This window comes from Camarhynchus parvulus, chromosome 4 (genome assembly GCF_901933205.1).
Source record: "Camarhynchus parvulus chromosome 4, STF_HiC, whole genome shotgun sequence".
NCBI classification, from domain to species: Eukaryota; Metazoa; Chordata; class Aves; order Passeriformes; family Thraupidae; genus Camarhynchus; species Camarhynchus parvulus.
The window spans coordinates 6,466,826-6,538,558 of record NC_044574.1 but is presented as its reverse complement, the minus strand read 5'-3'; the positions used below and the strand labels follow the sequence as shown (position 1 = coordinate 6,538,558).

The window sequence follows — 71,733 nt, the reverse complement described above, 5'->3', positions numbered from 1 at the left end:
TTCGGTTTCCCAGAGGAAACTGGCTAGTGAAAATTCAGATAATTGCATCAAATACAGGGATTTCAGAATGAAAGAAGCAGTCCATCAGGACCAGAAAGAGAAGGCAAAGAGAAGGCACCTTTCTTTACTCTGTTCAAGCTTCTTGGCATCCTGCTGGGTAATTTACCCCCATTTTGGGGATGAAGAGAGAGCTCAAGGAATACTTGAAGATGGAAGGGGGCTGAATTCTCGCTTTTTTAGTGAAGTCCTAGCTAAGAACAGCTCACCAGAGGGGTGCTGGCTCACTACACAATTAGATACAAACAACACAACACGCACTCTGTGCTCTAAGTGGGACCCAGCAGGCACTGGTGGTGGCCCAGATTGTCACCTGGGTGCTGCTGGGCACTGTCACCCACCTGCCTGGCACCAACCCCCGGCCCCAGCGCTGCCACCCAGCACCCCAGCAGCCCTAAGCCGGATCTGCCAGGGCAGTCCGGAGCCAGGCTGTCCCCTCACTCCCCTCCCACCTCCCCCTCGCCAGCAGCCAGGACTTTGTGTCCTAAAAGCTCATTCTTTCCATAGCGTAAAAAATAAACCAGCATGTGCTCCTCTGCAACGCCGCCCGGCTCCACCACGGCCCGGGTGGGTTGTTGTTGTCGCCCGGCTCTGCCTCTCCTTAAATAACAGAATTACAGCGGGTCTGATCCTGCGAAGTGCTGAGTAACAGCTCGTCCCCAATAAATTAGGCAGGCACTCAGCGCCGCAGCCCGATATTTGTATCCGTGTCCTCCCGGATTATCAGTCTCTCCTCCTCGCTCTCTGCCCGGCCCCTCGGGGAGCAATTATCTGGGAATGAGAACAGAATAACTCTTTTAGCAGAAGGTTTCCACACTCGCGCACAAGGAGCGCTCTGAATGGATTTATCATGCTTGCTAAAAAGGGAGGTGGCAAAAAATCCCCCCCCCCTTTCTTTTTTTTTTTCCCTGTATTTTAAGGAGAAATCCCTGAAGCGGCAGCTGTTCCCCGGTGGCTGCACACACCAGGGGGAAAAGAAAAAAAAAAGGAAAAAAAAATAGAAAAAAAAATGGATATAGTAAAACTTTTTAAGGGAGGCATGAATCGGTTCTTCAGAAAAACAAGGCAGCGGTGCCAACTGGAAATGTTTGCTTTGGGGGTGAGTTAGATGGCTGGCGTCAGCCAGGGCTAAAGACATGCCAGCGGAATGCAATATTGGGGAAGCAGCAGGTCACTCAATCACTGGCAATTTGCCCAGGAGCAACTGGATGCCTTCAGATTTTTTTTTCCTTGTGTGTGCATGTTGCCTTTTTTTTTTTTTTTTTTTTGCTAGGCAAACAGAGCCCCGGCAGTTTCGAGGCTGGGGAGCTGGAGAATGGTATTTCTGAAAGGCACGTTCCTGCAGGAATACCCCCGTGGGTCTGCTGGGCTGCACAGCAGTGACATCTGGCAGAAGTGGCTGCGTTGGCTGCGTTGGGATGGATGAGGCTGGATCCTGCCTGTGCTGCCTCCATACACAAGGCAGCAGATGCAGAGCACTGGGCAGCCCCAAAGAGGGGATGGAGCAGAAAGATGGGGCAGTGCCGCCAAAAATACCCTCCAGCAAACTAGAATAATTTTTTCCTCCAGTAGCAAGTATCAAACACTACAGAGGAGACTTTTGTTTATGTTTTTGGGAAGCAGCAGGATTTTTTTTCAAGGTCAATATGCTTTATTGGAGTGGAGAAATTAGGTAAAAGACAAAAAGAAACATTTCCCTTAATGCACAATGTCCATTAACTCCCCACAGCACAGGAGGAGGGAAAGACCCAACAGGCATTTTTGTCTGCACATCTGTAGTTTTTCATTGCTATATCATTTGTGCAGAGTGCCAGGCTGCATGCAGAGCCCAAATAAACCAGGGAGGGAAAGTGTCCCAGCAGGACAGGCTCTAAACGAGGGGGTGGCCAGGCTTGCAGCAAGCAGCAGCGTTAGGGATCTGCCTTTTTTGCTAACACGGGAAATCAGTGCTCAGCCAGCAGATGAATGCAGCGCAGTCACCAGCACATGATGGGCTGATGTCGACCCGACTGTGGCAGCTCTCCAGAGGTAAAAAGGAGCAGTAAAATTGCCCTCGTTGTTGCCTTCTCCATCCATATGAATAAAACCCAATGTATGAGAGGGAGGGCATCTCTTGTGAAAGCAAACCCAAAGACAAAGTTTTACCTGAGACTCCAAACTTGCAGGGTTCAGTCCCACTCAGAAGCATTTTCACACTCAAACAGCACCATCACACCAACCCAATTTCCACCACAGTTTCACCACTCCACAGGAAAAAAGTCACCCAGGAGACTGAGGCTGCAGGAGGAGGAGAGGCAAACTACTGCAAGAACAAATCTTATCAAGCCATGAAAAAAATGGAGAGAAAGTAGAGATGTTGGGAGAGTATATTTTATATATATATATATATATATATATACACCACAGCTATGGTCAGCAGGTAGGGATCCCTGAGGGATCTCCTAAGCAGGGTCTGTACCTGTGCTCTTCTGATGTCTCCTGACCTGGCAGCTGCCCTTGTGACACAGCCACCAGCCCACCCAAGTCCAAAGACCATCAAGCTTTGAACTGCAACATCAGGTCAGGACTCAATGCCCATTTGAAATGCAGCTTTTCCCCCCCATTTTTGGTTTCCAGAGTCATTGGTCCAGCAAAGATGGTTTTAGTTTGATCACTCTTGTCTCTCCATCAACACCTTTCTTTTTACATTTTCATCCTGATTCTGACTCTTGATCCAGCTATGGGGGAGAATGAACTGAAATGCCCTCAGCATTCAAGGTCTCCATTGCTCTCCTGAGTCCATTTCCATCTTATTAAAATTCATTCTTTGAACAAGAGCTTGTCATTAGATCACTGGACCAAGGCTTTATTTTAAACGGATTGCATTTTCAGGTCAGTCACCAGTTTCTTGTGCAGTCCTGAGAAGAATCTCCTTTCCCCAGATCCTGCTACTGTAAAATGGATATTGTAACTTTTCCTCACTGTGTTTTTTTAAATCTCAAGAAAGAGACTTTCTCACACAAAGTGTACGCAGAGCAAAACAGTGACAACTATTTGGTTATAGAGTAAAGTATATTTAACCATTATTTAACAAAATACCCAAGTTCCTGACAATGTATTGGCAAAAAAACATTTCACCAACTCTTTTCCCACATGATTAATTCTTGTAAAGAGTATCACACTGGTGTGTCCAGCCCATACAACTCCTCTAGGTGCTGAGTCTGTCTGTTCAACTTTGACACTTGATTGCCTGCAAGTGCCTTGTTCTTCCCAGAACACCCTCAGTGTGGTCCAAGGGAGCACTGATGGGCAGTGAGGAAGGAAAGGGAGGACACACTCAATCACCCCAAAGGATAAATGTCACAGGGAGTTCTGACACCCAACCCTGTGTTCCAGGGCTGCAGATCGAGCCAGGGTGGCCAACAGAGACAGGCAGGACTGAGCCATTTGCTTCTCCTGCCTCAGTGCTGCTGTGTAACTTGGGGAAATAGGTTTTGTTTCCCACGCCTCAGTTTCCCCACCTGGAAGAGGGAAATAATTGTCTTGGCTTCTTTTTAAAGGCCTTTCACATGAACAGCCCTTTTAAAGAGGTAGGTTGTATTATAAGCAACGGACTCTCATGTCTGCCAAGAACCAGAAGTGATATGAGGGAGATGAAATTCAGGCCATGTCATCAGCAAAGCATGTTGACCTGGCCTTCAAGACAAGGTTAGGGCTCTTGGTGAGAGCCCATTCCTTTTTGGGATGGAAAGGAGTGGACATAGACCCAGCACATGCTTTCCTATTATTAGTCATTTGTATCCACGTATTGCTGCAAATGTGTACAGCCCTCAACAACCCACCAAAGCAAGGGCACAGCAGCTCGACCTCACAATGGGGGATGAGGAGAAGCTGCCAGGTAATTTCCCTGTGGCAGCTCGGGCAGGATGGATACAAGCAGTCCTCACCAAGCCTGCAAGCCCCAGCAGCTCCAGGAGCCCTCAGTGGGACTGGAGAGGGACAGGAGCGGGCAGAGGGACCTGCCTGGGGACCAGCTGGGCATCCCTGGAGGGCCAGGTGGGTGACTCGCGTTTGGCCGGGGGAAGCAGGCGAGGTGCAGGCACAGGCGAGGTTCGTGAGGAGCTCACAAACAGGGCTGGAAGCACGGCCGGGAGCTGCTTTGCACGGCAGGGCCAAATCCGCGGCTGGCAGCGCTCCGCTGTGTTTGTGTAAGGATCCAGGCCTGGCCGCGCTGCGAGGCACCGGCTGCGGGGCTGGCATGCCAGCCTGGAGCCCAGACACCGGGACAGTGCCAGATGCCGGGCATATTTTGTCAGCGGGGGGGGGGGGGGGGGGGGGGCTGGAGCCGCAGTGAACAGCCGGGAACAGCGCCGGATGCGCCGGGCAGACTTGTCAGCGCGGGCTGAACAGGCCTCACCCCCCGGTAACCCCGGGGCTCCGCTGCAGCCGGCACCCGTGCAAATGTTAATGCACCACTGCTTACTGCTCACCCATGCAAATGTTAATGCAGCACTGCCTGCTGCTCACCCATGCAAATGTTAATGTAGCACTCTTTGCTGCTCACCCATGCAAATGTTAATGCAGCACTGCCTGCTGCTCACCCATGCAAATGTTAATGTAGCACTCTTTGCTGCTCACCCATGCAAATGTTAGTGCAGCACTGCCTGCTGCTCACCCATGCAAATGTTAATGTAGCACTCTTTGCTGCTCACCCATGCAAATGTTAATGCAGCACTGCCTGCTGCTCACCCATGCAAATGTTAATGTAGCACTCTTTGCTGCTCACCCATGCAAATGTTAATGCAGCACTGCTTGCTGCTCACCCATGCAAATGTTAGTGCAGCACTGCCTGCTGCTCACCCATGCAAATGTTAATGCAGCACTGCCTGCTGCTCACCCATGCAAATGTTAATGCACCACTGCTTGCCGCCGTCAGTGTTCGGGCTGAGCGGCCAGCCCGGCTCCACCGCCCCGGATCATGGGATGCCCAGGGCTCCTGGGGCTCCTGGTCCAGCCCCTGGAGCTGATGCGGCTCTAAAGGTCTCCTGATGTAAGTGTTGAATGTTTGGGATCCTCCAAGCAAGGATGAGGCCAGCATCTTTGGAGAAGAGCTAACACAGTGACAACTAACACAAGTGTGTTAGTGTCGTGGTTTGATGCTGGCCCAATGCCAGTGCCCCCATGAAAATATATTCTCCTCAATGTCTACTGTGCGATGTGACCAGAAATAGAGCAAAGCAGGAGCAAAGCAGAAGCAAGAGCAAGAGCAAAGCGAAAAAGCCAAGCAAAAAGCAAGAGTTAAATGTGTTCAGTACCCAAAGGCAAGAGCTGCAGCAGGCACTGACAGTTTGGAGGTTAAAATCCTCTCAGACATGAAGGATAGCATCTGAAGGGGTCAGGGAAGGAGGCATTGAGGACAAAGCTGCATTTACATATTTTATCACCCTCTCCACAACAACCTGAGCACCAGCCCTGAGCAATCCCTGCACATCCAGAGGAAAAGTCCTGCCATGTCCAGGACCTTTTCCAGCCCCTTTGCAGGAAACATTCAGTGGGTGATGACCTTCACATTCTCTCCCTCCTTTCACCGCTCACCCAAAGTAAGAGCAATCTGACTAATTACCAGAGTTAATTAGCATGAGGATGAAACATTCAACATGGACTGCAGACTCTTAGGAAATACATTTTGGTGCCTTGAGACACAGAAAAATGATTTCCCAAGCATCATATGCACAGCACAGCCAGCTATGTGACTTTTCCTCTTTTTCTTCACCAGTTCTTTTTCCTCACATGAAGATGATTTTTAATGCCAAAGCATTGTGCTTCATCTCTCTTTATTTCAGGCCGCAGGCTCACCACATTTTGGACTGGTTGCAACCCATCTGGTTTCACTAATACTTCTAATATAATATTTATAACTAGCTAAGGGCTGATCATATGATGGGTGTAATCCATAAGTCACGTGCCAGTTGTGGTTATTCTACACCTCAAGCCATTTTTCTGTATTTTGGTGTCCATAGCCTGCTGGGGTATTTCTATGTTTTGTCACTGTTGTTCCTTTCCATCTTTAAAGAAGCCTGTCTCAGTAATTGAGAGAAAAGTGATCGCTTTGTTTCCACCCAAAAATAGGAAATGAGATGAGAGAATCCACCAAAGCCTCTGCTTGCCATCATCTTTGGATTTTCTGAAGGAACTTGTGCTTAGGAAAGCTGTTGAATCTAAACAAAAGCATCTTCTCAACAAGTTCCTCCTTCCCACTACCAGCAGGATCATCCAACAGAAACCAAAACCAGGTCTGACAGGTTTAGCTCACCCATAGTCAGCTGTGGCAGCCCAACTTCATCCTCAGCAGACACAGGACACTTCCTGGCAGACCACCAGGTGCCAGGGAGGAAAGATCCTCTGTATTAAACAGGGAGTTCCAGCTGCATGCAGGTAACTTCCTTCTTGTTTTCTTTGCCCTTCTTACCCCACATTACCAAGGTGGGCAAGTAGGAGCAATCTCTGAAAAGATGCTCAAACACATTAAGAGATGTTCTTGACCCGTTCCAAATAACACTTCATAAAATAGCTTGAAGAAATTTTGGGTGAGACCATATTTGAGGGAAAAAAAAGCCTAAATAAACAAACAAAACCCACTTTTTCCTTAGTTTTGAAAATAATGAATATCATTAGTATTAGGCCACTGGCACCAGGCTAGGATCTGGCCCCGTGTGGCTGCAGAGGCAGAAGGAGACTGAATTCTCCCTTTCCATGGGTGCTTACAGTTGGCCACAGCCTGCAAAAGCAAATGATTTAATGATTCATGCTGGCAAGCAGGGAACTATGACTTCAGGTTTGAGCTTCCCACATCACTTCTAGCAGCTCCCCCTGCAGATCCAACACGTCAGTGGCCAAGACCATTGCACAAGGCAGAGCCAAGAGGTGCTGCCTTCTCAGCCTCTGGGGCAGGAGCATTTTGTATTTGGGTTCCTCCCAGATGAAGGAAGGATTGATGAATCTGACTCCGTGTTCTCAGAAGGTTAATTTATTATTTTATGATACTATATTATATTAAAGAATAGTATACTATATTATACTAAAGAATACAGAAAGGATACTTACAGAATGCTAAAAAGACAATAATGAAAACTGGTGACTCTTTCCAGAGTCTCAATACAGCTTGGCCCTGATTGGCCAAAGAGTGAAAACAACTCACACCAGAATCCAATGAAACAATCGCCTGTGGGTGAACATTCGACATGAGCAAAACACAAGAGAAGCAAATGAGATAATATTTGTTTTGATTTTTCTCTGAGGCTTCTCAGCTTCCCAGGAGAAAAATCCTGAGCGAAGGGATTTTTCAGAAAATGTGAAATGCCAGGAGGAGCCAGGAGCACAAAGCTGGGTCCCTCTGTGGCACATGGGAATCCAACAGCAAAGCAGAGGCTGTGCATCCAGCCCAGGAGAAGCTAAACCTCTCCTTTTTATGCAGAGCCTTTCAGCAGCAACAGCCTCTTCTCCGTGGGTCAGTTTATTCAGAATGCAGTGATGGGATTAAGAAGCCCTTCGCTGCTTGGATCGCTTTGCAGTGGGAAGATCCAAAATCAACTGATGGAAAACAGGATAAGTCCTCCTGCAGAGAGAGCAGGATTGTTTGTGGAACAGAATGATCAGTCAATGACTCTGAGCACTTCAAACCTGCCATGCCTGGAGACACCTGCCAACCCTGGGGGCACCGGGCACAGTGTCAGCGCTTGGTTGGGACCCCATGGGGGGGTTCTGTGGGGCTCTCTGTGCTTGAAGGCAGCAGAGGTGACAGGGAAAAGGAGCAGTCATCCTCTCTGGAAAATCTCAGCTGTGAACCTCAGGGCTGGAAGGCTCAACTCCCATGAGGATCTCTTGAAGGAACTTAAAATCCTGAATTGCCCCAGGATTTGTGCAGGACTGAGCAGCCCCAAATAACACATCCACCAGCATATGAGTGTGGTGTTTGTGAGGTCCCCAGGACGAGGTGAGAGATGAGGAATCTGACTCCATGTTCTCAGAAGGCTGATTTATTATTTTATTATATTAATATTATATTAAAGAATACTATACTAGAACGATACTAAAGAATACAGAAAGGATACAGACAGAAGGCTTAACAAGAATGATACTGAAAACTCGTGACTGACTCCCCAGAGTCTGACACAGCTGATGGTGATTAGTCATTAAGTAAAAACAATTCACACGAAACCAATCAAACATGCATCTATTGGTAAACAATGTCCAGACCACATTCCGAAGCAGCAAACACAGGAGAAGCGAATCAGATAATTATTATTTACATTTTTCTCTGAGGCTTCTCAACTTCCCAGGAGAAGAAATCCTGGCGAAGGGATTTTTCCAGAAAATATGATGGTGACAATATAAGGATGTATAAAACACTCCTCCCCACTGCAGAACTGGGTGTCCCCTTCCCCAGATACCACATGCCTTGTACCTTGCACAAACCCTTATCTCCAAAGAGAAAGATACTCTCAAATTCTTGCAGTATCTAGCTTGCCAAACTAATTTTCTGGTTCATCCAGCCCTCATGGGATTTGGCACTGAGAATTGGCTGAGCAGTAGCAGGCACCTAGAGCTTGTGACATGAGAGCAAGGCAAATTTTGGAAACCCATCAAACTTCCACCATCAAGAACAGGAGTCACTCAACCAACCTCTCCAAGAGCCTTCATGGGTGAAAATATTTCACACTAAAGGCAGTCACACATTTAACATGTACACATTATTTCAACTCTGACAAGTTTTAGGAGCTTGTCAGAAATTATTATTAGAGGCTTTGTACATGTCTTGTTTTCCTTCAGTCTCTCCCATGACAGGGAGTGAAGTCTTGTGACAGTCAAGACCCTGCTAAGAGTTTCCAATGTTCACACAGAGCTTGACACCTCAAAGTTACAATTATTCAGGGTCTTCTTCATCTGGAAGAGTGAATGGACTATAGCTGGTCTGAAAAATTCAGTTTTCTTTTCTCACAAAAATTCTGACATTTGCTAAAATAAATAGAAACAGCTAAAAATAAACTTTCTGCTTTTAGATATACAACTTCAGTAAACATATGAAATTTCATGCCAGAAAGAGACACTTTTCAAGGAAAAAATATTGCTTAATCCACAAAGGCATTTTCTGACAGAAAGCATTTGAGAGGTAAATATTTTGAAGCAGCCCTGGAAATTATCTTTTGCCTAGCTCAGTGCAGTGCACATTGCCTATTTTAACTATCAGTTGGAACACTCATATCTGGACCTTTAGAGAAATCTTTATTATCCTTCCTTCCAGGTAAGTTCTGTAAGAACCTCAGAATGATTCTATGCTTTCCTCACATCCAATTTCCACCTTGATTGTGACCAGGTTTGATATTTATCGTGATACATCTGTGGATTTGAAAGCAAATTACTATCTCAGGAATGTATCAGGGGCTCTGAATGTCATTAGGAGCAATCAGGAGCAGGAAAAGGGTTTTAAGTTAGGGTAAATGTGAAAATTAAAGAGCCTCAATGTCTTGTTTGACTGTGCATCATGTTTGGCTCTGCTCAAAGGTGGGTGGAAAGAACAGGAATAAAAATGTCCACACAAAAACTGGAGTCAGATCCACAGCACATATTTCACTAGGCTCCTGTTTCAGGGCAGCCAAGGTTGGCTTTCTGATCAGCTCAGCCCCAGAATCACAAAGAGAAACATTATCAGCTCTTTCTGGTGTGCTAATATCCAATTTATTTTTCAGCAGTGCAATTTCCTGCCTGCTCTTTGAACAGCTATCAAAGGACAAGACACCAGATCATGGCAGACATTCTTCTAGTGCTGACATCTGCTAAACTAGTCAGGCTGTTTCTATACAGCCCACTCAGTGCATCCTAAAATATTTTATAAGCCACCAGTGGAACAGAGAATGGTAATGTGGGTCCCTGACCTTTATTTGAGCCACCTTGATGTTCAGTGCAGATGGGGAATCACAATCCAGCAGCCAGATTTTCTGGGTCCACTCAGTTTAGGGTTTCTGTGTTACCTCCAAACCCAATTAAATCGCTTAATGCCATCTGGCACTTCATATCCTTCACAGTTTTTCATCTGAGAGCACTGGCAAATCTGCATATGAAGCTTAATCCAAAAGCCTTTGAAAACCAATGGAAAGACAGTTTTGGATCATGTCTAAAAGTGCAAGACTTTATTTAGAAAACTGCTTTCTACATCTTTGCTGGAAGGTGTTTGTCCTTTGAACAAGCTCTCAACCAGCAGCAAACACATTCCAAAAAAACATCTGGACACCTAGGAAAAGGTTGGTCCCATTACATTTAGAGAAGCCCAGAAGTATCACTGCTAAGCCATTGCTCAAACTCACATGTGTCAGCTCTGTGGCTATTTTTGCTTTGGGTGACACCATTGATACCATGAATAAATATCAACGTGTTTCACAAACATAGGCAAGTACAGCAAGGGACTACTCACAGCCCGTTTTCAGAGTTATTCATGGAACCTGAAGTCTCTGTGTCACTGCCTCTCATGTCCTCTCTGGCTGTGTCCCAAAATATTTCCCATACCAGTGCTGACTTCTGCCTTAGTTTTGAGGTCTGCAGCCAGGGGGAAAAAAAAAGTGCCTAAGCACCTGGTTGTTTTCTTGAAGGTTTGGTTGCAGGTTTGCCTCAACCAGTCACTGCTTAAGGAGTTATTTTCATTGCTTTCTGCTCCTCACCATCCTTCTGGGTTGTGATTGTGTCTCCTGAGCATTACCTCTCCTACCCCTGGTTCACATCCCCCTGGCTTCATTCCCATTCCATCTGTCCTTGTCCTGGGTCCTCCCCTGTGCCATTGCTCTTACTAATCTTCAACTTAATCCCAGGCTAAACTTTTACTTTCTTCTTGAAAGAGTTCCTAGATGTATTTTGGCCAAATTTCCAGCCCATTATCTTGCTTATCCAGACCACTGTATTCTTCAAATTCATATCCATTGACCACATTTGTTTTCATTCACTTCTTTTGAGCCCTGCCCAATCCTGGCCACCTTTCTGACACTCTCAGCCTAATTTCTCTTTCCCTGTATTCTTTTGGTACAGTGTTCAGCAGGGCCCTGATCAGGATGGAAGTGAGAAGTTCGCAGACCAAACTGTCAGAAAGTTGATAATGCCCACAGAGAATGCATTTATGTGCTGTGAAACATGTTAAGAGGCCAAGGTGGAGAAACTGTATTGCAGAACTGCCTTGAATTTTGGCAGGGGTTGTATTTTATATCATATTAAATGTAGGAAGACATTTACTGACTCGTACTAACCCAAGTCCTGCATTAAACTGATGTATTGGTTACCAGTCACATCTTTCATATTTTAAGTAATTGAGCTTTTTCTCTACTTTCAGGATGCTGACAGGCAGTAACACAAAACTGAAGAGTTGTACTGAAAGGAAGCTGAAAGGGAAAGTTAGGAGTCAAATGGTTTCAGGACTCACAGACTTTATTTGAACAGTACCTAAATATCAGTGGAATGAAAAACAGAATAAAGTCTATCAGAAGCAAAGTATGGGAATGAAGTTCAGCAAGGGAATATGGAAGAAACATGCACACAGGTAAGCCAGTGTTAGAAGTCAATATAAATGTATTAGAAAACCTTCTGAAAAGCAATTTTCTACAGCTCTGAAAGCTCATAACAAAAGCTGCCTCACAGCAAGTAGTTTTCCAGACAGCTGTTCAGACTGATAGATGATCAATATGTGATAGATGAGCACTCAAGACACATTATCTCATGATAGCAAAGACAAATAAATACTGAGGATGCATCCCACACTGCAGCCTTTCCTTCTCAAGAACACATCTGAAGAGATACCTCAAACTGAAACATCAGTAGGAAAGACTTTCCAACAAACTGATAAAATGAATAAGACCAATCTGCAGACAGCATTCACCCAAGAGCTCTGTGGAAATCCAAAGAGGAAATTGCTGCATGGTTATCCATGGTGCAGAGCCAGCCAGCTGTTTGAATCAACCTATGCCAAAAGAATAGAAGCAGTAAATGTGACGCAAAATGAAAAAGCAGTTTCCAGAGAAGGAATGAATAGAGACAAGTGTGATTCCATGTAAGGCAAACTGATAAACATTCTAAAAAGAACACTAGAGACATCAAAAAGCAGGGTGTAATGGAGAAAAAAGTCAAGTGTTATATCTGTAGGATGAAATTTTGATTCACAAATTGAGTTGTTTGGGGCTGTCACTGAGGGAATGGGGATGTGAGTAATGCCATTCACTTGGATTTACAAATGTGAGAACATATGAAAAATTTCATGGTAAGAGCTACCCTGGATGGTTTTCTAAAAAGGAGAACTTAGTGCTCCATGGGAATTAAAAAAAGCAAAGAGAAAATTAAAAACCAGCAGGGAAAATACTTCAGAGCAATATCACAAATTTTTGCACATAGCTCCAATGCACCAATCTCACAGAGGATATAGCAGAACTACAAAAGGCAAGAGAGGGCAACAAGACACCAGAGACAAGGAACAGTTTCCAGACAAAAGAGCCAGAATAGGCTAAACCCTTCATCTTGGGAGAAAAACCAGCAGAGGGGATCTGAGAGAGGTCTGTGAAGTCACGACTTCCATGGAGAAGGTGAACAGGAAATAACTGCAAATTATTATCCAAAATAAGTGCATCATTTCTCAAAACTTCAAGGGACAGACAGACACTAACTAATGAAATTATGAGACACCAAGTTAAGAACAGAAAAAAAAAGGACATTACTCTCACAAATGAGTTATGGGACTGTCATGGGCACTAAAAATTACAAATTAGTACAAATGGGCTTAAAACAGTAATGGTGGCTAGCTCCGGCAGGGCTGTTAAACACCATAATCCAAATTCAACCTCAGGAGATGCCCTAGCTGCTGACTGCCAGAAGCTGGGATGATGTACCACAGGTAGCAACACTCTGCACTCAATGTGCTTCTTCTTCTTTTTTTTTATTTTTTATTTCTTCCAGTTTCTTAGAATCTTTCTATTTTATGATTTCAGGATAAGTCACAGCAGCATGACCCTGGACCCCATGTCCTTATTCACTAATATGCCACTAAAGAAATGTGTCCCAATATGAAGTTCAAACTTAACCAGAGACAAGGTGCTACATGAGATTTTGTGGCAAAATACACAATTGGTATACTCAAGTAATAAATTCAGCCTTTCTGATGAATTATTTATAGAAGAAAATAATAAACTTTTGCAGATGGTAAGACCTCCGTGAAGAGCAGCCTCTCTAAGCATCCTCTGCCTTTCCAAAACCTCAATTTCTCCACCATGGTGGGAAGAGCCCACTGGAGATGTGGGCACATTAGCTCATGTAAGTGGAGCTGTGAGTGATAGTTCTCTTCCCTTTTCACCATTAAAAGCTCTTTTACACCTGGAGAATCTGACCAGGATGCTCCAGGTGTAAAAGAGCTTTTAATGGTGAAATAAATATGGAGAAATAAATAAATAATTTGGAATAAATATGCCTCTAATTGCACACTCTTTACATAACCACTGAGAGTCACTGGGAGTTCTTGGGACCTTGCAGACCACAGTCAACAGCCACCATTGAAAAATCTGGCAAACAAATGTTTGCATTGCCCTCACCCACAAAAGTAAACTTCCACACAAAATTTATAGGTTTTAACTAAAAGAGAGTCTGTCCTGTACCTATGTCCCATTTAAGGCCTATTTCTAAAACACAAGAATATCAAGTGAAAGAATTTAATATCTTCAGGCCTCATCATTTTCACTTTTCTGTTTGGTTTTTTTGTTTGTTTGTTTTTGTGGGGGTTTTTTTGTTTTGGTTTGGTTTGGTTTTTTGTTTCTTGGGGGTTCTTTGTTTGTTTATTTGTTTATTTGTTTGTTTGTTTTCAGGGGACCTGAAACTTCAGAAGATAAAAGCCTAAAGAATGCTGTGTGCACATGGGGTAACTGAGTTTGAGCAAATGTTGATACTGGGCATCTTGCTGGTGCTGTAGGGGCCAGGGAGCACAGGGAGAAGGCGGGCTGGGCAAGGAAGGACACGTTACTGCTGCTTGCCAGGATCCAGGAGATGAGGAACACTACAGGGAACAGCCCACTAGGGGATTTTGGCAGAGCTGGCACTATACCTCACGTCCATCTCCACACACAACCCCTCTCCTGACCACAGGAACAACCTCCCAGCCTCAGACAGGTCCTAAGCAAACAAATGGGAGGATTTTTATTGGTTTTAATGATGTATGAGGTCAGATGGAGCTGAAGCCAGGCCAGCTGCCAGTGCAACTGTGCATAAATCAGTGCATTGGCTCACAGAAGGAGAAGCAGTTGAGGTTTCTGCAGGTCCTTACCCAGCTCTTCAGCCTCCCATACATCTCACACCCAAGCAATGCTGGAGCCAGCACTGCTCTTGCTGTAGGCCAGGGGTGAGCTGTCCTTGGCCTCCATGGCCCCAGGGTCGTTGTCTAAGCTGGCACAGCATGGCCCAGCCTCTGGCAGTCACTGCAGACACTTCTGCTGCCCTGCCCTGCTGGGGGAGGCACTGAGACACTGCTTTGGGCAAGGTAGCACTTCCACCAGAGCCAGGCTGAGAACTTCAGCTTCTTTTCATTTTAAACCACATTGCTTCTTCATAAAATTGAGCCCGTCCACCTGCAGCAGAGTGCATCCAAACTGATTTGCAAGATTGCCAAGGACCAAGTGTCTCCCACCAAGGAGTGTGGTGGTGCTTCAGAAAGTCAGATGCCTGCTGGGGATTCAGTGATTGCAGGGCAAGAGGGATCCTGTGTGATTATTTAGTCCAGCTTTCCACACAAATTCATGCAGTAACTCCTGCATCATATCCCCAGCTTAAAATGTAACATCTATTTTTGAAATGTGTCCAGTTTTTATTTCTACAATTCCAACAGTATAGACTCCACTATTCTTTTATGTATTGATCATTATGTTTGGCACAACTGCATTGGTTTTCTCACAAGGCTCATTTGTTGTGCCTCCGGGAATAATTGCACTTCGTTCTGATAGACAGGAGAGCCATGGAGAGGAGAGGAGAGGGAGAGGAGAGGGAGAGGGAGAGGAGAGGGAGAGGGAGAGGGAGAGGGAGAGGGAGAGGGAGAGGGAGAGGGAGAGGGAGAGGAGAGGAGAGAGGAGAGGAGAGGGAGAGGAGAGGGAGAGGAGAGGAGAGGAGAGGAGAGGAGAGGAGAGGAGAGGAGAGGAGAGGAGAGGGAGGAGGGAGAGGAGAGGAGAGGAGAGGAGAGGAGAGGAGAGGAGAGGAGAGGAGAGGAGAGGGAGAGGAGAGGAGAGGAGAGGAGAGGAGGGAGAGGAGGAGAGGAGAGGAGAGGAGAGGAGAGGAGAGGAGAGGAGAGGAGAGGAGAGGAGAGGAGAGGGAGAGGAGAGGAGAGAGGAGAGGAGATTTAAATCTCATCATTCTAAGCTAAGAGAATAAAATTAAGCGGCAGACTGTCATAAGCACTTTTTTTCCTCTAAATGCATATTGACTGTGTCAAGTAAAAAATAAGCATTTAAAAAGAAATACATTTTAAGTCAATGACAGATATGATTCCAATTTACATTGTGTGTGAATAATTCTCATTTCCTATCTCATTTCACTATCCTTCCTCAGTTTCATATTATCCAAGAGGACTCCCATAATCCTGCCCATGCACATTTGCCAAGTCTCCAAATAGCTTTAAAAAACCCCACTGATGAGAGACCACCAACTTTACGGGTTCTTACAACTCCCACTGTACATTTTATGGGTATTTAGAAATGCTACAGGGTTTTCATAATGCTGGAGAAATTTCACTTCACTTCACTAATAATAGACATGTGTTTCAGCAGCTTTTCCTCACTTTTCCTCTCCTTGCCTCCCTATATTCTCAAATTGCTGCTTTTTAAGATGTATTTTTCATAGAACTATAAAACCAGAGACATTTTTTCTATTTCTTTTTTTTTCTTTTCTTTTTTTTTTTTTTTTACCCTCAGATTATGGAGTGGACAAAACTTTCAGCCTGCCAAGCTTATGCTTTCTCTTTTTTTGGTTGTTATTTAAATACTTCACAATAAAAGAATGTGCTCCCGATGGAATTTTTACTGCAAAAAGAAATTTCTCCCTTTCTTCTTTCTTATATCTTGTACATTTTGAAACACATACTGAAGCTCTGAAACCTCCTGAGGAAGATGGCTGCTGAAATGCTGTCAGACTATTAATGATAATGTCAGACTGCACGACACATATTTAAACATTAAAAGAAGAAGGATTAAGGCTGCATCTCAGCCTCACTTTGATGATTCAACTTTTACATTGATATCCTCAACATGTCCCTTGCAATCAGACTTCTGGTTTTGCTCTTCAACAGCATTTTAAAATAATTCCTCTTGCCTAAGGAGGATGTTGGAAACTGTACATGACAGTGGATGTTCCTTTTTAACAAGTGCAGAGCTCTGGTTTTTCACAGGGTTTTGAGTGTGTTCTGGTTTTCAGAAGTACAAAGCTGTCACCAGCTGAATCATCCTCCAGAAATGTTCAGGATGCTTTCCAGGGGAAAATGTCCTGTCCCTTGGGCACTGCTTTGGAGACATCTCCCGGGCACCCACCTGCAGCATGTCTTTCCTGGGCTCTGAAGACAAGCTTTTCCAGCATCCCAACTGCACCTACAACTAATTATTGCCACCTAGCAGCTTATTTCCATTTCCTTTTCCTTCCTACTTTTTTTCTTTAAATATATTGTGTGAAGACATATCCTGGGCTTTCACAGTAATTTCTTACAACCACATTAGTTTTTATCAGGGCAGAGAGGCACCCAACAGGGTGTGTCACCCCCTGGCAGAAGGCAGAGTCTGATTTAGGGTATGGCGCTATAGGGAGGGGGAGAGCTTGACCCTCTGTGGGGGGAGTTAATCCATGGCTGAGTAGCTCAGTGACACAGGATGCTGGGAGGACAGGTTAACACTTCTCCAGTGATTTTTACCCAGGACTCTTATGTTCTCCACAGGGGACTGGCAAAGGGTTTATTTCCTTATTTCCAATGCCTGACAACCCTTTTGGTCACAACATTTTTCTTAATATCCAACATAAATCTACCCTGGTGCAATCTGAGGCCATTTCCTCTTGTCCTTTATCTACCCTTGAAGGCAAAGGTAGCAGAGTTGCATGACAAGTGGTGCTGGTGCTTATGCTGAAATTATTTCCTCAGTTGGTCTCAAAGCACAGGAGCAACCCCTTTCTCACCTCACCAGTGTGTAGCCATGGCCACATCACCGCCTCAAAAAATGCCAGGCACATCAAACAGGGCTGGGCTGGGCTAGCTTTGCTCAGCCAAGCACGGAGAACCTCAGAGCTGCCAAGGGAGGAAATGGGAGCACAGCAAGAAGGAGAAAGGGCAATGGGATAGGACAGTGGCACCATCAGCTTGGCTCTGCCAGAGAGGAAACCTTCCCTGGAGTGTCTCTATGTCCTACAAGCACCTGCCTTCTCCATATCTGTAAAAATGGATCCATAGGACATGGCAGGACTGCTAAAATGATACATATCTGAGTGCAGACAAAGCTGACATAATGTGGGCTGCAGAAAGGAGAGGTCAAAAGTTTCACTACCAGTCATAGCCATGGTCCTGTCACTCTGCATTACTCCCCCACAGCCAGGTGATTCCCTCCATCTGCTCTTCACCTCATGCCATCATTTTCACACATAGGCACAACACAGCAGGATGAGCTGCTGCATCCATATGGCACAGAGCAGGCAGCACCACCTGCAGATTTGTTTGCATTTGCTCCCAAAAGCCATGTTTCTCTGGTGGCATTGCGCCAGGACACACTGCTCCCAGCCCAAATTCCAATGCCAGCACAGGCACCATGCTTTGTTTTCCAGAGGCCAGGTGGTGAGCTCAGGCATCACTGCCCATCCCCACTGCATGTGGAAGGCACACCAGTGGCTCTGGGGCTACCATGGCATGCACTGAAGGGATGGGTTTGCTCTTCAGGAAACACACCTTTGCCTAATTGAAAGAGTAAACCTTCATCTAAACAACTTAAGTAGAAAAGGTTGCACGAACTCTTTAATGCAGCTTAAATCTCTGTCCCTTCAGTCTAGTCCCAAGCAAGTTCCAGTTTCAATCTCTGTGTAGACAAACAGGATCAACCCAACAGGATGGTGACAGAGAATCCCCACCCAGCTTGCCCTGCTTTAACAAAGGAAGGTGAGTGTTGGAGCCCAGGAAATTCCTTTGGCTGCCCTGGAGGGCTCGAGCCCCTGCCCGGGGGCTCAGAGACCTTGGCACAGAGCCCAAGACCCCTGTGCCTTTGATTTAGCCCTTGGGAAAAATAATTACCAACTTTATATGAAGAATTACAAGCCACGAAAATTTAAGTAGAAGGATAGTGAATTTATCATGGGGTGAAAAATAGATTTTTTGGGGTTTTTAGAATGGGGGTTCAGGGGGCAAGATGGAGGAATCTGGGCATGTCCAGCCTTTCTCCTTCTTCTTCTCGGCTTCCATGTTCTGCTCTGATGTTGGCACTTTCGGATTGGTTTAGAGTAGAAGCTCACTGTCTAACATAGGTGATAGGTATTGGGAAGTTATTATAAATAGTGTACACGTAGTTCTTAGTGTAAAAAGATAACACCACCTCTGAGGCGGGCAGAGTGCCTCTGACTGTCTTGCTGAGCGGACCTCAGAAGAAAGAATTTTATAGATAAGAAACAATAAACAACCTTAAGACTGAGAACTGAAGAGCTCTGACTCCTTCTTCGACTGCCAGACTGGGAAAAGAGACTTTCTAATGTATCTCGGGGTCACTCTGACCAGCTAGAGACCCCGAGAGGTGAGCAGGGTGGGAGCAGGTTTGTGCTCGCAGTCTGCGCTCTGGGGCTGGCAGCTGTCACTGCTGTCCCCTCTGGGAATGGGCACAGGCAGGGATGGGCTGCGGGCACCGCTCCGTGCATCACGCGGAGGGACGAGGCCCAGCGTGACTCAGCCCCGAGCTGGGCCACCCCGGCCATCCTGTGATACCCATAACCACAGGGATACTAAAAGGAGAGAAGGGGAAGGTCTGACAGGGGGTTATGTGACTAGGGACACTCAGGTTTAGGTTTCTTCTTGGAAGCACTCCGAAATGCAGCCACCGCCAAGGGAGCAGCTACATAACCAGCACTGAGAAGATAAACATGCCTTAGGGGCAAAATGAGGGAAAAAATGGCGTAAATGGCTGCAAACGCCTTTGGTTTTAATGGCCTTCATCTATTTGCTGTCCAAATGGATTTGATTCATGGAGTCAAGCTGGAAGAGCGAGGGGATTTTAAGGAAGCAGAATTTAATGGCTGAGACTGCAATTTTGGGCCAAGGTCCTCCTCTCGTGAGAAGAGCCCCCAAATGTTTAAACAGGGGCTCCCACTGAAGGATAGACCCTGCTGGAGGGGCTGGTGCTACTGCCACTCACTGGGATGCCTGGGAGAAACACGGTCAACTGAAAATCCCTTTGCTGGCTCTCAACTTTGAGAGTTAGAGGAACTAAGGTGAAAGATTGAGAAAATAGTCATTAAGGCATGCCCTAGCATTAGCAGCAATAATTCACAGGCTCTAGCTGAGGATATCAGGGCAGTTTGCCAGCACCACCACAAGGCAGGGGGGTGCTGCTACCCACACTGGGAAGTCAGGCACTTCTGAGTTCAACTGACTCACCTAAAGTTCTTCTGCAAGGGAAAATCAAACTGCAGTGACACTTGGGACATGGGAGGCAATGGAGGGGGCAGCACCGCTGTCACAGATACGGTGCTGAACCAGCACTCAGCACATCTTCTCCAGTACTTTCTCGACAACCTCTGCTTTCTCCACATGAGGAAACCCTTCCAATGTCTGCTCCGGGGCAGCCTGGCCACAGTAGCAAGAGGAAATTAGTCATCAGGCAGCGTTTGTGTTGCATCACAGACCTACACAAGGTCAATAGAAGCTTCTTCTCCTCACCCCATACAGGGCTGATGGCTGCTAGGTTGACATACCATGGGAGGAAGAGGAGAAGGAGGGTAAGGAACCAACGTCCTTTTCACTGCTATGAATTCAAGCATCTCACAGCTTGCATCCCATTGATTCTCAGTACAACTTAATGTCTAAGGGGTTTAGACAGTTTGAAAAGCCAGGTGCCTAAATAACAGATATACTTTTAAAAATTACAAAGAATCTCCTGAAGTCTCTTCCACCTCAAAATTTTCCTACAATCCTGACAAATGCAGTTTATTCTCAGCTGTGCCACAGCTCTGACTGTGAACTCTCCATCCCTCCCTCCCACCCTGTCTGCCTACTCTGCAGAGACCCCTGGCCCCGATTCCCCCGAGGCTGAGGTAAGGGGAACTGAGGGGTTTTGGGGCGCCAGCAGAAGGCAGCCCAAGGCTGGTAGCAGTAACCCACGAGTGCAGGCTCCCTTGTTACCCCTGTGAAAAACAGGGCAGACTGTTGCTGCGGAATAATTCTTCCTAGCGGGTCCGAGTCGGTGGCGGAGCAGCGACCGGAGGACTCCGCGAGCGGCGGGAGGGATGTGTCTGTGAGAAGCGCCGGAGCTCCCCCAGTTTCCCATCCCGCCGGGGTGCCGGCTGTGCTCCCGGGCACATTCAGGAAGGCGACGTGAAGTCAGGCACCCCATGACTCGCAGATGAGGGTCTTGATGCGGAAAACCAGCGATAAGGGAGGAGAAGCGGAATGAAGCGGGTTGGAAACCAAAGCAAATCCCAGATTTCCCTAGGGAAGCAAGGCAGGGGGCTGGGGGAGAAGCGCACACGGTGGGTCGCGGCGAGTCTCCGGGGGGCAGGATTTCTCTTCCATCGCATGGAAGAGCGAGATTAAAGAAGAAAGTGGGAGTGGGGTGGGAGGGGAGGGAAGGGAAGGGGGGTAGGGGGGATGAACAAAGGAGATTGGCAGCACAGCTGTTTTGGGAAGAAAAAAAAAAAAAAAAAAAAAGGCCAGCCTTCCTGTTTCTTTAAAGCCGCTCATCTGCGCGGTGGCCGGCTGCCGGGGCGGGAGGCAGGCGGGCTGCGGGAGCTGCGGCCGGGCGCACGGCTCGGAGCACGGACGGACGGAGCCGGGGCTCCGCTGCCCGCCGCGGCCGGGCGGGCGCAGATGGGCGGCAGCGGGGCGGCGGCAGCAGCGGCAGCATCGGGAGCGGCGCAGCAGCGGCGGAGCGGCCGCGGCTGAGCTTCGCCGCGCAGCGCCCCGCGCCATGCGGAGCGCGCCGCTGGCCGAGGGCGAGCCCTGGCCGCGCCTGTGCCCCGCCGAGCTCGGGGGCTGCGGCGGCTGCGGCGCAAGCACGGCGGCTGCAAAAGTTTCCGCGTGGAGCTCAAAGTGCTGAGCGGGCGGCGGACCGGGCTCCGCGCGCCCCCCCCGCCGCCCCCGCCGCCGCCGCCGCCGCCCCGCCGCCCGCCTGGGAGCCGCGCAGCTCGCGCTCGGCCCCCGCCGCCGCCAGCGCCTTCCCCGCCGCCCCGCCGCCGCCGCCCGCCGCTTCCCCGCGCCCGCGGCCGGGCGAGGCGTCCGGCGTCTCGCCCGAGATCAAAGCGCTGCAGCAGACGCGGCGGCTGCTGGCCAACGCCCGGGAGAGGACCCGCGTCCACACCATCAGCGCCGCCTTCGAGGCGCTGCGCAAGCAGGTACCTGCCGCCGCCCGGGCACCGCCGCCGCTCCGCCCGGCCCCGCGCTGCCGGCGGGGGCACCGGGCAGCGCTCCGCCAGCCCGGCCCGGGCTCTGCCCGTCGGGAACCCGCGGGGTGCGCGGGGAGCGCCCGCGCTGCCCCGGGGCCAGGGGAGGTGAAGGGCAGGAGCCGAGTGGCCGCCTGACAGGAGGGGAAGTCGGTTCAAAATGCCTGGAAGTACCAACCCTAGAACTGTGCTAACACTCAAGATAAATAAATAAGGGCTTTTAATTTGCTTGCAGTTAGAAAGTTTTGGACTTTTTTTTCTCCCGGAGAGAGAGTGGTGTAGAGAGCGAAAAATAAAGCAAACCCGATAAATCCCTCCGAGGGAGAACAGAGTGTGTAGAGAGGCACTTGGTCAAGCTGGGAGCTGGGGTGATGCTCCTGTACCTAGAGCACGTGTACTTGCCAGCTGTCCAGCTGCGGTGAGCTGCCCCAAAGGGAGCACCGGGAATTTGGGCAGCACCGTTGCTCCTGTTGATTTTGGTGCAGGGTGCCTGATCCCTCAGAGCCCCTGAGGTTCTTGCAGCAGCCTGTGAAACGTTCTATATGCCCTGTGTGCCAGGGATAGCCAAGCTGAGCTGTGGTCCTCCACCAGTTAGGTTCCCATGGCTTTTACTGTACGGTGTGTTTGAAGTGTGTCTGGTGCTGGGCTTTCTTGCTGAGAAGACTTGAAAATCCTCATGGTTGTCTGTAAAGGATATGTTCATAGTGTCAGGGTGGCACTTTTGAAAGGTGACTGAAAGGTTTTGGTCAAAATCCTTCCATTACTTGCCCAGGATGAGGAGAGATGCATAGAAGCCGCCAGGCTCTCACATCTTCTGCACAAGGATAAATCAGTGCCCTGGCCCCTGTACTCAGCCTTCTCTGCATGTAGGCACTGTGTAGAGTGCAGTGATAGACAAAGATGTGCTGTCACATTGTGCAAGCCCAGCTGTGCTGGCTTTTCTGCCTTTCTGTTAAATGTTGATGGGACTGTTCCAGGTGTGCAGGAAGGAGGAGATGCACAGGGCTCAGAGGGTGGTAAGCTGCAGATGAGGCTGACTGTGAGAGGTGTTAAGCATCACCTCTCCCAGAATGGTCCCTCCAGCCTGGTGGGAGCAGGGTGCTCTGCTTGCAGGGGAGCTCACACACACACAGGCTTTTCCCTACCTAGTAATGTTCCTTCTGGACATTACTAATCTGAGCCATTCCCCAAGTGTGCTCACTTTAGGACTCAATCCTCTCTCCTGCTTAAAGGAAATCTGCTTGTTCCTTTCTTCAGCATGCTGCCTGGAGCCCTTCTCAATGACTGCTGTGTTCTGGGTACTTGCATCCCAAGAGTTAATCCTTTCCTGTCATCTACTTTTGAAAAACAGATTTCAGGGGCTGAGACCAGGGCTGTATGTCAGGAGAGAATCACTGGTGAACAACTAAACTAGAGCATTTCTGATCACTGTGCAGTGGTGGGATCTCACTGCTCCGGTTATAATCCCAGTAATCCAGTGTGTGCTGGGTGCTGTCCCCCGGTGCTGAGAGGCTGCCCCTTGTAGATGCAAACTCCAGACTTGATATATTTTGTTTCTGTAAGCTGCTTCCATATTTCAGTTGTTTGGTGACTGTGTGTAACACGCCTGGAAGTGTCAGTCTGATTCTCCATGGACAGACATCTACACCACCAAAACCGCAAGGGGAAGTAGCACTGATTTCCCAAATCACTGGCAATCTTGTTCTAGGCTGAGCCTCAAGCACAAGTCAGGCAGGCAACAAATTAAAGCCGCACTCTTTGGGGAAATGGGCAACTCTTGAAAAGCCTCAGATTCCTGGCCTTGGCCCTGTCTCTATAAATCACTTTGGCCATGGACTCAGCTGAGGAGCCTGGAGAACAAGCTGCCGTCCTCTCCTCCCGTGAAAGCCGGTCTCTAGGGTCAGCACAGGAGCAAACCGGCAGAGCTGTGCTCGCTCTGCAGAGAGAAAGAAATCATTCTCTGGGAAATGTTTGCCACGAGGTTTTCCTAGCAATTTGCTGAGGGGTGGGCTGGCTGTCCCGACCATCATTGGATGACATTTGTATTCATTTCTTGTTGGGCTGCCAGCGGCGTGCCTGGTGCCGTCGGTGACATCAGGTGACAGCCAGCTTCATTGCACACACGCACGGCGCTGCCTTGGCACTCACGTCATCCGCAGCCGTGACGGCAGAGGGGTTTCTGGGCTGCTGCTCAGATCAGGAGACAGGAGGGTCCTTTCTGTCACACCTTGGCCAGCGGGTGGGAAGCAGGGTATGGAGATGCCCTGGTGGAGGTACATGCAGTAGGGAAGCTTTCTCAGGGCAGCACTGTCTCCCCACACGCTAGGGCATACCAAGGGCCTTCAGCCCCTTGAGAGAGGCAATCCCTGTGTGCTGTGTGCTGTCTGCTGCAGGCCTCCCTTCTTGTTCCTTGGTTAGTCCTCCGTCCCCTCCTTGTCATCACATATCAGGCTCTTAAGCAGCTGGGAGGCTTTTCCTGAGGCACTGAAACTGATCCGTCCCCGCAGACAGGCGGGTGAGGAGCAGGGGATTGTGCAGTGCCTGCACACAGCCCACCCTGGCCCCACGCTCCTTTGGCTGGGGCTCAGGTGCTGCATGTGGAGCTGCTGGAAGCAGGAGCCTTCCTCAGCCACTGGTACCCAACACCCACAGGTGTCATCCCTGTCCCTACTGGATGCATGAGAGGAGATACCCATCCTCACTGGCACAAGTGGGATAAAACCCCCATTGCCTGCAGGATCAGACCCACCACGGCCACTCTGTAGGGAGCCCATCCATGCTTGCTGAGGAGGAGGTGGAGCAGGAAAGGGAAGTCATGCCTCTCTGCAGGACACTCTCCCTGTCTCAGCAGCCCACCCGAGGGCAGGCGCCTGGCACACAGCAAGCACAGCGGACAGATGGGCTGACAGCGGCGTCCCGGCGCTCCACAGCTGCCTGCATATGGCACACATGTTCTGGCTTGTGCCGGCTAACTCTCCAGACGGCAGGAAGGGGTGTGGGTTCTTTTTTTTTCTCCCAGTTCTTGGTGGAGGAAGAGCCAAACACAGTTGTTTCGCACAAGGAGAGGCTGACCCAGCTGTGTCCCTGAGGACTGAGCTGTCCCCAGCTTGCCTCGGAGGCCAGGGCCCCCTCAGAGGTGGGAGGTAGGCGGGCAGCTGCCAGCTCTGGGAAGCTGCCTGCTGTTGGGAGAGACGTGTCCTTGCCATTGTGTTCACCCCTTGGTGTCACAGCTGCCAGGAACGAGGATTTCTCTCCCTCTCTGAAGTGAGCTGCTGCTTTTGCCATATGGCCATAGCACTGAAGTGGGACTGAAGAGCAGATGCTCCTGAGAAACAGCTTCTTCCCCTGGTCTTGGTACTTGTGGTCTTCAGCTATTAAGTCTGGAAGAGATTTCTCCCCCTTAGTCCCCCAGGGATCATTTGTCCAAGTGATCCTTCCACTGACAGCAGGTTCCTGAGGCAAGCTGGAGTTCTCCTTGGAAAACACTGACCTGCTCTGAAGCACTTTTAGGTGGTGAGATGCTTCTGCTGTCCTTGGCTGTCCCTCTGCTGCTGCCTTTCTGGTGTCCCTCCTGGGGGCTGCTCCTGTCCGTGTGCCTGGGCAGCTCCTATCTGGAGCTGGTCTCCTGCCCTCAAATGCCCTGGCAGGTGCTGGTCAGTGAGTTCTTGCACTGCCCTGGCTGCTGCAGGACCTTCCACATGTGACATGGGGGGCTGTTACTTCCATCCCTTTCATCTTCCTCTCCCTGCCGTGGTGGGTGGTCAGTGAAGCCAAACATCTCCGAGGCAGACAGAGACATAGCTCTGAGTTCACAGGGACCTGGGGTCACCTTGTCCTCCATGTGAAGAATCCTACCTGTCCTTTTGCTGGTGGGTCTTCAAATTCATGGAGTGGTGCAACTGGCTGGAGGAGACAAGATGTGACAACAGCATTGCCTGTCTTCAAAGCAACTGTTCTCCATGCAGTGCAATTCTGTCTCTTTTTTGTCTGCAAGTTCCTATTGGCAGCAAGAGACACATCCTCCAGCAAGCCCCATCTGTGAAACTGAACCATTGTAACTTTTATTGCAGTATGGCCTTAGCCACCAGGTTTTCTGCTGGAAGCCTTGGCCAGAAGGGAATTGTGCTCTTCACTATGAGACTGCATGGACAGCCAAGCAAACCAGTATGTTGCATTCCCAGGAGCTAGGATCGAGCTCCTCAGCTGTGCTGACAGACCCTAAGGTGGCAGCAAACTCTCCCTGGATGGATGGAGACAACACAGCAGCCTTCCTGATCTGGAGCCTGCCTGGGCTTGCACATCTGGTTTCTCTCTGGAGCACTGCTGTCCAGCTCCTCCTGAAGAAAGTGATGCATCGAGCCACAGTGAGCTGCAGTCTGTGCTGGGAGCAAATGTGTCCACAGACATTTATCTTCCCTTGAAGTGCACTGGTGTTTTCCTAAATCTTTTCACCACCACGTTGCCAGGACATTCTCTGCCTCAGCAGCTGACAGCCTCACTCTCTGCAATCGTGTGGGTTCTGGAGATACTTTAGGGTTTTATAGGGCTTTTTAGCTGCTGGAATGGAGGTTTTTCCCCACACACACACACTGGTATCCTTTCACTTTGTGCCACCAGCACGCACATGGCTGCTGTGACTTGCTGTTAAATCAGTGTAGAGAAGACCCTGCTCCTTCCCGTTGGGAGCATGGTGGGACATCAGGAGCAGAAGCCTCAAGGCTACAGGAGGAGATTTTGTGGCTGTGGGGACAAACTGTCTGCAGGGGTTTGAAGGGACAAACCAGGCAGTAAATGGAGGCAGGAGCTGTGGCTTGAGCAGTGCCTTAGCCACAAGCCAGCAGAGGCTGAGGCTGTTCTGTGGATGCATCATTCGTGCTCACCCTCTTTGTGTGTCATCCCAAGGGTGGCTGTGGTTTGTCACCTCTGCAGGCGGGACCCTGCACGTGACCAGTGTTGCTGACACGTCCTTTCTGTGTGGTGGGGAGGCTGAGAGCCATCCTTGGTCACCTGCTGACACCTCCCAGCCCTATTCCCAGTGATTCATCCCTCTGTGATCCACCAGCAGGAAACCCTAGGATGCCTTAAAACCCAGCTCCTGAAGACAAACCACCCATTGAGCTCTGGGGGAGTGAAGGCTGGGCAGGAAGGTTTGGCTGTTGGGGAGATGCAGCTGGACTTCAGGAGAGCAGGAGCATCTTCCAGACACGGTGTGCAGTGCCACTGCTGTGTGTTGTCACTGAACAGCCCAGCGTTAACCAGAGCATCTCCATGGCTGCTGCCAGTCCCAAGTGACACTGATGGATATTTGGGAGCCCAGAGTGGGGCAGCCCTGTGGTTTAACAGCTAAAGAAGATGACAAAATACTGGCCTGAAGCAACACAGGAGGAAAGAAAATAAGGGAGAAACCAAACAAAAGGACAAAAGTCCTGAAAACAATGGCTGTGTGTCACCAAGAACAGGGCTTTTTTGCTGCCTTGGCTGCTGTCTAGATGATTTTATCCTTTGCTACAAATCCTGCTCCTGTCGGGAGGTGTTTGCTCTGCCTGCTGCAGCCACCCTGAGTTAACCTCTGTGTTTTCTTATGGCTCCCACTGAAATTGGAGAAAAGAGTCTGCTTTTCTCCATCAAGCCTTGACTCCAGCCTCTGCTCCCTGCCTTAATCCACTGTCAAATTCCTTTCTGGGCTGCAGTGGGGAGGTGGGACGCTTTTCAGTACCTTGCAGCAGAGCTCCCCAGGCTCTTTGTTCCCAGCCTGCATCTCCTTTGGTCAGTGCCATGTGCATTCCCCAAGTGATGTATCCCATCCTGGTCCTGGTTTGCAGTGTCCCCTGTGCCATGCAGGGATGCAGGCAGAGCCACGTGTGTGCTGTGGGAGGTTGTGCTCCTCTGCAGCTGCCACGGGCTCATGATGACAGCTCCTGGGGCTCAGCAGTGACAGCAAGGGAGGGGGAAGCCCTGTGGTGTCCAGCAGTGGCTGGTGACTGAAGAGTCACCAAATCCAAGCTGAGTTAATGCCATTATCTCCAGCTCTTCTATTTACCAGGGGGTTTGGATCCATTGGACTTCAGAGATGCAGATGGCCACTACTAAACTACCACCCAAAAAAGTGTTTTCTCACTATAGTGCTGGAAGGCAGCCCCTTTCAGAGGAAATTTGCTGTGCCCAGTGGCCCTGGGATTTCTCCTCTGATAATCCCAGTAATTGTCTGTCTAGTTACTATTTTGGGAAGTGGTTCAAAGAACCAGCAATAAGGTAAGAGATGCAGTTGGACTTGGTCACCCTGCTGCAGCCCAGCAATGAGATATTTTTCAGGCACGATACTGAGGGGGTGTGTTGTGTGCCCTGAGGATGTGCAGGAGGTTTTGGGGGTGCAAAACCTGTGTGGGAAGTGCAGGACAACTGCCCAAAAGGGAGCAGAGCCAGGCCTGGGGCAGCATTAACCAGACTGCCATTTGGAAGGGATTCCTGGGGTGAACTCACCCAGCACCACACCTAGGTTTTGTTTGGAGGAAGCCAATTCATTCGCTCCAAGGAGTGAACTCATGTTTCTGTAATGTGAGCGATGGGGGAGCCAGGAGCTGGGAGGGAACCAGGAGCTGGGTTCTTTGACAGCCTGGACCCACCCAGAGGCAAAGGCACCTCCGTCAGGACTGGGGCTGCTGCCTGAGCGGTGCTGCTTTTTTCTTGTTGGCATTTTTCTGCTGAGTTTGGGCCTGGGCTGAGCACTTTGCTCCCCATGGTGAGGCAAGGTGAGGCTTGCTTTCAGACTGCTGGGATTGCACTGCTAGCACAGGGCTGCCCCTTTCTGCCACTGCATTCTGGGGGCAGAGAAAGCAAAAGCCTGTCAGACCCATGGCATGGAGTAGCTGCCCATTGCTGGCTGGAGTAGAGCTCTGTGGAACACCTGACGCTGTGACACCACAGATGGTCAGGGGAGGTGACTCTTCCCCTCTGCTCTGCTCTGCTCTGCTCTGGTGAGACCCCACCTGCAGTGCTGCATCCAGCTCTGGAATCCTCAGGACAGGAGAGATGTGGATCTGTTGGAGCAAGCACAGAGGAGGCCACCAAGCTGATCAAGTGAATGGCTGAGAAAGTTGGGATTGTTCAGCCTGGGGGAGGAAAGATTCTGGGAGATTCTTCAGCCCCCTCACCCCTTCCCCTTAAAGGAGGACTATAAGAAAAATGAGGACCAATTGTTTAGTACACCCTGTTGTCATAGGATATGGCATAATGGTTTTAAACTAAAAGAGGGTCGATTTAGACTAGATATAAGGAAGGTTTTTGTAATGAGGCTTGTAAAACACTGGCACAGGTTGCCCAGAGAGGTGATACATATCCCATCCCTAGAAACATTCAAGGTCAGGCTAGACAGGTCTCTGAGCAACCTGATCTAGTTAAAGATGTCCCTGCACACTGCAGGGGGTTGGACTAGATGACCTTTAAAGGTCCTTTTCAACTCAGACTGTTCTGTGGTTCTCTGGGACCCTTTTCCAGCAGCAGTTCCCTGAGAGCCGTGCCATATAGCCACAGATGGCCTCAGACCTGGCTGGGTTCAAACCCAAGGGTGCTGCCCCAAAGGTCCAGGTCAGGCTAGTGAGCACCAGAGGAGCCATGGGTGGGTCCTGGTTGCTGCTGTGCTGCTGGAGGGATATTTGGGCAGCAGCAGGGGGGATATTTGGGAATCAGCTCTGAAGGGATCTGGTAGGGCTGTGAAAGGATGTCCCAGGAATACTTGCAGGCTTTTCCATCCTACAGCTGTGTAAGTCATCCATGTCCCACCTGGAATATTAGAAGGACTCAGGGCCTGCAGTGTTGAGAGCAAGGTAGGGAGGCCAAGTCACTTTGCTGGTGAACCCAAACACACCAGCCAAGTCATCAAATGAATCCTGCAAGCAGCAAAAGGACACATATGTGTTCACTTCCCCCAGAGCTGGGTGGAAAGAGAAGCAGGCTGGCTCCAAACCCTTCCCTGCAATGTAACACATCCTGAATACAGGCAATGATCTTCTGGGCAAAGTCTTCAGCTTGTTAAGGATCTTACTCATGGAATCACAGAAGGGTTTGGACTGGAAGGGACCTTAAAGATCATCCAGTTCCAACCCCACTGCTGTGGGCAGGGACCCTTCCACTAGTCCAGGTTACTCAAAATCACATCCAGCTTGGGCTTGGGATGAGGCATCCTTTCAGGGATGAGGCATCCCCACATCCACAGCAGCTTTGCAGATGCCAGCCTGGAGATAATTCGAGATCTGGCAGGAGGGGCTTCCCCTGTGCTCAGGGCTGACAAGCCAGGGACACTGTCAGTCCTGCTGCCCCACCCTGCCACTGTTCCCCCAAGGTGCCTGAGCCCCAGGAAGTGTCTGACTCACCCTGGGTTAGAAAGGGATGTGCAACAGCCAGAACTATTAAGTACTGGACATTTATATGAACCTCTGGAAATATTTTTGGCAGGAAGCTCAGCACAAACAATGAGGCAGCGCCGCTGGGCTGCGTGTTGGGATGCAGGGAGAGGCAGCCAAATGTTTTCCTGGGGGAGGGGGGCAAGGAGAGGGGCCCTGATGTGTTTTAACTCCCAGCGTAAAAATAAACCAGATGAATTAGCAGACAGGTAGATTCAGCAGCTTATTATGGCATGTTGAGGAACTGGCTGTCAGGAGGGCTTGGCTTTTGCTGCATCTCAAGCACTGCCTTAGAGCAGTGCCTTAGAGCTCTACACTGCCTTAGAGCTGTCCCATCTTCCCTGCTGGGCCTGGGGGCCCAATTCTGCCCTGGGTGACCTTCATGTGGAGGGGATCTGAGCACGCCTGTGCTGCTAAATCACATTTGGAGCACAGTAACAGAGACATCTGGACCCCCAGCACTCAACACCCTTCTTTACCCCAGCATTTTCATGCAGTGTAAAAGCAGACTTGGTTTCACAGATGTTATCTGTACAGGTCCAGAGGGTGTTTATGGAAATGATATCTATTTTATAAAGACAGAGCTACACAGAAGCTCAATGATGTGAGGAGCTTAATGCTCCTAAAATGCACAGGATGCTCGTGGTTGTTCCCTGCAGACCCATCACAGTGAACACACTCTGTACCCTCATGTGGCAGGGTGACATTTGTGCCCTTTCACCCATCTCCAGCTGCTCCCCAAACTCCTCCTGCAGCCTCCTCTCCTGAGCCATGTCAGAGCCAGCTGCCAGCCCATGGCTTTGGTGGATGACAGTGATGCTCTGGGGAGCTGCAGTGGATCCCTGCCCCCCTCAGGAGGGCTGGCTGCAGGTCAAGAGCACGACAGACTTCCCACGGACTTCAAAGGGAGCATCTCTGGTTTTCCAAGGGCGCTGCCTCCGAGTCTAAGACGTCAAGGATAGAACAGACCTGTTAGGTCACATCCCTTTCTATTTTCCTGCCAAAGAAGGGCTCTTCTGCACAGGAATATGTCCCAGGAGCATTCATCTTGCCTTGCTTCAACTCCTGCCAGCCTGGGGATCACTGATAAGACCCATGAGACTCCTCAGAGCCCTTTGCAGACACAACTAACAAACATCCTCTGACTGGAGCTCTGGTTCCTGTGGTCCCAGCTCGCTCTGTGCTGATGTCCCAAAGCTGAGGATGGTGCTGGGTCCTTGCCTTTCTAGCAGACAGCTGCATTCCTCAGGACTGGTGTGAAATTTCAGTTGCAGTTCCTTCCTAATTCCTTTTAATCATTGCAAATATTGCAGGCAAGATGGTGAGCTGTGCTGCTGCTCGGCAGACACCAGTGAGGTCAGATAAGGGAAATACTTTCATTAACTGCCCAGGAACTCAAGCCTGGTTCCCCCTGGCTCTGGATGGACCTGCTCAGCTCACAGCTGCCCCATTAAAGCACTGAAGTCTGTTCAGTTCAGGCATGAGGAGCAAGAAGGTGACAGAAGGAAAGGGTTTGGTCCTTGCCAGGAGCATGACAGATACCTGCTCACGTTACTGCCTGCCAAAGATCTGTGTGGAGGCTCTGTGGGAGCTGGGGGGGTTACATCTGCAGGGCCACACCAGCCTCAGGCATTTTTCCCACCTCTAAAACACTCTCTCTGTTTTAAGTTGGAGTTTGAAGATTTCTTGGCATCCAGGTGTGCCACTGACACCCTTCGCTGCAGTTTGTACAAATCTGTCCCCTCTTTCCTGTAGACTTTGTGTTAAAGAAGAGGTGATACCAAAGTTACACACAGACACACTTGGGGAAGTTTTGGCTCTGGATTTGAGCTAAGTGGCTCATTCCTCTCTTAATTTCCCATGTTTAATTCAAAAGGAAACATTAAAATGGCAGGAGCTGAGCCAAGACAGGGAGGGTTCCTATGAAATAGTTTTTCTAACACTGTTACCATGGCAAAAAAACTCTTATCTCTTAATGTTGGTTCCCTGCACCCATCACAGGAGTATCTGAACACCTCAAGGTGAAACTCTTCCCATGGGCATACAGGGCAGCTCCAGTTTGGACTCTGCTGCAGCAGTGTGGGAAAAGTGCTGTGTAATCCCAGATGAGGGTTTTGTCAGCTGTGTTAGCACTGAAATCTTCCTTGCCTTTTGTAGCAAGCACGTCCTACAAAATAGTTTGGGTTTTGTTTTGTTTCTTTTTGTTTCCTTAAGAAAAAAGAAAAATCCCAAAACACAAAAGAAAGAGCAAAACAGATGAGGAAAGGAGACATTGGCCTGCCTGCTCGTGTTGTAACTGGACAGCGTCTGTGCATCAGCCTCAAGGATTTCATGGTCTATTTTCCTTCCACTCAATTTAACTTCCTTCTTGCTCTAATTCTGAAATTACTCCCACATTTCACTGAATCCTTCCATTTTAGTTTCCATCTTGCTTTGTTCGTTCCTGATGCCGTTTGATCTGGGGTCTCTGCCGCTTTCCTTGCGTTGGCGTCCAGAGAGCCTTGGGTGTTTCTGCTGCCTGGAGCTCTTGCTTTCAAATTAACTCAGCTCGTTGCATCTGGGGACCAGGTACTGAGAGCAGGGGCATTGCTGGGAGCAAAAGAAGCGAAGGCAGGGATTTAGAGAGAGGTTTTGTCAGATAAAAAGGGGCTCTTAAACAGAATCTCTGCAATGTCCCTGCTCATTGCAGGGGGAATTTGGACTAGGGGACCTTTGAAGGTCTCTCCCAACCCAAGCTATTCTGTGATTCCGTGTATTTTTAGGGGTATCAGTAGTCAATGGTGCTTATGAAAAAAAGGCCATATGAAGTTCTATGGCTGGTTTCTGGAGAGGCACCTCAGACACATCACACCTCAAATCCTGTGTTCAGTTTTGGGTCCCTCTTTACAGGGACATTAAGGTGCTGCAGCATGTCCAGAGAAGGGCACAGAGCTGGGGAAGGGTCTGGAGCACAAGGCTGATGAGGAGCAGCTGAGGGAGCTGGAGGGCTCAGCCTGAGAAAAGGAGGCTTGGGAGGACCTTCTGGCTCTGCACAACTCGTGACAGGAGGGGGCAGCCAGGTGGGATTTGGTCTCTTCTTGCAGGTAACAAGTGACAGGACAAGAGGAAATGTCCTCAAGTTGTGCCAGGGGAGGTTTAGATTGGATATTAGAAAAATATCTTCACTAAAAGTGTGGTCAATCATCGGAACAGGTTGCCCAGAGAGGTGGTAGAGTCACCATCCCTGGAAGTGTTCAGAAAATGTGTAGGTGTGGTGCTTGGGGACACAGTTTAGTGGTGGCCTTGGCAGTGCTGGGTTAATGGTTGGAGTCCATGTCCTTAGGGGTGTTTTCCAGCCTAAAGGATTCTATGTGTTGTACAAGACATGGCCCATAGGGTCAACAGTACTAAAGTCCTTGTGCTCTTGGATTAGGGTGAGCCAAGGAATCAGTTTGGATTCCCATAAGCACCATGGCAGAGGTCTTCCCTAGGAAAGAAGAAACCAAACAGCTTGGATGGGAGTGTGGATCAGTGATCAGTGTAAAGGCAGAGAATGGTGGGAGGGAAACAGGGCCAGTTCCTGCAGGGAGGGACATCATGGATGGACAAACCAGGATCTGACTCTGAGCTTAGCTCTGCTTTAAACAGGGAATGTCAGGTTCTGCTGTCTGAAATTGTGGCTGTGTGAGCTGTGCTGAAGTTCATGACTCTGAGTGATGAGGTAATCATATGGCAGAAGAAATAAATACCACACAGATAAAGTGGAGTGATGCATTGGGAAAAACCCATACCAGAGTCCACATGTGAAGTGATAGACCCCGAACTGACCATTATTTCAGAGAAGGGAGACCTTGGGGTTTCTCTAGATGGTTCAAGGAAAGTCTCAGGTCAGTGCCTGGCAGCAGTCACAAATCAGATCAGGAGTTGGGAAGAAAGGAATATTAAACGAGAGAACATAAGCATCTGTTAGATATATGCACCCATAACACGAACACTTTGTGTTGTTCTGATCATCTCATCTCCAAAGGGACTAGGAAAGGTTCAGGAAAGAGCAGCAAGGGTCATCAGAGATATGGGATGGCTTCCATAGAACTGTCTGCTGAGGAGGATTAATCTTTTTCTTTTGGAGAAGAGGCTGAAAAGATGATGGTGAACTAAGAAACATATGTCACACAGGAGGTGAATAAATATCTGTTGTCTTCTCTTCTAATACGGAACTGTAGTACCTCAAGGGAAGACAGTAGGAGCCAAGTTCAAAACAAGCAAAAAGAGAAAAAATTTATATTGACTGGAGAGAACGCTTTGCAAAAAGATGTTGTGGGTTCTCAAAATCAACAGGGCTGGTTCATCTTACCAGACCAAGTTCATGGGCAGAAAAGATCTATCATGGGTTGCTAAATTCAGGGATGGCACATCTAGCTGTAGTGATGGAGGTGATGGTAGCTGGAGCCTGACAGAACACTCGGGGAAATCCTGTCTATGCCTGAGCTGTTCTACTCCTCCTTTGGCATCTGTGTCTGGCTGCTGGGGGGTTTGTGGAGGGGCTGAACCCGTTTTACCTTCTGTAAAGTCAGGGAGAGCATTCTGGGCGTGATCCCATCTTTGTGTCCCTGTGGAGGAGAGAGAAGCTGAGGCATGAGCATGGCAAGAGGAAACAAAAATCCCCAGCCCTGAGCTGAGTGTGACACCCTAGAGGGCTGTGGAGAATGGAGACTGGTGTGGAGGCAGGTGGTGGAGAAACATGGAGGTGCTCCAGTGATTGGTGGCTGTGAAGACTTTGACAGGTGGTCAGACAACCTGGGGGGCTCGGATGGATTTCAGATGGATTTCAGATGAATGCACAGCTTCAGTTTCCTGTAGGCAATGGACTCTTGTTCAGTTGCTGAGTGACCTTCAGCAATTTTGCAAACTAGAAAATGGGGCGCCCAAACCTGTTGAATTCAGAAGACCTCTCTTTAAGCTGGACATACTAAAGTTTTATGCCTAAAATCAAGTGTAGATGTAGTGTTTTTCTAGATCATGATTGAAAAGCAACTCACCCTTCTGCAGCAAGAACCAAATACTGCTCAGTTATTGAGACACATTCAGTTTAGTTTAAATTGTTCAGATGTCTCACCTTACAGTAGAAATCTTTAAGGGTGAAGAAATAAATTGCATAAGATACATCCAGCTCCCTGAAACAGGCTCTGTTTTGGTCTCTTTTGTGGGGTGAGGTACCATGATGGAGTGTTAGAAATTAGAACAGGTAGAAATCATTGCCTGCTCAAGGTCCTGCTACTCAACCACATCGTGTTTTTGCATGGGCTAAAAGTCACAATTGATGATGTTTGAGCACAAAAATACCAGGTTGTAATATAGCTGCTTGTACCTTCTTATTGCCTTATTCTGCAAGACCTGTGATGACATGGGAGCAGATTGTGGGGAGTAAATTACTCAAGACAAGTTACTGGGGGACATGGGGATGCAGGTTTCTAAGAAACAGGGCCTCCAAGAAGTGAACTGAGCAGCAGGCAGATGTCCTGGGCCGTATCCTGCCATCACATTTTAAGCAGAACTGCCCTGCTGAAATCAAGAGGCTTCGTGCTGCTTTCATCCCCGTGGAGATCAGCAGGGGAGTTCTTCTTAAAAACCTGTTGGGACCATATGGCATTTTATCACTAGAGTTTCTATTTATGTTAAAACTGCTAAGAAAATAACTCAGAGTTGTTTTGTCATGCTTCAAGCGAGATATTTTGTTTATCTGGCCTAATTTTTAATTATTTCTTTTTCCCTGTTGCCCTTTCTAGGTTCCCTGCTATTCTTATGGTCAAAAGTTGTCCAAACTGGCCATCTTGAGAATAGCCTGTAACTATATCCTTTCCCTGGCCAGACTAGCAGACCTGGATTACAGCGCTGACCACAGTAACATGAGCTTCTCTGAATGCGTGGAGCAGTGCACTAGGACCTTACAAGCAGAAGGAAGATCTAAAAAAAGGAAGGTATGTTACAGCCTCTCCCCCAACTCACCCCCTAAAAAATGGTGAAAGTTACAAAAGGGAGGGGAACAAAAAAGCCAAAAAAAAAAAAAAAATCCAAAGTGGTTTCCTTCTTTTCTGAACCTTGTGAAATTTGCCTGATATTTTTTATCCCTCGCCTTTCTCTCTCTCTGTTTTTCTCCTCCATCCATCTGATCTTGTAATAACCACATTCCTCCCTAATCAAAAGCTTTTCTCTCCTCCCCGTCCTCCGCGCCAGGCTCTTCCCCTCGTTAGTCACCCATCGTGTGTTTCAACACGAGCTGATCCCATTAAGAGTCATCTTGGGACTGTTACTTGTTAAACCAAACCAACCTTGAGTCGCCTTTGGGAGCCTGTAACACGCTGTCACCCTCCTGTGTTTTCTGTTTTGTTTAATCTCACACTTATCTCTGAGAAAAATCACCCGACAACAAAAAAAAGGTAGCTAATGGAGACAATATATGTATAAACACATTAGTAAGATGTATGACCCGAAGGACATGTGGGTATCTTGAGGAAACAACGTTAAATCTAATTATGCCTTGCATTCCTTTAGGTTACTTAACACTGAACCAATTAGGTGAAATCATCGTCAAGCGGCGGGAGGAAGAAGCAGAGCGTTCTGCCAGTTTTCCTCTCAGAGAGTGACATGGGTGAATTAAAGGAGTGATTGATGTCTTTGTTCAGGCTTTTATGACAAAAAGAGTTTTGTAAACTTGAATTGAACTTCCCCCTGCTCTCTGAGCTTGCTTGTCAGGCAGGATAATAAATCAGCAGGATTTTAATGGATGAATGGGCAGCTAAGCTGGGGAGCGGGCTCCTTCCCCGGTGTTGTTAAGATCTGCCTCTGATTCGGGCAGGTTTCCTCACTTTTCCTCCTCTTTAGCCCAACAAATCACCCTGCAGCAACTCAGTTTATAAATAAACACAATAGCACACTCCCTGTTGCTTCCTCTGGCTGTCAGGGGCTGTATTTATGCCCATGGAGCAGCAGTGCCAGGCAGAGAGAGACACAGCACCACATGCCCACAGCTGACTGCACTGCCTGGGACTGGGAGGTGTGGGGGAGCTCCAGGGCACAGCCCCAAATTGGGGGTTCACTCTGGGCTCTGTAGTGCCCAGGGACCCTGAAGTGGTGCTACCAACCCTGGGGCAAGTTGAGAGTTGGTTCTTGGGTCTCCTCTGCAAGTTAGGATGGGGGAGGAGAAAAGCATAATTTCTGGGGCTTCAGCAGGTTGCTGGTTGGGTCTTGGAGCCCCTCTCCGTGTCAAGAAGAGGATGAGCATCCTTTTGAAGCTTTAGTAGATTACTAGTTAGGTCTTGGGTCCCCTCCCAAAGTCACAGTGGAGGGAAGGAAGAGAATGAGCATCCTTCATGGGGCTGCAGCACATTTCTGGGCTGCTCTGCAGGCTTTGGGTGCCCAGTGGGCTGAGACCCATTGTCTTGGCATATGTAAACCAATGCAGGTTTAATGACAGGAAACAAGGAGCCAGATTTTTTACATCTGAGGGTTAGAGCTGGGCCCATCCTTAATTAAAAAAATAAATTAGGAATTAAAAGCCTTCCATTTACGGTGGTTCCCTTCAGAGTGGATGCGTGGAGAAAAGCCCCGAGCCAACCAAGAGTGCCTGAACAATTGAACTCTACCAGGGCACCTCCCAGTCACCACCAACCCACAGAAACAGCATCACCAGGAGAAAATCTGCCTTTTCTCCATGTTCTTGAAGGACACCCACCCTAAACCTTCTCCAAAAGCCCTCTCAGAAAAGCAAGCCAGCCGTGGTACCCGAGGCAGGGTCTTAATCCCTGCTCTGCCTTGCTTTTCTTGCTGGAAATTATAGTTCTGCTGCCAGTTTAGGGCAGCCCCAGAGCTGCCCTACACACAGATTCCCTTATGGATGACAAGTACAGTTTTATTTCCAGCAGTATTTGCTCAGGGGGTGGCAAGAGCACATCCAGCTGCTGATGAAGCCAAAACCAGCAGGTACCATTGAGTAACTCTGGTAAATCCCAGTAGATGGGAGTGGGGATGCAGAGCCTGGGTTGGGAGGACTCATCTTGCGCGTCTCCCTTTCTCCTTGAGCCAAGCAAATCGTGAGCACAGGGGAGGAAAAGGCTGTTGTCAGAGGGAAATTACAGATCCGGGCTGGCTGTGCAGCTGATCTGAGCTCTGGGTGTCAGGTGGTGAGAAGGGATGTCTCTCCTGGGGGGTCTCACATGGGCGGCTGGATGAGGATACAATGGCTTGGCCCAAAATCGCCGCGCCCTCATTAATGTTGAGATCGGCACGTTTTTGTGAGCTCTGTGTGTTTTTAATCAGGTCTCTGAAACCACTACTCACTGTGCAGTTCCTCTGAATTATCGACTTTGGGGTGGTTGTTATTTTGTTACTGTTTTTTTGAGTTTCCTTTCATATTCTCTCTTAAAAAATCCCAGCAATCCTGAGCACAGATCTCCACTCCTTGAGCTGCACGTTGGGTCCACAGCACCCTTATCTCCTGTCATCTCCATTTTATTGTGTGTCTGCCTCTCTCACTCTCTCAGCTCTCTGGTTGCAATGTGCTGTGGCACCGTGATCTTTTCACACAAAAAAGTAGCTGGTTGGAGTTTGTTTTGGCAGGCAGAGACTCCAGATGTTGCATTTGCTGGATTGTGCATTGCCTTTTGCTTTGTTTTTGGGGGCAAATTGTCCTGTGTCCCTAACGCTAGGTTGTTGTTCATATTTTGCTGTTGCAATAGGAAATTTACTGAGTGGTTTTACCCCCCCCCCCCCGCTTTCTATTCCCATTTTGTTAATTAGAAAAGTTGGCTTTAGTCTTTCAAAGTTGACTAGAAAAAAAAATCCCCTTTTCTGTCCTAACTACAGTTATAAGGTGATTTTAGTTCTTGCAATTGAGACTTGACTGAGGGTGTTTGGTGATGGGAGATCTCATTTATAACCAACAAAGGAGGCTTCAGATGCCTTTTCTTAAAAAAGAAGAAAAAAAGCTGACTGTGGGGGGGTGGTGGTGGTGAATTCTGATGATAGTTTTCATTCTTTAAAGCTGCCTCTTGCTTGGTTATAAATGATCTGGACTCAACCTTGTCCTTAACCGTGCACCCAAGAGTTGCACCACGTTGGAGATCTGGGTTGCAACACCCTCAGCAGAGCCCCAGGTCCTGCAGGGGCCGCACTGATGTCCTGGAAAAAGGGGGGGAATTGCCTTCAGCTCCGGCCAGGAGCATTCTCCAGCAGCACAGAGAAAGGAAAGTCAGCAAGAGAAAGGGAAGTCCAAGTTTTCCTTACCCCCAAGGTACCCCATTTCTACATGGCACATGATCCTCAGTGGCCAGGGGTTATCGGAAAGCCTCACAGGGATTCTGTGGTGTTTGGGGTCCAGCTTGCTGCTCCCAGAGTCTCTCTCTGTTTTCCAGCTTTTCCCCCACAGGGCTGAATTCTGGTGCCCTGCAGGAAAGCAGCTCAGGGTCAGGATAGGGTTGTAGGGTGCATGGCTGGGGGCTCTCCCTGGAATTTGTGGGGTGCAGAGCTGTGCATCACAGCTTCCCAGCCCCACAGGATCTGGCCCCAAAGCTGTGGGGCAGAACTTCATTCACAACCACACTCAGTGCACACAGAGCAGGATCCAGCCACAGACCAACACCCTGCACAGCGCACCCAGCACCCAAAACCCCAAACAGCCGTGGCAAGGCGCCTTCTCTTTCCCTTCCCCTTGGGATTAGCCCCCGTGCTCGGCAGCAGCATCGCCGCGGCCATGGGAGCCCAGCTGGAGCAGGGAGGGATGGGTGAGGGAATTTTTTTCTCTCTCTCTCTCGGCTTCATCCTCCCCCCGTCGCGGCTCTTCTGGCAGTCGCAGACTCCAGATGTTCGGAGCGCGAGCTGGGAAGTCCTGCTGGCGCCACTTGGGGCAGAGGGCAGGGGAAAGGCACGCGAGCTGGAACCCGGAGTACTCAGTCACTGCAGGACTTGGCGCATTCCCCAGCTCGCTGCTGGCACATTCCCCAGCTCTCTCCTGGCCATCTGTTCCAAAAAAACACTTTCAGAACCTCATCATCACTCAGGATACAACACTGCGAGCAGCTGTTAGCGAGGCAGAAGGGGAAAAAAAAAAGAGAAAAAAAAAAAAGAAACACACACACACACATTTAAAAAAAAAAAAACCAAAACCATGCGAAAGGTCTCTTTGTGAGAGAGGAAACTGGGTTATGAATAACAGGCGAGCTGTTGGAGCTCAATAAAAGTTTTCAGCTGGAATTTAGTTTCTTGTTTTTGTGCCTGTGTGTGTGGATGAGCACAGACGCAAGGAATTAAAAATTAAAAATAAGCTATATATATGTCTTTTCCCAGATAATTAAATGATATAGAAACATATATGGAATTAAAAGATTCTCTGTTTGCTGCAGCCTGCTGCACTAAAAGGGCTGACATTATGTATGTCATTATTGCATTATATAAAATAGTTGTTGTGATGTTGTGCCGTGCCTTGATGCCCCCTTATTGCTACTTTGCTAAAAGCAGAGCTCCTGCTGTAGGTAACACTTATTCCCACTGAAAAAATTGGAAGGAGGGCGTTCTGCAGGCATATTTACCTGCAGGAGTGAACAAGTTAAGGGTTTATATTATAAAAGAGAAATAGATTTGTACAGCTCTGAAACCATTTGCTTGGAGCATATTTTTTTGATAATGCTGTATCATGACTCGTGATTTATTTTGACAAAGCCCCGAGATAAAGCCACAGCTCCCACCCCCTGGTTTGTGCGGATGATCCTGGCTGCAGGGTCTCGCTGTTATTGATCATCTGATATTGATTATCAGAACCATTCAGAGCCAGCACAGTAAAACCTTGATGATCTGCATGGCATTTCTTCCTCGTGGCTTCCCATCCTGTGCGGGGAGGAGGGGGTGGGGGGGTCTCATAATGAGATTCGACCTCCCTTTCCCCTGCAGTTTGCCTTAGCAGAGGTTCCTCTTTAAAAATAGCTTCATTTCCCTGCTAGGACTTGCCGGCGAGCGCGGGCAGCCAGCCAGTCTGATCCCCACGGCCGCCAGCTCCGCGGGCTCCAGGGAGGAGCTGGACCACAGGAGAGCAGCAACCCGCCCTGAGCCGCCCATCCATCTGTCCATCTGCCACGGGACAGCATCCCTGGGGGCACAGAAGGGACCTGGGTCTGCCCAGCCATGAGTTATCCCTGCTGCATGCTGGCTGAAGGATTACCCACCCAGGGACCTGGTTATAAGCAAGGCAGTGAGAGGGTAGTGAGATTAATTTGTTTATCACTTGTGTCTTGTATGTCCCTGCAGCCCAGAACAAGGATTGCAGGTGGGGCACAGGTGCTAAGGTCCATGAGGAGTTCATGAGCAAGATCACTCAACTCTGGACAGGGAGGCAGGAGCAGGTACCCCAAGGGCATCCCCAAGGGCACTGCACACCCTGCATCAGCCCACTGGGGCATTGAGCATCAGTACCCCAAAGAGCAGGCCTGAAGCTTTTCCTTACAAAAGGATGTGATGTGGGACTCCCCTGTTGCATCACAGCACCCGAAAAGCCCCTTTGCTTTAAAGGGTATTGGAACAGCCACGTCACAGCACAGGGATGGGACCCATGGTGGGAGCAGGATCCCAGCAGAAGGTTCACCCCCTTGGTAGCAAGGGTGTTGCCATGAATAGGGTAAGATCCACCCCACAGATACTGGGTATCTGCAGCAAAAGGAAGATGTGAGTAGAAAAGACAGGAGAAGCCCTGGAACAAAGGCTGACTCAATTCCAGAAGTGCTTTGATTTATAGAGATTGAAATGCTCCAGGATGCTGCAAACTCACCAAGGTCATTGGGCCAGTTGTCAAATTCAAGAGCCATGGGAGTTCTGATGTTATTAGTTTAAAGCAGACCCAGGCTCATAAATCTGTCTTCAGAGCTCCTGGCTGAGTTAAAAGGGTGGAGGGGGAAATGAAAGCCTGTTCCCACCAAACATAACCCATGGCCAAGCGTTGGGCAATGCCTGGGGACCCATCAAGTGGTGCCAGTGAGGTGTGCTGAGCATCTCCATTGTGGTGCAGGGAGATCTCTCCATTCCCCTTTCCATTTCCTGTGTCTGGAAGGTACAGCACTAATGCCCTGGCCTGGTTTGTGCATATTCCCTCTTGTCCCCCCATGGCTGATCTTCCCCAGTTGCAGAGACTTCAGAGCAGAGACCTGGCCCTGAAACTCCTCTTCCTAAAGCCATCCTGCTTCCCCAAACCCACAAATGCTTTTGATCTCTCTGCTGTCTTTTAATATTAATGACAGCAATCATTGCTTCCCTTCTTTTACATTTTCTTTCCATAGGTAAATGTGGGATAAATTAAAAAACCAACTTTTCTATTACAGGTTATTAATATATGTTACATATTGTTGAAGGGTCCCAACAGAAACACTGGCAATGCACAAGGCTGTTTGTCATTCTCCCACCTGAACCTCATTTATTCAAAATCGCAAATAAAGCCTTGAATTAGGGCAAGTTCCTACATCTACTCTGAGCAGCACTAGGTAGGATTGTCCAGAGACAGCTCCAGGAATCTGGGGTCCAGCAGACACCAGCATTTATTGCATGGAGGATGACCTGGGTGCTTTTAGTGAAATACTCTTTTCAAGAGAAACCTTGATGGTCCTGAGGCAATCCTGAGCTTCTCTGGGTCTGCACTTGACAGGAGGGGGTGAAAGGTGGAATTTAGGTTCCTCTGTCCCTTAGCCTGTCATGGATGATCAGCTGTAATCGTTGATCTCACAGCAGCTGCCCTAATGATAGCCATAAATCAAATAAATGCCAGTAGGTTACTGGTATTTTATACCCTGATGTTACAATATCCAGTGATGGAAAAGGAGAGGCAATACAGAAACAAAACAGACTGGGGAAGAAAGTTTTTCAGGCCAGGCTTTAAGGAGTTTGACCTTGTTAAGACTGACAGAAATATGGCTGACCTGTTCAGGGAATTGGTGACTGTGTCCAAAGGACTTTCAGAAGCTGTACTGCACCCTGAAAGGTTCTTAAATCCACTGGCAAAAAGCAAGAAACGCTGGTAGCACTAGCTAAATGTGATCTCATTTCCAAGTTTCTAATTACTAAGTTATTTAAAAGAGGATTTAGAGCCCACGTGATGAAGGCAGTTTGGACAATGGGGATGTGATCTCATGAAATCCTCAGGCCCTGAGGATTTTCTTCTGTTTTGAACTATGTTAACCATTGTTTGTGGGATATTTGTGGGGCTTATTTTAATGCTGAAGGGGGTTTAGATGAGATTTCCTTGTCTAAAGCTGCCATGGTTTGGAGTTGACCATTTTCCTATGGGCCTGGCCACAATATTCTGTAGCCCAGTGTAATGTCCCAAGTAATCTGCCACAGCTGTGACTCACAGGGGATGCACAGGCACATGGGACAAGTTGCAGTCCCACAGGCTGAGCAGCCATGCCTGCAGAAAACTCAATGCAACAACTAAAATGTGGAAGGAAAGCCCATCTCCTGCTTAAACCCATCTAGCTGCCACTCCTTTGCTTTCTGAGATCAGCTCCTGAACTGAAAATAGCAGGTATTTGCCATCACTTCTAATTATTTTTTTTTTGGCAGGAGTTGGACCCAACTCCAAATTACTGTGTTGTTTTTCTTCCCCAAGCCTTCCTCTTCCTGTCTGCCACTCCCTCTCCTCTGTGCAGGCTCTGGCCTCCATTGTGGCACCTACAGATGGTTCCACTGTGAGCCCAACTCTTGAAAATTGCAGATCCACGGCCAGCAGTCCCCAAGGATGGTCCCGCGTGCGTCAGCGACGGTCCGTGCGAGGGACACCATGTGTTCACTGATCTCATGGTGCATCTTTCTCTTTCCAGGAGTAACAACCAGGAAGGGAGGATTCAGAAGAGCTTCCAGCCAGAGTTACATCTGGTCTTGGCAAAGGTTGCACGATCCAGATGAAGACTGAAAGCAGCTTTTTTGCAGAAACCCCTATTGGAGATGACGATTGGCCAAGGAACTTTCTTAATCTCTGGAACAGAAAGGAAAAAAGGAAAAGAAAAGGAAAAACAAAAGGATAGGGATGCTTCTTATTGTTGTTAAGCCAGCCACCTTTTCGTACGTGCAATTTATTTAGCACTTTTCCCTTTGCTTAACTGGGAAATGTTACCCTCTCAGCTCATGTGTACAGTAATTTTTTGTTGTTGTTGTTGTTGTTGCTGTTGTGCCAAAGATTTGATGGAGCTTCTACACTGTGTCTTATTTTTGCCTTAATGTTAAATCTTTGAGCCAAAGAAAAGTCAGAGGAGCCATTCAGATCGTGGCAAGCAGGCCAGCCAGCTGTTGCTGACAAAGCCCAATTTCTGTACCCTTCTGTGAGTTACCTCTTATTTCTGCAGCCTGCACTTCCCTGCCTGCAGCCCTGGAGCCAGCATTTGGTGTGGGCAAGAGCTGGGACAGCACCAAACCATGCTGTGGCATTCAGGTTTGCTTCTTCCTTTGAGCTACTCTGTAGTTGTGCCTTTTTGGGCAATTTCCTGATGTTCCTGCCTGTGCGACACATCCACAGGGTAGAAATACTGACACAAAGTGAGAGCTGAAACAGGAGCTATGAATTTATTTTTTTTAATAAAGAAATAAAATTAAACAAGCAAAAGCAAAGTGCCATGTAAAGCAAAGAGAGAGAGAAAAAAAAAAAAGAAATCATAAGAAAGTTCAGCCAGGCAGAAAGAAGTGCAGCAAAATGATTCAGCCGGTGTTTCAGGTTTGTGAAGTCGTTTTTTCCATGGGGTTTTTCAAGTGGTCAGAAACCCGTGTAATGCAAAAGCATTTGAATCCTATACTGTACCTTTCACTTCAAATTGAAGTAAAAAAAAAAGAGAAGAGATGGAGAAACATTTGCTTGGAGTAAGCAGACTTTATAGGTAATGCAGTTCGTATGCAGGACATCTGCTAATGATGGAGAGACGGAGCTCTGTGTTCAAGTAAAAAAATCTGAGTTTCCAAACCAAGAAGATTAACATGTTTTGTTAATCTCAAGGGGAAGTGTTATTTGTGAGGCCAATTCACATCCTGGCACTCAGTGTGAATCAGGTTCCTGTGTGTCTGACTTACTCCAGTGGGGTCTGGCCAAGCCCCACCAGGCACTGGGGTGGGTGAGGGGAGGGGGCAGGCAGGAGGCACTGGGCAAGGGAGGGAATAGTCTCTGTTTTACTGACGTGAATATACAAAACTTGAACTCCTCAGTGCCTGCCTGTTTATTTCCCAAGCTGAGCAATGGGCTGGTGAGCCCCGAGCTGGGGAGCTGCTGTGCAAAACCTGAGTCTGGGGTGCCAGGCTGCTCAGTGCCAGGTCCCCTGGCTCCCAGTGAGCTCGAGATGTCTTCTGCCACATTTCTGGGACATGTGGGACAGCTGTGTCCAAACCCCCTCCCAGGAGCTCATGATATTGCTCCCCCCTCCACTCTCACCGCTGGTCATTATTAGCAGCCCAATAAAATACATTTTTAGATTGTCATTTGTATTTCTTTATTAAAGCACAGTTTTTAACGATGTCTTTTATGATATACATTAAAGCCAGCTTTTTAGCTTATAATGGGGAGAGGGGCTGAGCTCACTGACTGTGGGAAATGCTCCAGGGCTGTTTGCACTCATGTCAAAGGACTGGGTTTAAAGTGCATTTGCTTTCAAGAACCAGCAAGCAACAGGACCTTGTGTGTGTGGCCCAGCCAGAGAAAACAGTGAGAAAAAGGGAAATGGAAGGCAGTAGGAAAAAAACAAAACAAAACAAAACAACCTCACAGGATGACCTAAAGGGAGAACAGTAGGTTTTGCCATGACCATGCTGCAATTCTCCATCTGGGTTTTGAGCAAGAGCAATGGGGACAACCCCAAGTTGTCCTGGTACACACAGGAAACCCTGTGGGCATTTCTTTGAGCAGAGTGAAGCATTCCCTGAGCATTTTTAATTTGAGAAGTACCATCATATTTTAGCTATGAGTTCTGCAATGGCTCTCATTTTGAGTTAATAATTATCAGTAAAGCAAGGTCTGCAGGGAGAGCCAATGATACCATACTGCTGATAGGCTTTATTTACCCTTTTTTTCCCTTTCAATGCCTGTTATAGATAAGGAATTTGCTGCAAATACGTAAGTCACAAGCTGGACAGCATCACTGGGTTGCAACTGGGGCTTGAGGTCACACAGTATTTTTTGTCCCCCTGATTAGGGAAATATTAACCCTTGGGATTATGCTGCTCACTTAAAAATTCCCAGATTCACTTTCCTTAAATATTCCCTGCTATTCCCACCCTCCAGTATGTGATGGCAGAGTGAAAGTCCCTAAAAGCTAAAAAATAAACTGGTTTGCCTGATTTAAGTGAGCAAGACTCCGAAGAGGCTGTGTGGGTGCTTTTGAATCACACACAGGGAGGTCAGGCATGGTGAGAGGAGCAGCAGTGCCACCCCTGCCACTGCCCCTGCATCTCAGCCCAGCTCCACCAACCAGCCCTGACAACAACGAGAAGGATGAGTGTTTACCAAAGGGTGGCAAACATGTGAGTTTGAGCACTGTCATGGAGGCTTTCATGGGCAGGCACACAGTGGTGTCAGCTGAGGTACAGAGCTGACCTTGCCTCACTCCTCCCTCCCCGAGAAGTCTCTCTGAAGATAACAGGGGAATGATGTTTGTTATCATGCTGGAAAAGCAAAACAGCCCTCGTGCCATCACCTCCCTGGGGTCAGCAGAGCCAAAACCTTTGCTCCCAGTTGGCGCCGACTCCCAGCTCCACGTATTGGATGGGAGGGCACAGGAGCCTTGGACACACAGCCCCGCAAAGGATGACAGCTCTGCTCAGCTGACCCTGACCCACTGTGGGACCAGGGGGGATCATGTTCACTATGTAAAGGGGAGATATTTGGGTTTTTCAGGGATGCTGAATGCCACATTAGACTCAGATGCCCTATTAAATCAGAATTCACACACCAACACAGTAACATTGCCTGGCTGTAAAGCACTGCACCCACTGCTCATACTGCATCCACTGCAAAGGTGCCAGTGGGTGGGTGAAGGGCATCAGCTCTTCCCCTTAATTCTGATCTAGCAATTGCTGAAGAAATTCAGTGGCCAAGTTGATACCAAAACAAATGATACCAAAGGATCCTCTTATAAAAGTGACAACACTGCCAGACTTGTTCAAAGTACTGCACAGGATTTGCAGCAGCAGTCACCTTTTACCTGCTTGCTAAATAATGTCCTTGCAGCTGCCAAGTCCTTCTTGCACAAGGAGCTCTGTCCTGCAGACACCTCTAAATCCAAACTTTTTCAAGCCAGATTTGGTATCACCACTTATATAACACTTGAGGTTGCCAGGGCTTGAAAGGCAGTCTATGAAGGCTGTCTATGAAGTCTCAAAGATGTGTGGAATAATCTGCCCCATAAAGCCAGTTTCCTTTCTTTTGAGGGTTTCCTATTGCTCGTGGTTGGTGGGGTTAGTAGAGATGCAGAGGAGTAATATGACTTTTACTTACCATTTCTATCCTTGAACACTGAGCTCAAAGTGGCTTTCAGTGTTGGCTGTAACCATTAGGACCCAAAGGAACAGTGTGAAGTTGTGTCAGGGGATGTTTAGGTTGGCTATTAAGAAAATGTACATCACCCAGAAGATGCTGGGAACTGGAACAGGCTCCCCAGCAAAGTGGCCACAGCACCAAGCCTGGCAGAGTTTGAGGTGTGTTGGGATAATGCTGTCAGGCACACTGTGTGATTTTTGGGCTTCTCCTGTGTAGGGCTGGGAGTTGAGCTTTGATGATTCTTGTGGGCCCTCCTCAGTTCAGGATATTCTATGATTATATGATTTCTAGACCAACATAACCACATTTGCACAATAACCCTTGCCAGGCTCAGCTGAGCATCTCCTCCCTCTGCCCCACATCAATAGAAATACTCCCACTCAGGCTAACCCATCAGTCTTTGCATGGCTGGGTAAAATCTCTTTGGCAGGCCGGTTCTGGCTGCCATGGTTCCCATTCATCATCTCTGCTCTCACTGGGGTATTTCCATTCCAAAATAGGGTGCCAAAACAGAAACTTTCTGCCCAAACCAAGGTGGCCAAGTGCAAACCAGGTCCTGTTAATAACTCCCAACAATGTGCCCCCAAGGATATGCCTCAGGGCAGACCCAAGCATATTGGTTTTTTCTCCTCCTGTTGTCACTCTGAAGTGCTCTGGAGACCTGAGCAGAATGTGAGTGGCTGACCCTTGTCCGGCTGCTGTGGAAAATGGGGCTCAGCATTGTAAATCCAGGTTAGTGTTGGCAAAGGTGCTGGTGGGCTGCTGCAGACAGAGCCCAGAAAGCAGGTTAACCTGTCAGCAAAGGAAACAAATCTCAGCCTAAACTATGCAGCAGATATAAATATATAGATGTTGAAACAAAAGTCACTGCCTGAACTTTGTGATATAGTAGTACAGGAAAAAGAAATCTCCATTGTTTCTGCCCTCCACCAAGCTGCCCTTGTGCTGAGATGGTACATCTTGGAGTGCTGGGACAGCAGTGCTTAATCAACCCATTAACCAATGTTCATCAACCCAAATCACACATAAAGCCTCATAAACCCATATGTATGAACACAAATCCCTCACAGAGCTGCATGCAAAGGTCAGGACTGGCCTTGAACCCTTCCTGTGTCCTTAATCCCCGCTCAGGGCTGTCTGACAGCGCCAGCACTGACACCTTTTCCCTACAAGCTACGTACTTTTGGCAGGGATCACCTTTTAGGGGAGGTCTACCATGAACTCAAGGCACTTTTATTACAAATCCTGGGCTGAGCCCAGCTTTTCCAAGCTGGAAGGTGAGACACAGCACATGCACAGCTCACCAGGTGACCTGCTGCCTCAACGCTCTTTGCTGCTGCATTTACAGGATTCCTTCCCTCCCTCCACAACTCTGGGGTCTTGAAAACCATCTCCCCCTTCCCATAAATAACTAGGAAATTCATTATCTAAGCAAGAAAATGTGGATCCTTCTTCCTGGGTGTTGATGAATCAAATTCTCATATATAAACTATAAGGAGAGGGTTCCCACCTTGGTTTTTTGGATGTGGTATTTCATGGACTCAACCATCTTTCAGTGGAAGTTTTCTTTCTCCTGCCTCTGCTCTGCTTCATGTCACAGTGGCACCAATTACACTGCAGCTGTAAGATGGGTATTGTCATTATTAGTAATTGTATTCACCCACTCCATATAAAAATATCAGCACAGGAACATGAATGATTTGTGTAATGATATATTTGCTGTTATTAGGACCTAATATGTTATGCCTGTAATTACACACTATGGCCCATATAATAAGTTTGGAATTGCTGTGTAAATTTTGGGTAATTGAGGAAAACTAGGCTACAAACAGGTCCCCCTAGACCAAGTTCAGCCTTCATTACCAGGAAATAACCATTATTAAAGGCTCTGCAATAGACAAAACACTGGACTGGGAGCTAAAAACCTTTTGAATATGTAACAGCAACGAAGAGAAACAAATAACCAGTGCAGGAGAGCAAGAGAAGTACCAGTCCAGGTAGAGTCATCCCTAGGGAATATTTCTTCTAACTCTGGATTCAGGAATACTCCAGCAAAAGCCCAAGGAACTTCCAGAGGGTGCAATGTATGCTGCAAGCAGCATAAACCCATTCAGATGCAACTGTTTCAGAGGATTTAGAAGCCATGCTCCTCATTACAAAGGAAGTTAAAATGCTCACATCTAGATTAAAAGTCTGCCAGAGGTCATCACAGCCTAATGCATAGTCAGGCTTTTCTGAATCGGCAGGAAACATTGACATTGATTAAATTTATCCTCTCCTTCACAGGCCCAAGAGCTTTTCCAGATTTCAATGCATTTTTTTGGTGAAGCTGATCCTTCCTGTCCTCACTGCAGTATCTGCACATCTTCCATCTAAAATCAATAGCCACAGCATGGTCCCCCATGGGCTCCTTGGAGTTGTGAGAGTTTCTGCTGAGGATGGGACGTGATGGGAAGAAATGAGATCAGCCACTTTTATGGCCCAGTGAATAGTTATGGGCTTCAAGGGCTCTCTCATGGTCATGAACCTCTGAACAATTTCTGATTGTTCAAATTTCACTGCAGCCTTCCAGCTTCGTCATCTGCACTGCCAACTTCTATTAAGGTTCCATTAAAAGGCAATGAAACACAGGGTCTTTTACAATACCCTTGACAAAACAATTTCCCTTTCTGGATACAGTAAAAATTTTCAGCCAAAAATACAACTTTTTTGGTTAAAAAAAATTAAAAAAGAAAGGGAGAAAATGTCAAGCAGATCAAAATATTTCATAAAATGCTGTCAGATTGTCTCAGCCAGAAAAAACAATCCAGAAAAGGCTAATTTTCAAATCAAAGCATTGATTTTTCTCTCTGCCTATCATAATTACATTTGTTTTCACTTGCTTATGAAAAGGCCTAAGTATCAGACAATATTTCATTTTGTGTAGAGCTAAGTGTTTTATTCAGATCAAAGTGTTTTCCACAACACTTTGTCATTGATAGGTATTTGGTAATTTAATTTTACTGTTATTAGTGTACCTTTTCCTTCAAGGATCACTTTAAGTGTAACCACACTTAGCAGCAGAGAAGGACAAATGCTGCCCTCAGATATAACCAGGTGCATTCAAGCAAATCCTGATTGAATCAAAATGTGTTATAAAAGTTAAGGGCTGGAGGGGGTATAAAATTTAACCCAAAGTGACACATAGAATAAGCTTGCCCAAGACACTGCTTCAAAAGTTTTAACCCACAACACACCGATAGCTTATAAAATACATGTCCTTTTGTATCAATATTGAAACAAGTGTGATTTGGGGGCATCAATGTGCTGGATCTTTCTGAAGTCCAAGGGATTTCTCACAGCATTAAGCACAAGAAACCAGTTTGATGTCCCAGTGACAGTGTCAGGGATGGGTTTTGTGCAAGGAAAGCTCATTTACTTCAAACACTGGTAGGTATTGAGGTCTTGTCCCCATGAGCATACTCCTTCTGATAAAATAATGGAATCACAGGATCATTAAGGTAAGAAAAGGCCTGCAAGATCATCAAGTCCAACTATAGACCAAATACCAACACGAGCCAGATCACAAAATGCCACACCTACTTGTTTTCTGAACACTTCCAGGGATGGACACTCCACCACTTTCCTGGGGACCCCATTCCAGTGCTTAACCACTCTTCCAGTGAAGAACTTTTTCCTAACATCCTGGCCCCCATCCCAAATACATAAGAGAGTGTAAACTATGGGCTTAACTTTAGGGGTCTTTGCAATGAAGCAGAAGATCCCATTGCTCTACCCCTTTCTGTGACACACATTTTAACAGTACATAACTCATTAATTACACCATAAATCACTCCTGGGCTTGCTGTGCAGAGGAAAGCAAGGGAGTTGTTTTGGAAGAAGGCTGGGAGGGCTGAAAGTGAGACAAGTTGGCAAGACCCATGGACAGCCTCGAGCCAGCAGAAGAGAGAAAGGAGCTGTGGGGTGAACAGGGCCCCAAGCAGCCGAGGCTGAGAGGGGTAGAGCTGTCCCCCCTCATTGGTAGCACACATTGGAGCAACCCTGAGGCTGACATGAAATGTGAGTGGGTGCTCCTTGCAAGAGCAGTGCAAAATGGTCACGAGTCGTCCACGAGACATTTGTCTCTAAAAGCTAAAGGAACACTGGAGATCAGGTCCTCACTCTGCATTCTCCTGACTTCTCCATGATGGAGTTTATAGCTTCAGGGTGGCTTACAGACATATACTACCTCAATACTGACCTGAGTTTTACAGACTGCACATATGCAGGTCTGCAGTTCAAAACTAATTGCTATGACCTCACATAAAATAGTAATAATCAACTATCAATAATACTTTGGGAACTGGGGGAAAAAGGAAGGGAAAATGTTCATTCTTAGTAAAAGCTGGTGCTGACGGTCAGGAAATTGAGCCTTCTGCAAGCATTAGTCACAGGAGCCAAAAACATTGCTGCTGAGTGTTTCTGGGAGCATATGCTTCATATATTGGAAGATATTCTTCTATATCAAGTCTTTGTAATTACAGAGACATGGCAAATAAAGGCAGAAATCATAAAGATTTCCTTTTCCTCTGGTAGATAATCAGTCCAGGGTGTATTTATGTACAAGCAGAGAGCTGTCTCCATCCCAGCCTCTCGGCTCCCTGCATCTCCAGGACGCAGTCCGATGAGCAGCTAGCTGGTGTTCCCCTGATGAATCAAACCATTTGCTGCAGAAACACAAGATGTAGGGCCAATATTTTCAAAAGCTGCCTTTAAAACTCTGGCAGCAATTTAGTGTGGTCATGTTTCCGAGTGTGAAGTTCTCCATGTATGAATGCTTGCACTCAGGATTTATTTGCTTGGACTGCACTCACATCCGTGCAGGGAGTATGACCATGAACACAAAGTTTTCCATGTGCTATCTGCTAGATGGGGGAAAATGGGTTTAAAGGATTAAAAGCCAGGTAAGGACTAGAAATCTGGTAAGGATTTGTAGTTCCAGGGTGTTGTTTAGGGCTTTAGGGCAGCCAGTGAATTAGAGGAAGGAGAAAAAAATTACATTTACAAACCAAACAGCTTTGCTACATTCACTACTACCTTTCTTTCCTTGCACTTCACTAAGTGGAGGAGCAGTGTCTTTCTGTGGACACCTGGAAGCACAGCAGCACAAAGCACACTGCACAGATCCCAGAGCTGACCTCAGAGCTGGAAATGGTCTGGCCACATCAGCATCATCCAAAATCAAAACTAATTAGTCCTTCTGGGAGCACATCAGCTCCAGTTATGTGATGTTAACATGACATGAGACTGCAATCAGGACCTGAATGGGGACCTGCTGTTTGGGGGTACTAAACCTTTCTGACTTTGCTTGGGGGCTCCTTGCCCACCCCTACCTTACACCTCATTTGTTATCCACTGTGCTTAGAAGGGAAAGGCCACAGCTCAAACTAAGCAAGATGTTTGCAATGTGTATTTTTGAATGTTCTGTGATGTATTTTTGAATGTTCTGTAAAGCATCTCATCACAGGGCAGGACCATGCCACACTGTGAAACCAGAAAGATGCCACTTGCCTCAGCCCACAGGCAAATCCACCTATCTCTGTATCACCCCCATTTTAAGCCTTTTCTACTTTTAAAGAAAAGCTAGATATAATACAGAAATAAACCCACCAAGAGTCCTGCAGTTTTCATGGAGAACGGTGTGCTTGCTCAGGAAGCGTGAAATTAAAAGCTCTGGAGCGTGCATTTGCCCAGCTCCACATCACATGTACCTCATCAGCTCTGCAGCAGGGCAGGAGCTCAGTCACCAATTCTCTCCATGGCCTCATCCTGCAAACATGCACCCCTGCAAGCGAGGCTTACTCATGGAAACACTATGCCTGCATTCCCAACATCGAGCAGCTCAGGAGGAACCTGTTCTCCAGGCTGCCCTGGGGACACGGCTGGCACCTGGCACTGTCCCAGAGTCAGCCTGGCACCATCAGGAGGGCTCCAGCAGCACAGCAAGCCACCAAGCCTGGCCAAGAAATCCCACGTGCTCCGAAGGACACCCTCTGGCCATGATCAGGACTCACTTGGATGGTTTCTGACAACACAGGACACCAAAATGTCTTCTCAAAATAAAGTGCCTCCAAACAGCTTCCAAGAGGCTCCACAGACATGTCCAGGAGTTTTACTAGAAGCAGCTTGTCTGCCTCTCCATCCCTGTGTTACCAGAGTTTGCTTTGTGGCGTGCCTTCCTTCTCCTTATGAAAATTTGGATGCTGGAACAGCCCCCTTCAACAGCCTTCATGTCCTCAGGGCTGGGCATGAGACAACAAAATGGACTCCTGAGAGCTGAATCCCAAACTACAACAGCACCTCACATGTTTTCAAGGCTGAGTGATGGCCAGTGTCCTGCTCCTCAACAGCTCAGGCACAGCAGGGCAGCAGAGCCTTCAGCCCAAAAAAGTTTTTTCTGGGGCAAGACTGGATCACATCAGGTCTGGAAGCTCTGTCACCTGTGGGGTGTGTAACTGTGTGTAACCCATGGAGGCTGTAACTGTGTGCGTGACACATGACCCTCTGTCCCTCTCTGTGTCCCTGCCATCCCCTGCTGGGATGCTCTTCCCACATGGAAGAGAAGAAAGCCAAGGGACCTGCCCTTCTCTGAGGGATGGGGTAGCAAAATGTCTTGCTTGAAAACCTGAGAGGGTCCAAATTTTCTTAAGGGGAACAAAAGCATACCACAAAGCAAAATTTGGTGACACAGGGATGGAGAGACAGGCAAGCTGCTTTTAGTAAAAGGTTTGTGACCCCTGGAGAGAATCCCCCTTGGGGCTGAGGGGTTGAGGTACTTCCTAGGACCTCATACATGCCCCATGGACCACGGTGTCTCCATGGGGTTCAGGGAGCCCCTGCCGTGACCCCCTCCCCGCGGCTCCAGCTCTGTTGGTCACAGTGCCCCAACGCACATGTAACACATTCCAGACTCCTCTGGTTTGACAGATGAGTATTTTGACAGCTCAGAGAAAACATTTTGCAAGATGCACAGTCAAAGGCTCTTTCAAGGCGAGATGTTGTGGAAAGCCGCGTGAGCTCTCCAAGGCGCTATCGCTCGCTCTCTCTGCCAGCCGCACTAATGAAAGCTCCCTGTGCAGGCCAGAAGATGCAGCAGGGAATAATACAGTCCTTTAAATAGCATCCTAGCTGGCTTGAGGAGGCCAAGAATGTTTTAACTCACTTATAATTTCCCTGTGGTTCAACCCTCTCTCCTGCTGTAGCCTGCTCTGGGCACTGCGGCCAAGCAGAGGCTTGGGGAGCCTTGGAAATGGCATTAACCAACAACACGTGACTGTTCTGGGACTGCTCGTGCTCATGTCCTTTCCCAAGCAATTCCCACCCTGGATGTGCTGCTCAGACCTTCATTACCTGGAGGAATTTGGCACAGGAAGACACAGCACTGAGATCAGCAGAGGAGACCTTGTTCCGCCCATGACTGAACTCAAAGAGATGACTGCTTTGATGACACAAGGCACTGGCCAGAAAATGCTCCCCTAACATCTTCCATGTGACATTTTTCCAGAGGCAAAGCCAGCTAAAGAGGTCCCTGAATGTTTTCCTCCTTAGGACCTGTTCAACCATCTGTAAAGCAGGTCAGTGAAAGAAAACACTTGGCACCAGAGAAGGGGAAACAAAATAAGTGAGATTTAAAGAAATTGCACACACCCCATTTGCAGCACGACCCACGAGCAGCAGTTTTGGCATGGCTGCAGGACAGAAAACTGCCAAGCAACAGAAGGAAAATGTGTGGGGCTAAGAAGCATTGGGAGTCCCTTCAAGCAGCTTTGCTCAAGGACAATCTTGAATAGGGGACTGAGTCCTGAATAATGAGGAGAAGAAGAAATATGAGGGCATCATTTGGAGGTTTAGAACTTCCATATAGAAAGAATTATTTAAATTAATTCCCAGTCTCATGCCCCACAGGAAATTTTGAAGAAAATCTTGAGATTCAGTGGCAACAGCAGCCTAAATAAAAAATAAAGAGAGGAAAATTTCTTTGGGGAAAAAAATATCAAAAGGATCGTTTTCTCTGCTGAAAGCTAAAAGTCTTCCACAAAGAGTCATTTTGCCACTCCCCAAAAAACCAGAAAAAAATACCAGCATTTTTCCATTTTAATGGTTGCCTCATTGTCTTCAACTTCAATGTTCCTTCTGCAAAACCTCCCAGCCCTGCCCTGGCCTCCTGGTGCCCATCAGCTCTTGAGGACAGAAGGTTTCTCTTTTGTGCAGTTCACAGCACACAGTGTCAGTGTTTTAATCAGGTTATACTACTGATGGCAATACTCTGACACTGCCATAGCTTCAGAGCTTTGTGATGCTGAAAGTGTGTTACCAGAGCATGTCCAAGGTTCTGGGCTTTCTCTCTGTTTTAATTTCTTCTTGCTTTTCTCTGCCACTGCCCCAAAATATGTCAACTTCTCATCCCAAAGGTTTGGTGCTATGGAAATAACTGGTGGCACTGTAATATTTTTTGTGAAGCAAATGGTGTCAAACAGCCTTAACCCAAGTGTCCCATATTTTACAGGGGTATTTTAGGGATTGTCCCTAAGTTTTATCAGATGTTTTACTTTGTTGTGCAGGTCTACAAAGGATATTTTAATTCACCCATCTTGTCATGGGTTTTTTGCAGATCTGAATGATTTGTGCTGCATAGATCTACCAGCAATCTGCTCAAGTTTATTATATTAGAAAAAAGGTTTATGGAAGTGTCAGCAGAACCAGATCTTCTTTTATCTGGGGACATCTGGTTTATCTATGAGCCTTTTCCCTGAGAAAAGCAGTTCTTTGTATTTTTCCCAAAAAGAAATTTGGCCTCTTCCTCACTTATTTTGTGTTTGGGAACAGATACTTTGCATTAAGCTAACCATGGTCAGGGTCCTCAAACTTAAAGCGCAACTCTGTTTGCTACAAATCCATTTCCATGCAGCGCTTCCAGCACAAGAAAAAGGCATCAAAACAGTTTTTAGTGGGAGCTGGACAACTTTCACTCTTCCAGCTGCAGCTGTGTCAGAAGGAACCACTCTGAAAAATCATGGCTCTTCTGGTGACAATGAGTACAGGTGGCTTTCCATCCCCTTTCCAAACTACAATTGCAACAGCTTCAGCTTTTCAGGCTGTAAAACAGCCCTTTGGCAAGTTTGTGGTGAGGGTGCCCCATGCCCTGTCACCAGCACAGTGGGGACCAGGGCACGCTGACAGCACTCTCCCATGGGGAGTGAACCCATGCCCAAATCAGTGTCAGCACCAGGCATGGCCCTGCTGCTGTAGGACTTGCCCTTGATTGCAAAGGTTTGCTCACAAGAGAACAGATTTGGTGCCTGGTTTGACCTCCCCCAGCCCCTGTTTAAAATATTCAGTGTTCACAGTACTCAAACACGGAGTTACTCTGCACTCAAATTTTGATGAGGCCATGTCATAAAATCCCCACATGGTTTGGGATAGCAGGGGATCTTGAAGATCATCTCTGTCCAAGCTCCTGGCTACAGACAGGGATACCTTTCCCCTAGTCCAGGTTGTTCAGAGCCCCATCCAACTTGGCCTTGAGAACTTCCAGTGATGGGGCAGCTGTCATTTCTCAGCTTCTCTGAGAAACCCATGCCAGTGCATCAGAACCTGCAGAGTAAACTGTGTCTTACTCATTGAATCTAAACCTGCCCTCTGTCAGTCTGAAGCCCTTCTTCCTTATCCTGTCACTCAATGCCCTTGTAAAAAGTCCCTCTCCAGCTCTCTTGAAGCCTTTTTAGGTACTGGAAGGTGTAGCCTTCTCTTCTCCAGGCTGAGCACCCCCAGCTGTCTCAGCCTGTCTCCCCAGCAGAGGGGCTCCAGCCCTCTGATCACCTCTGTGATCTCCTCTGGACTCAGCAGGTTCAGATCCTTCTTGTGTTGGGGGTCCAGAGCTGGACACAGCACTGCTGGTGGGGCTTCATGAGAGCAGAGTAGACGGGCAGAATCACCTCCCTTGATCTTCTGGTCACCCTTCTTGTGATGCAGCCCAGGACACAGTCGGCTTTTTGGGCTTCATGTGCACATTGACAATCTTCTTCAGGGGCTATGTTGAGCTTCTCAATCACCAACACCCCCAAGTCCTTCTCCCCAGGGCTGGTCTCAACCCATTCTCCACTCATCCTGTGTTTGTGCTTGGGATTGCCCCGGGGCTGGCACATATAGTGGCGCTATCCAGGGACTTCACTGACATTTGTGACCCCCAGCCAGGAGGAAGCAGCCTGAGAGCACATCCACAGCTCAGCTGCAGGAGCCTGCAGCCCAGAGATTTAAGCATTCAACAACCACTAAACTCAAAAATAGACAGTAGGCGCCAAAATCCTCAGCTGTGGCTCCTTGGACTACACTGGATTTACGCTGATTTAAGCCAGCTGAGGATCAGCACCAGCGGGCCAAGTCCTGCTGTCCTACCTCAAGCTGATGGCCAGTTGACGTGACTGATGACTGAGATTCCCATTTAGCCTAACTGGAAGCATGAGCAGGGCCTGTGTAGTGCTACCATTGTTGACTCCAGCCTTTTGTCTCGGGCTGTAACCGATAGGCCTAATAACCGAAATCATACTGCATGCATTCATTCACCCTCTTCACAAACAGCATGTTATTGAGCTCCGTGGTGAAAAGGCATGCACAAACACAATGGGGCTGGGATTAAGCCCAGCTGCATTACCAAAGTAAATACTTTTGCTGCTGACAGTTTGTCTGTGGGGATTTGGAGAAAAGTTTTGTGCATCTACTTAGGCAACATATGGTTTTATTTTTCCTGTTAACAAAAACAGTAGTGGTCAAAAGTCAACACCCTCTGATGACTGTTCGGTGGCCAGTGTGGAATGGGCTTGGTGGTCTAAGTCCAGTTCCTTACATGTCCACAAAAAAAAATCATTCTCTTCCTGCATTCCTCTCTCACTTGGCACTGCGGTTTGCAGGAAGCCAGGGGGGTTTTGAGGTTAATCTCATCTGTCCTCCTTTCTGATTGAAAGCAATGGGTGACGTGGTTTGGGTTAAGATACTCTGCTAGCTTCTTTCATTCCCCTTGTGATGAAAACCCCTCCACAATCTGTTTCCTTGAAGCCTGAAGAGAGTCAGAATTAATCCGCATTAGCTGGCGGCCGGGGCATGTCAGCCAGTCAGACTTCTAAAGCAAACACACAGCCATGAGGAGGAGCAGCATGCCAAGAGCACAAATGGTCTGAATTTAGCCCTTCATCTCCAAGCCGAATGCACACTGTTCTCCAAAGATCTCTGCAACACTCAATCAACAGCTGGTCACCTCCACATCTGAAACCAAGAAGAAAACCCACTAGGGCCTGGCTTTAAATTTGGCAATGATTTCAGCAGGCTGGTAAAGGGCAAAAAGATTGGCTGAGCTGCCCCAAGTGCCCATCTCACATAGCTCCAGTGAAGGAGATGGCAGATACTGGCATTCAGCATTTTTGGGAAGAAAAAACCACCCCCATCACCAAACCCTCCGTAGGGATTCCCCTAAAAGATTTTAAAGCTTTTAAGGTGCAAACAGGTCTTGTCTACACTGAGGTAATGAGAATTACAGCAACTAGAGCACAACTGCTAACACTTAGCATCTGCAGGGTCAGAGGCAGCTCAGAGCTGGAAGGAGTGTTAACTAGATCCACCACATGAAGTAATTGTTTTTAAGGGAGTGTATCCAAGCTGGAACGCAGCGATGTAGAACATGCACACTCAGACAGGTGTAATCCCAGGCACAGTGGGTGGTAAGCAAGGCTGGAAAATCACAATTAGGAAGCCAGGATGTGTTGCCTAATCCAGGCTTCCCCACCAAGATGAAGGTAGATTTTTGAGGGCCAGATCCTGCATAATGCCCAGCTAGTCCTGTAATGTGTTTGCAACCCTCAGATACTCCTGACATCTCTGGAAGCTGAAGGCTTGAAGGGTTTTGCAGGGGATGCTCAAACCTGCCCACAAACAGCCAGAAATGGGCAGAGAGCCAGGGCTGGAGGGATTAAACCAGGCAGAGAAAGTGCTGCAGCTCAGGTTGACGAGCAAATGGAGCTCAGAAATGGAACATCACAGTCCCATAGTCACACACATCCATCTACGGAGGGAAAAGGGAAAAGGCAGAAATTGTTTCTGCTCCTATGAAAGACAATCAGTGAAAACAAAAGCTTATCTTAACACTTTTCTGCAGAAGTTCAGGGGTTTTCATTCAAGAAGCAAAAACTGAAAAATGTTTGGTTTCTGGCAATCAAAAACTGGAAACATTTTGGCCAGAAACCAAAACAATTTGGGATTTCTGGTTTTTGGTTTTCATCTGTTTTTTTGCCAAACTCCTTAGCTTACTTTTGCCAAAAAAGTGCACATTTTTCAAGCTTTTTCTTCCTCAATGAAAACCTTAAAATTGTTGTTGAAATTGGACATTTCCCACAGATTTTTGTTTTGATTTTTTTATTTAAAGGCATGTTCAGCAAAAAGAATGTTTTGAATGAACAATTTCACCCAAGAGCTCTGTAAGCAGATCCATTGGAGGGACTATCATACCCTCACTTTTATCTCCTCTCCCCTCCTCTCTTCTCTCACCCAGGGGACTCAGGGTGGTGATCCTGGTCTGGTTTTGACCACCACATGGCCAAGCTTCAGAGCTGTGGAGCTGCCTTGGAGGATAGACAACTCTGAGCTGGGAACGGCTTGGGCTTTTTCTGAGATACCAACTCTCAGGAAATAAGAAATGCAGCAAAGGAAAATAAATATCTGGAGCCTGGATTCAGCAGTGTTTGTACTGGGAACATATTTGGGCGTGTAGCTCTGGGAGAAGAAGCTGCTGGTACGTGTCCTCCAAAGTGCCTAAATGTCAATTACCCTCAGGTTTGTTAAAGCTGTTGGGCCTGGGTCTACCACAGAGAATTGCTACAATCTGTATTAATGTTCAAAGTTTGGCACAAAAAATATGGATGTGAAAGATGGACAAGAAAAATTAGATATTATGGACTCATGACATAAATCCAGTGCTAGGGACTAAACAGAAAATGAAAAACACTAATATATGTCTACTCTGAGCACTGAACTTGGTGGTGGAACTGAAGAGCAAACCCAGCTCAGAATGGAGAAGGTGTAGTAACCCTGTCTCCAGGGATAACTTTGATCTGACCCAACACTGAAACCAGAAACTGCACAGAAGAGAAGGAAATCTGGACTGGAGTCTGAGTGCCAGAGTTTCATACTGCACCTTTACAAAGCAAACTACAATAACAATTTGGACTGGGTTTTGAATTTCAGTCATCCAACCAAAGAGATCTTGGAGCCCTTGTAAGCAGAGCCATCTTATGGCTGCATTCCCCCTTTTAGTACCCTATTTTTCTTGCTTTCAAGGCCTGTTTGGGTGTTTTCTGTGGTTGTTATTTGATGCCCTGCCAGCGCAGGCAGAGTGAGACCAGGAGAAGGAGGGCCAGCATAGGGAAGGCAACCACACGTCAGCAGTGAGTGGAAGAGTGTGCCAAGAAGAAGAGAGGTGAATAGCCTCAAATTTAGGCAAAAATGGGATTGCCACACAACAAAAATGCCAACTTGGAGAACTTTGAGCAGGACGTTTGGAGAGATCAGCCAAGACAAGAACTGCTGACAGAAGGAAATGGATTTGGGGTGTCTTGGAGAAGGGGAGGAACAAAGAATGTGTGGGCGAGGAGGAGAGAGGTCATCAGCTGGTTATGAGGATGAAGGTATTGTCAGGATTTGGGGATGGGTCAGGGGTAAGGAGGAGGGTCTGAGGGGCTGGTAAATTCTCATAATCCAGGCAATAAAGGAGTAATGAGGGATTATCAGGGGGCTGGGTGGTCAATGAGGAAGAGGAGCAGATGAGGGGTTTTCTTTTCTTTTTCCACGTTTGGATAATAATGGCCCTTTACACTCTTTTAACACTGATTTTCAGCAAAGTTTATTTAAGCTTTGACACAGTGCAATGCTGTCAGCTGAGCCGTGGTTAACAATGCTGTCTCCTAAGCCCAAGGCAAGCAGGGCAAGGGGAATAAATTAGTTTAAACCTCTGCAAAGTTTTCCCAGTTGCAACAGGGTGAAAGCACAGGCACAGTAAATTACTGCAGTTCAGCTTGCTGTTAATTCAGCGTCTGAATTCTCCAAACACAGAAGAGACACTCTGTCATTGATGCAAACCTAGAAACAAGCTAAAATAACAGCACAGGCTGCTTTCAGACGCTCTGACATGGAGCAGTTAGCTTGGGTGGTGAGCTGGAGCTGCTCGTGGTGAAAGCTTCACAAATGGAGAGGTGGGTGAAATGCCAGACAGCCCTGGGACAGAAGGAAATGTTTATATTGATTTATTCTGACATTTTGAACTGCTATGTCCTTGTAATAAACTCCGCCCCCGGCGTGGGTGTTGCTTGGATGGTCCCGACGCGAGGTAGCGAGAAAGCCAAGAGGGGAAACTGAGGCAGGGCAAAGACCGGACACCCAGCTGCCCAAGCCCCTTTTGTGGCCCTTTATCGGGGCTGTTTTCGCCCATTGTGTACTCACATAGTTAAGAGGATCTAGGAAGCTGCGATTGCTTTGCTTTCCAAAGCCTTTACTCAGGAAAAGACTAATTAAGTGGCTGTGTTATTACAGCAGGTCCTGGAGTCTCGGAACACAACCAGCGGCGATTAGGCAGGCGTCAGCTACTGGGCGGGATTTCCCACTGCCCAGCTGTGTAATTATCGCCGCAGCTCAGCCAAAATCCTCTGACAAAGAAAACCAGCTGCAGGCTGCGGGGCTGGGAGATAGCACATGTCCAGTGGAGAGAGAAAGAATAACCTCCTCTCTGTGTTTTTCCAAAAGAAAGACGAGAGAAGACAAGCGCTCACATTCCTGTGTTGGAGCAGATGGCAATGATGGCTTTTGGGGAGCTCCTGGAATAGGAATCAGGGGTGCACTTTTTTGGGGGAAGTGAATATTCACTGCTTTCCTGATTTAGGGACATGGAGGTGGCAGATGAGAGCTGCTAAGGAGGGAGGATCTGCTTCATTGCTTTGAAATGTGGACCCCATGCTGCAGCATCATCCCTGCAGAGAGGGGCTGAGGGCTCTCTTTAATAACCCCAATAAAGCACTGAAGTGCACTTTGAGCAATGGAGAAGCTCTGGTTTAGTTTCTAGAGAAGATTAGATTTCTATTGTCTGTGACCCTGACAAACCTCCTGCCTCAGTGTCCCCATCTCTAAGGTGAAGGTGTCTGTGTTGGGCACCCCAGGGGCTGTCTGAGCCACGTCCATGATACCTTCAAACAAGCTGTGCAGAACCCAGACCACCACTCAGGAGCTTTCTTCTGTCAGCTGGTGCCACCAGATGCACCTAAAAGAGATGTCTTCCTTGTCTGTGGTCACAAGACTTTGTCAAAAGCCAATGCACAAAAACATTCATTTCCATTTATGTGTGGTAGCTCCCTTCCCAATTTCATATCATCATTGAAAGCTTTCTTATCACTTGCATCTGAATTTAGTTGGAGCAATCCTCTCCCTTCCTACAAACAGCCTGGCAGGACCCTTTCGAACAGTGCTTGCTTGGTGGAGCCTGCAAGCAGGGCCAGATCTCACCTGATCTGCTGCATGAAGAATCCATCTCATCATAAATGTTCCAGCCCCAGCCTCCCACTGCAACCTCTGTGTCTGTGCAAATCTGCCAACCATTACTAAACCCCTTCTCAGAGGGCTCTTCAACCCACAAATCCATTTACTCTGAAATTGCCTGACACGCGGCCTGGATGCGTAACGGAGAGTGTGACCTTCCAGCCATCAAGCGTTGCTAATATCTCAACTATTTCAAGTGTTTAATAACCAAATTTAATGCAGTGAGAACAATTTGATTGAATGCACAATATCTGTAGCAGCTAATTAACCACAGTAGCCCAGAGAGGTCTTGGACTTCGTACAACCTTTCAATATAATTACAAATTTTTAACAGCAAAATGAATTTAAATCCAGTCTGACACAGCAATCCATCTTCATCTCCAGATAAAAGGTAGCACATGGAGTATTAACATTTAAACAAGAGCCATGGGCAGTGGAGAGAGACAAGGAGCATTAGCAGATGTGCTGAATTAATTACTAACAGCACCACAGGAGGGGAGGGGGGTGAGTACTTTACATTTTACAGGTCCGACTTAGAGCCACTCATTCTGCTGGCTCTGCCTACTGAAATTAGACTTCATGTCAAATGCAAAGCCATTTAGGTTTACCTGTGTCTGCTCCACAGCTCCAGGTGTGTGATTCCTGACTCATTCTCCTCTTCCATGTGCTGCAGAGCTCACAGCAGCAAGCACAGATCATCACACCCCTGATTTTATTAGAGCTGTTCCCCAGAAAAGTGGGTCCGAACACAACCCCCATTCCTCTGTGCCTGGGTAAGCTCCTGTCTTGCAGGGGATCACTCAAGGGAACTGTTTTCTGTCCTGTGAGCCATGCCTGGAGCTTCTCCTGAAGATTTCCTCCTGTCCCCTCTTCCTGGACATGTTCTGTGGCTTTCAGGGTCATGAGAATTTGGGTACAGACCTTGCAGGGTCAAAGTTTGAATTCACTTGTTAAATTCATGATGGCAATTAAACTGGATTTTAGGACAGTAGGTGGGGTTCATGATCCCCTGATGGAGCATGCCAGGTAGTCTGGGGGATTTGGGGTCTGTGTTCCTCTCCATTGGACATAAAATATTTCAGATATGATACAGGACAGGAGAGGGTTTGGTCCATTCCACAAGCAGAGCATCTTGGAGACCAAAGCTGTTGCTGGCATTGATGGATGCCACAGGCATGGGGTAACTTCCATGCAAAACCCTGACATTCAGCAGTGTCTGACCTGAAAACTCAACCACAAGACACCTTCCCAGCCAGCCCTCAGGCAACAAGAACAAGAGGGGAAGAATACAACATTTGGTGTTGTAGTTTGCTTTCTTGGTTTGAGACTTCTGCATTCAGAGAGCCTCTCCTAAAATCCAGGAAGGCAGGTGCCAGATTTTAAGTGAAAGGTGAGATCCCGACTTCAACAAGCAACCACCTGCCCTCAGCTGCTTGGATGAGGCATTTTCAGCCTTTCTGGAGCCTGCGCTACTGTAAAGCCAGCACAGTCAATTTTTGTGAAAGTGCTCCCAGTTGACACTGGTGTAAATAAACATCAACATTAGACTCACAGTAAAGCAGACAAAAAACCCAATAAGAATAAAACACAGACATCCTGCAATCATGGTAGTGAGCAGCACTGGTGAATATTTGTAGTTCTGAATAAATAGTAGGACATGAAGGAACTATTTGTTCATACTGTTGGGAACCCTTTAGATTCCTACTTAGCTTGTATCTGTCAGAGACATTTTTCCCCCAAGAGCTTGTGAAGCATTACTATAAAATGTGGATTTTTAATTGACGAGTTCAAAACCAGGATGACTCTGCCAAATGTGATAGCATCAGCTGGTGGTGTCATTTGTCATTGTTACAGGCAAATAAATCAGTGAGTTAATCAAAGGGGATGAAAAATGAGGTGGTTTCAATTTTTGGAGTCCTGAATCCAAGTCCTTCTCCTTTCTTCTCATCAGTCTAGGCCAAAATGCCAACAACACCAGCTGGCCAGTGGGCACTCATTCAAAAATCCAGTGTAGACAACACATAGGCACATTCTCAGTTGTTAAAATCAAGGACAAACAGAAGGAGATGTTACTAAGCAGGAGACAAAGAGGAGGGAAGAAAGAGTTCTCTGGAGAGTGCAGCTGAAGGAGATGAGCAGAGAAGCAGCCACTGCTGCTCAGTCCAAGGCCCCTCAGTATCAAACATGACATGAGGTCTCTCTGGAAGGACAGAGTGGTGAAACATGTTCATTCAAGGACCCCTTGGACTACTGCATAAAAACAAGCAGAGATCAAAATCTGAGCGTTTGTGACTCCTGTTTGTCAGCAGTATGTTGCCTGGAAGCTCCGTTCTGGGCTTTTGCTAATCCCATCAGGATCCCAACCATCAGGTGCTGTTCCACCCCACAGACACTGCCCTTTGCTTGCAGACAGGAAGATTTTCTTTCAAATCTTTGCTCTTAATATGCCAGTGCTGATGTTCAGCAGAGCCAAAGTAGGTGAGAAGATAATGCATTTGGTCCAAAGGTGTCCTGCTTATCTCTCTTAGATCCCTTTGGTGGAAAGACAGGAGTTATTTCCCAGATGAAGACCTAGTGTATTTCATGTGGTACTTCAATCTGCTAGAACAGGCTCTCTAATGCACAAGGGATTCAGCCAGAGGGTCTCTTATCCTGTACAGACTCTGGCTTCCCTGAGCCACTGTGAAGAAATGATGCAGCCAGCATGTCCAAGTCCATGGAGGAGTACAGGCACTCCCAAATAAATCTCCACTGTGATCATAGAATAATAGAATATCCTGAGCTTGAAGAAACCCATAAGGACCAGTGAAGTCCAGCTCCTGGCCCTGTACAGGACAGCCCCAAGAATCCCAGAAGGTGCCTGAGAGCCTTGTCCAAACACCCCTTGAGCTCTGCCAGGCTGGTGCTGTGACCACTGCCCTGGGGAGCCTGGTCAGTGCCCAGCCACCCTGTGGGGGAAGAACTTTTCCTAAGCCTGATACCACTGCAAAGCTCATGCATGAGCTGAAACCTTTGCTTGGTGTCTTATGGCTGACCCCAGAAGAAACCCAAGGTCTTCCAAGCCCATGGCCAATATCAGCAAGAGCATCTCTCCTAATTCTGAATATTTTGAAGGCATCATCTCATAATTGTTTCCCCCCTAAGTCCGTCCCCCACTACTTCTCCTAGCAAAGTTCACTACAAATCCAGTCCCAATAGTCCTGAACTTACATGTATTTATAGGAAAGTGAAAGACTGAAACAGCATCTCCTGCACAGCTCTGTCCTGGTCCTCCACCCAACTGCCCTTACTCCAGCCACAAAATCCCAGAAATCTGTAACAGTTCTTACTCCTCCCACATTTTCCCCTTTCTTAATTTTCCCTCTCTTTAACATGAAAATCACACTTTACTTTCACTGTCCCTTGAAGTTTGTTTATGCAGGATCAGAACAGACAATGAGGGAGGACCAGATACTTCTCCACAGCCAGCTGTGACTCCTTTAAACTCCATATTCCCAGTATCCTCACATTCAGAGATGAGTAAGTCTGGTCTGGGGGTTCAGATGGAGCCAGGTGAACTGCTCAGCTGTGCACTTTGAGATGCTGGAAGAAAAAAACTGTTTTCTTCAATATATGTGGAACCTCTTCCTCAATAGATGTGCAAAAAATGGAGAGAACAGTGATATTCTCTTTGCTCAGAGCTTCCACAGTTTTAGGACTTTAAAGCTTGCTGCAGAAAAATAAGTGAAGACTTACCCCAGAACCCAGTGACATCTGTGAAAAAAACACAAAATGGTAACTCAAACAAAAACAAAGCCATCTCTTCCAGGACTTGAACTTATGTTCTCTGAATTTGACCTCCTCTCCACTAATGGGTATGAAAATACCCTTGACAATGAAACATTTCTTCATAGGCAATTATCTTAATTTTTATTACACAGGAATTCCTTTTCCTGTCAGACGGGGTTTGGGTGAGCTGAGCACTGCACATGGCATCTCCAGTTCCTCCCAGCAGATATCACAGTGGATGATCTCACAGAATGTGCATTTCCTCTCTACAAAATTTCAAAATGGGACCACCTCCCTACAGATTTCCTATAGCCTAGAAGGAGATTTTAGCTGATTTGTCCCTCCAGCTCAGTGAGAGCAGTGGCTGGACTGCTGCAAGCTTTTAGGAAGCAAAGGTTGGGCCGGGAGAGAGAAATGCTGCTGTACTAAACAAGTGGAAAGCAAATATATGCTGGAAAGAAGAAATAAACTGCAAGAAAGGAGCAGCATGAAGGAAATTTGGTATCATAACTGGTAGAGCAGCAAGGTTTGTAGTTAGTAGGTATGAGCAAGATGATTTTGCCTAAAATGCAGTGACCAGCAGTGGCTTAGTGCATGCAATAGCAATTGGCCTCAGAGATCAAATCATCCTATGGGGCTCAAGGTCACCTCCTTTATCACTGAATATCTTGAGCTGGTGTCTGTTAAGGGCTGTCTCTGCATCCCCAGGTCTGGCATTGCAGAGCACTGGTCGTGGTCTCAGACCCCGAGTACCCTGTGCCAATGGCTCAGCACATGATGAGCATGTTCCCTCTCTGAAAGCAGAAACCAAACCAAAACCATGTGTCATCTTGCCAAAACTCACAACTCCACCCTAAATCTCATGACCTTTGGAACCTCAGATCCTAGCAGCAAGTCTTTTACCTCTACCTGGAAGGAATTCCTTGGTGGAGAGCACCCTGTCCCATATGGCCCTGCAAAAAGGGAAATAGGGAATGTTTTCACACCACTGAGCTCTCAGCCCCACTGAAGAGAGCCATTGTGGAGTGACTGCATTATAAAAGTTGTTAAGACCTCTTCCAGACCATAAAATATGCAGCAAAACAGAGTGCCAAATACCAGTCCTCTCCATGGCCCAAGACAAAGAGCTGCCCTGCAAAGCATTAATCCCTGCAGCTGCCTTGAACTATTCGTGTCTCTTGGCTTTACGTAAGGAGCCATTCCATTCTAGCTACCAGCCTCTCCAAAACAGAGATTTGCAGAGCCTTTAACACAATTAAAGGTCATTCTGTCAACAGAAAACCCAAAGATTTGAATGGGAGGCTGTGACTTAGCAGAGAAGGCCAGACTATTTATCTTCAGTGGGGAGTCAGTTTACCCAAAAATGCAGCTATGATTGCTTCTCCCTTACACACATCAACACCCCTGTCTTTCATCCAGCAGCTCCATGGGTTGTACATTCACTTGGGATACGAGGGACCTTGCATCAATTTCCTCCTTTTCCTGGGGCCATCTGAAAATCTCCCATCTTCCTGCCTCTAACCACGAGACCACAGGACAGAGCTTCACAATTAAGCATTTCCAAAGCCCCAAGGGTTGAATTATGGAGGTCAGCACTGCAGGGCCAGCGTGCTGTCCCCTGAAGAGTCACACACCACCTCCTGCTGCTGGGGATGACAGCACCCAGCTCCAGCTGCCCCCAGGGCAAGGTGAGCTGTAGGAGACACAAAAGCAGCTGCAGAAATGTGGGAAGCATCATGGTTTGCTGAGCTCTGTGCAAAATACTCTCCCAGTCTGGATACAGGCTGCAATGTGCCATCTTGAGTCACCGTGTTGAAGGCCTCTGCTGGGATTTTTCATTTTCTCTTACTGACACTATTAAACCTTTCATACATCAACATGGATATGCCATGGATGGGGTGTCCCTTTCCATGGCATCCTTGTTGGTGGCAAGGAAGTTGGAACTACATGATCTTCAAAGCTCCTTCCAATCCAAACCATTCTGAATTCAAATGATTCTGTGAGTATTGGGAAATTTAATCTACAGGCTGGAGAGAAAGCCATGGGCTCTGCTTCTGTGGCAGAAAAGATTTTTAGGGTTTCATCATACAAAGCTCTAAGAAGTAGATTTGAAAAACATCCTCTGCCTGAAGATAAAACATTTTTATTTAAACCAAAGGAACATTTTGTCTTGACACAAGAATGGGTTTTTTTATTTCTTGGGTTATTGAAATAAAGCTACAAATTTTAAGCTTGGCCACAGGAAGACCTAAATTTTTTACAAATGTTGGGCTCTGTAGCTAAGGCACACAAACAAGCAAACAAACAAACAAACAAATATCTGTTTCTCACAGCTCAGCTTCTCATCCCAATAAAATATCTTTCTCCAAACCACTAGTCTTCACTGGGTGTGAGATGCCACGTCTGGTGTTTCCTTATTTGAAGGCCAGGGGATTTCTGCTTAAAAACAACAAGAAGTAATCCTCCCTAGTGACAAGAAGCCCATGTTTCTGGCACGAAAAGCAAAAGCAACAGGTGCATAATTGCACCTTCAGTTGGCAGCTTGTGACAAGATTTGTAATAGTGAAAGTCACTGCACCAGCATCCAGCCCTCATCTCACTTATTTTAAGTCAAAAGGAGGCAAACTGGGAGGCTGTGATGCTGCACCTCAGCTGGAGCAGGTTACATGAAAGGCCCTAATAGGCAAAAGACTGTCTGGCAGAGAAATCCCCAGCTTCCACCCAGCATGGTCCCTCTAATTTGCACAAACCATTCCCCAGGATGCCCAGCTCACACCTTTGGATGAGCATTGAAGACTCCTAAGACAAAAAACAAAACAAAACAAAACAAACAAACAAAAAACCAAATAAGCAAAAAAAAAGAAAACAAACCCACAAAAAACCAAAAGCCACTAAGAGCTGGCAAGATTAAGCTAATTTGTCCTTCCCTGTGAGTCATCAAAGTATTTTTAAATGAACTTTGAATAACAGAGCCCTCTTCTCTTGTTCTGCCTGTGTGGTAGATGAGAGCTTCTAGCCCCAGGCAATGTCTTATGGGCATCATTCTGAACAGGAAGCAAAAATTAAGTTGCTCCATTAGCAAAGGAACTTGTTTTCCTCACCACTCGAGTCCAATCTGTCCCAAAGCCCCTAATGGCTCTGGTGCCTTACTTGCAAATACTCTGATGAAATACTACCAAATCCGGGCTCCCAAGCCCATCCCACACCAGTTTTATGTGGCAGCAAATCCTCACTTTAGAGGCTCCCAGAAGTTTAATGTGCAGTGACTGAAATAACCTGTCCATTTGGTGACCCAAAATGGCTCAGACAATTACACCTCCACTGGGATCCTCAGAGCTGTGGGGTGCATGGAAACCAGTCTGCATTGAGCCATCAGCTGTGAAAGCATTTTCACTTCTAAATATGTGAATGAACCAGGGGGGAAAAAATGAGGTCAGTGTTTTTCCAATTATTATGGCATTTTCAATTCAGTTTTTGGGTATGTTACTGACAGCAGCTGGACACAACACTGAAATTTCAGGCATGTTGGTGCAGGCTCATCTCTCCTGTGTGCCAGCTCCAGTGGGGTTAGAGATGATGTCTCTCCAAAGACCTCAAAATAGGGGTTACTAACTGGAAAATGCTTTATACTGTCATGTGTCAGCACACCCAAGTGTAACAGTATATTGTGTAACCTGGTCTTAGAAGGAACCACGCCTAGGGTTATACATCAGCAATTTGAGAAAAGCATCTTTTGGATCCTTCCCCAGCATGGCCAAAGGACTATTGGAAAGAGGATGTAAAAAAGCAAAACAGCCCCCCAGACAGATATATTTTAAAATGTACTGCAACAATGGATTTTGAACTGCACAGAATAAAAAATAAAAAATTGGAGTATCAGGCCTAATGACACCTATTTTCCTAATTAAACCTATTTTCCTGGAGATTTTTCCCCTGCAACTTTTTCCCAGGACAGAAAGATGTGGCCAGCATTACACTTTGCACTGTTCAGCAGTGGAGGGGGCTGTGGCCTCATTCTGGGGACCAAGTCACTGCTCTCCCCACCAGCAGCTTGCACAAATCCATTAAAAACCCAAAATATTTATGAGGCCACCTTGCCTTTGCCAAATTTTGTTGACCAAGTGACTCAGGTGAAAGTAATGACTGCATGGCAAAGTGTTTGCTGAGGCAAGAGAAAGGACCAAAGGTGGAATGAAACATACCCAAAATACTTGGAAATACCCTTGGTCTTTGATCTGGCTACCAGAAAAACCACAGGCAATGTGCCTTGTGCAACAGGCTGCTCAGGAGAGCAGACAGAACTGAAACCCATGGGCAGGGACACATCTCAGTAATGTTTCACTGATGTGCAACCCTCCAGCCTGTTCTGTCCAAACTTAGAGGGATGCAGGGCTGAGCTGCTCTCGGCTACAAGCCCAAACCCAAACTCTGTTAGCAAAGGCACTGCAAATCAGGACCAGATTTTGGAATTCTGGGTAATATAGGCTTCAGTTAGGCAACTTCAAGTGGAGGTGCAAACCTCACGTGGTGGGTAGAGATGTTGCTCATCTGCTCCTGTCTCCTGGGTTTTGAGTTTTTTGTGTTTTGGGGTGTTCTGCTGAACACCTGTAAAAAAATCCGTACTGTGGGGAAAGCAGTACTTGAGCTACCCCTGGAAATACAAATGTTGATTCCTGCTGGAAGAGAACAAGGAGGCAATCTCCATGGATTTTCCACCTGATCCAACCAATTCCAAGGCAA

The 71,733-nt window shown here is 47.5% G+C and overlaps 1 protein-coding gene across 1 annotated transcript; it reads left to right on the top strand.

Moving 5' to 3' along the window:
* The first annotated feature begins 21,227 nt into the window (after positions 1–21,227).
* On the top strand, positions 21,228–45,295 carry ATOH8 (atonal bHLH transcription factor 8). Its single transcript, XM_030948263.1, is given in 5 exon segments — positions 21,228–21,291; positions 21,294–21,412; positions 21,415–21,651; positions 35,864–36,055; positions 43,928–45,295. Coding segments are annotated over 5 exon segments (618 nt in total). The 3' UTR covers positions 43,934–45,295.
* Positions 45,296–71,733: the final 26,438 nt, after the last annotated feature.